Source organism: Juglans microcarpa x Juglans regia, chromosome 2D (assembly GCF_004785595.1).
Source record: "Juglans microcarpa x Juglans regia isolate MS1-56 chromosome 2D, Jm3101_v1.0, whole genome shotgun sequence".
NCBI classification, from domain to species: Eukaryota; Viridiplantae; Streptophyta; class Magnoliopsida; order Fagales; family Juglandaceae; genus Juglans; species Juglans microcarpa x Juglans regia.
In genome coordinates, this window is record NC_054596.1 from 10,478,092 (window position 1) to 10,550,180 (window position 72,089).

The following is a 72,089-nucleotide window of genomic DNA, read 5'->3' on the forward strand; positions in this document are numbered from 1 at the left end:
CATGAAAGTTCTTTAGGAAAATACTTACAGTGTTATAACATAATTTTTGAAGGATTACAAAGGTGCTAGAAGTGGCGACACAATAATGTAACAGTGATAAAATGCACAAGGTCGTGGGTCTCAAAATGCTAGATTTTGAATGGAGACAAATGAAGACTTGAGATTACAAGAGAAGGGTTTATGGATGTTGGTGAAGCTAATGGTGGTGGTGGCTGGCCGTGGGTGGCGGCGTAAAGGGCGGTTGAAGTCCAAAAAGCTCAAATCGAAAATGGAGATGGATGGACTTCACCGGTGGGGGATCGGAGCTGAGGATGGGTGGGTTAGGTAGGTGGGGGGTCGCCGATGATGTGGTGAAGAGGTGATGGCCAATGGAGGCGCGATGGCGGCGCACGAGCACAATGGGTGTCGTGGCTTGAAGCTGTGCATGGGGGCTCACGGCATCACGAGAGGAGCTAGAAATTGGGGGTGAGGTCGCGGGCCAGTGGGGAGACGGTTGGGAGGGGCGGTGAGGACAATGGGCGGCGCGCGGCAATGCTGTGGAGGATGACACACGGACGGGAAAGAGAAGGAGAAAACGCGTGTGGGAAAAGATAGAGAGAGGAGAAAAAGAAATGAAGAAAAAAAAAAAAAAAAAGAGGATAAAGAAAAAAAAAAAGTTAGGGATAAGGTCTAATCCTCACATATTGGGTCACAAAAATTATCCAACGAAAAATATTTCAAAACAGCAAGTTAAATAAAATAATTTAAACGTAGTGATTAAATGAAAATAAAATAATTAAATGCAACAATAAACTAATTTAAAATAAAGAGCAATTTAAATGGATAACAATAATTAATATTAAGAAAGCATATCAAAATCATTTTCACAAATTAAATATCATAAAAAATAACCCAACGAAAAATCCGATAAATTAATAAAAATAACACTTCAATTAAAATACACTAAAATACGGGGTGCTACAATTGGTATCGAAGGAAAACCTTTTAAAGAACTCTTTAAAGGTAAAACCCTAAGGGGCAGCCAAACCCAAAAAAGTCAATTTTATTATTTGAAAATCAATTATAAGTAAAGCTCAATTACAAAACTTTTATCAATTAATACTCTTACTTGACCAGATAAATGACCTATTTGTCTTCTACCGTAATAGCAACCAGAACCTCTAATGATCTTCAAATATTGGCTTTTCTCCTAGAACTCCAGTGACTGAAACTCGACCAATCAATTCTCCAACATGGAGCACGATCACACCCTTTAAAAGAAATAATATGAAAATTCTCTAAGGAATTTTCTCACCAAAATATGCACTGAAAAATATTTTAGAAAATATTCAAATCTGAATCTCTACTGATGCTTACCAATAGGATCCTTTGAATAAACAATCTTAAAGAAGTTTTAGTTTTAGTAGGACTCTGTTGACGGATTGTCGCGAAAATGTTTCCTGATGGAATGCCGTCATTTCGCGATAAATCTTCTCTGCTGTAACAGATTTCAGTTCAACCTCTTCTTTGGATAGGTAGTTTGCACAACCTTTTTATATGTCCATTTTTGTTACTCATCTTTTTCCACAATAATTAGAGCAGAGATTTTTTCTATAAGGATTAAGGGATAAATCTGTGTAAGGTGTTTGTCTTTTTTCACAATGATTCAAACCGACTTTTTCTATATGGATCAACCTTTTGTGTTTGGCAAAGTGAGATCTCTTTATTATTGTACTAAGTTCAACTAGTATTAGTCAATTCAAGGCATGGACTCCCTCTATGATGGGCATCTCAATAATAAATATGTAATTTAATTATAATGAACATACATATAAGTTCCTCACAGTGCTTGTAAATGAACTTTGTCAAGATGACACATTGGGTTAGTATACACAAAGTGGACAAAAGTGAGAACAAAAGTGCTCAAACATTGATACATCAAGCATGCACTTTCCTTTAAAAATTAGAAACAAACCAGAAAAAAAAATGTATTTTAAACTAAAAAAAAAAAACATAAAATAAAACAAAGCAAAAAAATGCATGTCCTAGGCTAATGATATGTAAGGAATGTAAGAACATGCAAGTGGTCCCATAAATTACTGTGACACGACATCTTTTTTGACTACCCACTTTGTTTTAAATTTTGGCCTATTCTTTTTATCAACACCACTTTGTATGGTCTTTTCTTTGTTGTGAAGACAAAATTCTGCTAGTTCACCAAGCTTTAGACTTATGAAGGTGATTTGTTGACTCATCTCAGCAACTTGATTTTCTTGAGTCTTTCCCATCATCCTTAACTTTCTTTCACCTCCATTTTTGTTTACTGTATTCAAGTTAAAGCAATATGGTCTTATATGGTCAGCCACACCACAATGATGACAAGTAGGAATAAACTTACCTTTAAACTTACTTTGGTTGGGCTTCTTTGTCATTAATCCATCATATGAGGCTCTTGAAATATGAGTTTTAGACACAGCCTTTTTTGGAGCTTCCTTATCTTGACTTCCTTTAATAAAAATGATGAGGCTTTAAGTTCTTTAAGTTCCAGACCTTGGAAAGTCATGTACCCCAAACCGTGCGATCACAACTAGATTTTTGACAACTCAACATCCCATCTAATTTCTGAGTAGCAGTTTTTTGTTGACACTCTTGAGAATTCTTCAATTCTTTGTCTAGTGCATCATTTTGAGCCTCCAATCTTGATATCTTAACTTGATAATTTTTTAGTGCCTCGGAAAGATTGTTCTTTTCATTCTCCACTGCTTTGAGCTTGTTGTACAACTTCTTGTTCAGCTTTTTTAGCTTGACACTTCTTCACATAAATCATCATAAGCTTCTTGTATACTCAACTCATGGTCAGCATCGACAAGAGCTACATCCGAGTTACTGTCATCATACTCTCATATTTTGTCCGTAAAATTTCAAAAAAATTATTAAAAAATGTAGAAAAAGCCACGAAAGAATTTTCATCATCAGATGATAAACTTGAAGTTTCAGATTCTAAACTGTCACTAAGTGTGACATTAAGTGTTTTTCCTAAATTTTGGACATTCAATTTATATGTAACCATAACTTGAGCATTCATAGTACTTCACTTTATCTTTTTGCTCAGATTTATCTTTACTCCATTTTTCAGAATCACTCTTTCTAGCAGGAAATTTCTTACCTCTCTTTTGCTTTCCATTTGTTCTCTTGTTATTAAACAATAATTTTTTGAATTTCCTTGCAATGAGATCTATACCCTCATCTATAACCTTCAAAATATCTCATGCTTCTTTAGCAATCTCACATATTGAGATTATTTTAAATTCATCAAGAGATATAACCATGAAGATAGCATTAAGTCCATTGCTATTCCAATCAAAGTTGATGATGTCATCTCTTGTCCAAGCATCAATAGTTGTCTCGAGTTTAGTCCATCCTCGCTGAACTGCATACCTCACACGTTCATCCAAAGACTTGAGGAAAACTCTCATACAAACTTTCCAATATGCATAGTTTTTCTCAACAAAGTGTGGCAGGACATATAATGACATAGTCAACAGGGGAACATATCACACTCGAATGAGTGAACCACGCTCTAATGCCAATTGAAATTATCCAAATACCCCTATATTATAATGCAACAGAAATATCTACCCGTTCACTCAACAAATTGGTTAGTCGTTAATCATGTAATTATTTAATAATTAACCAATAATATAAAATAAATAAATTGCATAACACCAAGATTGGTATCAAAATGAAACTCTTTAAAGAACTCTTTAAAGATAAAACCCTACAGGGCAGCCAAACCCAGAAAAGTCAATTTTATTATTTGAAAATTAATTACAAGTAAAGCTTAATTACAAAACCTTTGTCAATTGACACTCTTAGTTGACCAGACAAATGGGCCATTTGTCTTCTACCGTAGTAGCAGCCAAAACCTCTGATAATCTTCAAATATTGACTTTTCTCCTGAAACTCCAGTAGTTGAAACTCGACTAATCAATTCTTCAACATGGAGCACGATCACACTCTTTTAGAGAAACAATATGAAAATTCTCTAAGGAACTTTCTCACCAAAATATGCATTAAAAAGTGTTCTAGAAAATATTCAGATCTGAATTTCTATTGATCATAACCAATAGGATCCTTTAAATAAACAATCTTAAAGAAGTTTTAGTTTCAGTAGGACTCTACTGACGGATTGTCGCGAAGACATCTCTTGACAGAATGCTGACATTTCGCGATAAATCTTCTCTGCAGTAATAGATTTCAATTCAACCTCTTTTTTGGATAAGTGCAGATTCCTTTAGACTCACTTTTCACACTTATGACTTATCTAAACAACCTCTAATATCTCCTAGATAAACTTAATATTGTTATAAATGAAGTCAATGAATAATTTACATTCATTCAAAATTAACTTAATGACAAGATTAACTCTATCATTTTAGTCACTGAATCATATCCAAACTTATCAACTTAGTCACCTAGTCGTAGTCAACATTTGCATTTACATACATACATACATACATATATATATATATATGACTTCTCATGATAACCATATCCACGCCCGCGTCCCCCTCCTCTAAATGCCATGCCTCACCTAAGAATACCATAAACCAGATGTTAAACGTATTTTGCTTTTTCTTCTAGCGGGATGCTGCACTGTGAGATGAGTTTTTCTTTGTAAAGGGAAGCACCAAGTGAAGAGCAGCAAAGATTTGTTCCCTAACTAGATGTTTGGAAAGCAAACAAAGAGCAGCATAGATTTGTTCCCTAACTAGATGTGTTCTTGGGATGTATTTAGGACGTTTGGGTTAACATTTAATCAACAAATTCATGAAATTAGAGATTAGATTTGGTTTAGATCAACCGAAAAAAGTAAAATACTTTAGTTACGAAAAGATTACACAAAAGTAAACGAACAAAATGTGTGCTTTGATGTGAAACATTAGATTGTAAAGTTACAGTTATCGTAAAATAGATCTAATAGATTATATGAAGTCGTATCAGTTTGTGAGTTTAATTTTATATAAACTTTTTGTGTCTGTAACACTCATAAAAAAATATATTTGATGTTGTTTTGTTTAAAAAAAAATGACTTTATGGGATCCATTGTAATAAGTAAAAGATTTTATCTGATCCGTGTAGTTCTTAACAAAACATGCACGTCCATTGATCTTTTCAGATTGAACTCTTCAAAACATAACTTAAAAGTCACCCAATAACTTATTTTTGCAAAAGCAGCAACTTTTATCGCTCCAATTATATATAGGAGACGTTCAAACGTTGGCATACTCTTGACTTGACTCCATCTTTCATTTGTTCAAGTTTAGAGTATGCCGGGTGTAACCGGTCTGGACTGGTTCGGTTTTGTACATATTTTGGAATCGAACCGATATAAATTACTAGTTTTGAAATTGTAAGAATCGATCATCACCAATATCAGAACTTTCAATTTTTTGGTTTTTTTCACCCTAATTACTAGTGTTTAATTTATTTCTAGACTAGACTTATACTATAGTGTCTAATTACATGTTATTATACTAGTGTCTTACTAATTTTTATACTTGATTATATATGGTAGTAACTACGAGATTTACATATGCCAAACTATTAGTCTATTTGTATTATAGTATAAGTAAATTATTTTATAATAATTAATACATACTAGTATAGTATTGAATTTAACTATAGTCTATATAAGTTTTAGACTTTTTATGCGAGTATATATGCTCAAATGTGTAAAAATGTATTTATAAAAAAGAAAATATACATATTATGATTATCATACTACAAATATATATATTTATCCTTGATATATATATATATATGAAAAGTAAGTTTATATTAATAACTTAATATTAAGAGAACTGCTAGGGTGCTGCTCAACGTGCCCTTAGGCAAAATCTTTTTTTCTCTTTTTTCTTTTTTCTTTTTCATATTTTTTAACATCTTTAAACATTTTTAAAAATAAAAAAATACCAATACACTAATAATCACTTCTTTAATTAGTAAGAAAAAAAATTAAAAGCATGAGCGATCAAAATGAGGGTGTAAAATGATGAGGTATGCTAGCATTATTCTAATATTAATGTTCACATTTACGATTAAAATTTCATATTATATTTATTAGCATATAATATAATATAACAAATTATATAAGAAATATTTTATATAATATATAAAATAGATATAGTCCGGTTCAGTTCAAACCGGTTTTTAAAACAAGAAAATTCAGACCAAACCAGTTACAAATTGGACCAAACACACCGGCTTTGAGTTTTTTTTTTTTTTTTTTTCAACGCCTATTTAGAAGAATGACTATATATTTTGGTCCCAATTGCCTTTTGGGGGAATTAAATAAAATCGCTTTGGACTAGGGTAAATTTCCATCATTCACACTAAAAACAAATAAAAGGGGAAGAGAAAAAATAAAGGACTAGTGAGTAGTGGCCGGCAAGTTCAAAAGCTACTTTGAAATAAAATAATATTCAAATCTCAATAATTGAAGGTGGCTATATATATAATATATAATATATTTCATGAATACTAACTTTAATGATAAAAACTGCATGGGGCCTTGGGGCTTTGGCTTTGCTAGATGCTTTACCACATCCCCCATTAATTAATCCTTGATGTTCATCATGCATGCAGTGTACAGAGAGACTAGATCATTAGATGAATGAAGTTGTCCGTATTAAAATTGGTGAATCGGTCGTATGCTATCAGGTCATTAAACTTTTAGAGTAGGTAGTTAAGTACCATTTTGAGGTAATATTGAAAAATAAACGATAATTTTGAGGGATAAAGTGTATTTTTCAAATCAATATCATATCTCTATAATTTTATTAAGAGAAGTGCTATATTTTCAAAGAGTTTTATAAATATAAATAATAAAATGACGGGATTTGATATGATACACTTGATTTGTATTAAAATAAAACTAAATTTATTATTTGAGATACTACATCAAACTACCTCATTTTATAAATTTATTTTTATAAAAAAAATTTATGACTAAAGTCTTTTTCTCTTTTGTTAATATTACATCAATCAATCAGCATTTTATTCCTAAGTTTCTTTGTTTATTTTTAAGAAAAATTTTATTCATCATTCTTATATTATTTATCTCATATAATTTATATATATATATATATATTTTATTAAATATGTGATGTATAAATGATAAATAGAATTTTTTTAATTAAATAAAAATAAAATAAAATAAAATAAATAAAATTAAGTGTGAGACGTGGTATAAAAATAATGCGGCTCTGGTCTTAAAGGACATGAAACACGTGAATTAATAAAGTGTATGTAGCTGTGAGTTAACCAGGTTGTGACGTATGACTCGTGAGCTATCCTATATAACCAGGTAGTGACGTCTGCAGTAACAATGCATGCTATCTTTGGTTGTTTGAAATGTTTTTTAATAAAATAATAATAAGTATGTCTGGTTGTTTGATTCGTGAATTTTGTGCCTGCTTGTATTCGAGACTCTCTCTCTCTCTCTCTCTCTCTCCATGTTATATATAGTTATCATCGCATGATGTGCCACGTGCGGTTGACATAGTCTAATTTCTAGCAGCCTGATCTCAATCAACTATTCCCGAAGAAGTAATATATATAGGAAGGAAAAACATGAAGAGAAAAAGAAAACGTAAGATACATTTCGGCTGGATGTAACAAATAATAAACACCATTATCATGATATGCAAATTACTATTTTTGTTACTGTTGGTATACGTATAATTAATTGGCTAATTAATTCGATCCATCATTAAATTATATTAACATATTACCATAATTTAATATACTATATATCATTAATATTATAGCAATACTAATTAATTGTAAGTGTTCTAATTAACTCAGTTAGAATATTTTGTTATTTATAATTGATATATTCACATTATACCTTATTCAATTATAAATTGACCAGGCCTCATGATCTGTACAATTGTAATATATATAAATTAGAATATACAAAATTATATATTTTCTCTTAATATTCTAACCAAGCTATGATCTTGTTAATAAGGAAGAATATGATAATTATAATTATAATTATTTAGAAATAAATTATGTTATAATAAGAGATAGTGCAAATGGTAGTCAGCAACTGCAAATACAAGAGGGCGGGATAACTAATTTCGTAGTTAATATTATATAATATGGTATATATAGTGATATGCTTGAAAAATGTATGTAATGTAAATTGGTTCAATTTTTAGAGACCCATGCTAAAAATTGAAACGAATTTAATTACATTAAATGATTTTATAAAAATAAAAAATAAATAAATAAATAAATAAAACAGCTAGCTAGCTAGCTTTTATTGTTCTAAAGTTTAGGACACTTATTAAGTGGAAGAAGAGAAAGAGTAGTGGCCGGCAAGTTGAAAAGCTACTTTGATCCAAGTATAATAATTTCCACAGCTCAATATATATTTCTTGGATAGTAACATTCTTCTTTTACGCAAATTCCACAGAAATATCTCGATTAAGAACGCGAATTAATCTCATTATAAAAACCGGGGCCATGGTGGGTTTGCTACCTCTTCACCAGTACACTCCCATTCTTCTTCGTCAATCGTCATCATCAGAGAGAGGGAGAGAGAGAGAGAGATGGCAGCAGTACTACTGCGATTGGGGTTTCAGATAATTATTCTCTTATCACGCTCAGTCTATGCATTCGCACAAGCAGCAAATATAACAAAAAGTCCATCATGTCCAGAAGAATGCAGTGGGAATAATGTTAGCATTCCGTACCCATTTGGAATAGGTGATGGTTGCTATATTTCCAAATGGTTTGAAATCGTATGTAATGAAACTGACACTTTCGACGGTAAATCCAAAATACCTGTCATAAGGCAGTTCAACCTGGAGGTGCTGGAGATTCTATTAGATGATAACAAAGTTCGGGTCAACTATCCGGTATTTACGAGTTGTACTAATAATGAAAGCACCACATTCAAAGTAGAGTTAGCAGGAAGTCCTTTTGTCTTCTCCAGCAGTGACAACTATTTCGTTGCCATGGGTTGCAACAACTCTGCCGTGATGTGGTCCGAAGATGAGAAAGTCTCAACCGGTGCAGTGTGCCGGTCCCCTTGCGATCACCAAAGATCATCAAGAAATGGAAAAATTAGTTGCAAGGACACTGCGGACTGCTGCGTAACATCAATCCCCTCAGATGTTCATTCATTCACTACAAAAATAGAGCCAAGAGCTCATTCCGAGGAGGTAGTCGGAGAATCATGCAGGCATGCATTCTTGGTCGAAAATTCGTGGCCGCTTTGGGAGAAATTCAAAATTTCGACCCCAAATGCATACTTCCCAGTGGTATTGGATTGGGGGATTGATAATCCTTCAAAAACTTCGCTTCCAATAGATCTCTCGGTGGCAAATGATTGGACGTCAGTACCACTTATCTGTCATAGAGGGTATTACCCTTCTTTTAACCGGGGCTTTACTTACAGCTGTTGGTGCAATACAGGCTTCCATGGAAATCCCTATCTTCCTGAAGGATGTCAAGGTAAACTTCTCATATCTATAATACCTTTGAGAAATGTTTTAGTAATAAATTAATAGATTATACAAAAGTAAATTTACAAATTAACTTGATTTAGTAAATTAGATTATAAAATTATTTTTATAATACAATAAATCTAACATATTATATTATAAAACCACATCAATTTAAGAATTTATTTTTAGGGATCTTGGTTTTACTGTGTTTAAAATGCCAGTCCAATTCTAAAGAGCAGTAGGATTGATGCAAATATAGATGGCCGTAGTTGGGCTACTCTAATTGACAGACAGTTGCTTTTTGTAATTTTTTTTTTTATTTATTCACATTTTTTTAATATATTTAAATATTTTTAAAAAATAAAAAAAATATCAATACACTTAAAACTACTTCTTTAATTATTAAATAAAAAAATTAAAAAAAAATTCCAAACGGTCAAATAGAAAAGACAAACTGTTTTTAGATGTACGTGCGTGTATTATATTTTTCATTATTTTTTTCTCTTACGAGGAAAATACGGTTTTTACTTTAACTATAGAGATGGTGAGTGTAAATATATATTCTCTGCTTTTAACACGCGCATATATATTAATTGTGTACACATGATATATGTTTTATAGTGCTGATACATGTATGTGTTTGTAACTCCAATATCAGATATTGATGAATGTGCAAACTCAGATTATAATTATTGTGGTGAAACACGTTGTGAAAATACTTTGGGGTCTTTTAAATGTATCCCAGCTCGTAGGAGTGCCAGGCTTGCCATCATTATTGGTATGTCTTCTTTGATCTCTGATCTCTCTCTCTTTCTTGTGTTATATATTATAAGTATGTATGTACTCTTCGATCTTATTTAATTAGTTTTTTAGGTACAGTACTACTGTACACCGATGGCATATAATTATGCAAACTTACAAATTATAACTATTCAAAATATATTATATACACATACATGAGTACTAACGTATATATTCAACCCGCGATATTAATACAAATATATATATATATATAACACATGATTACTACCAATAAATTAATTAGCTCTAACTTCAAACAAATTTTATTTATAAATACCCCGGTCCCACAAATTTGGTCATTTGTTCACCATATCTTTCATTTTTTGGCCATTTCATTTTCGAATCATGGCGTTATGGATCGGCTATTTCATTTTATATTGAATAATTGAGAGCAAAATATAGTACATACTTTAGCATTGAAATCCTTTAGATCAAGTTTCAGCTAACTGATCTATATATATATATATATATATATATATATATAGCATATGATCTAGCTTAATTAAACGCCGTTGCCATCCTTCCAACCAATTAGAGCTGAGAGCGAGTAATACTATACATCACACTTTCATCCTATTTTGATCATACTAAATAGTATGTGGCACATTCATCACTATTAGATGATAAATAAACATGCAATAAATTATTATTTAATGGTGATAAATGTGTCACATCATGCTTAGTGGGATGGTAGTATAGTGTATAGAACTTTCCTTTTGTAAAAGACCAACTACTTATATTTATAATTCTCATTTGCATAAATAAAAAAATAATACAGAAGATCAATTTCCTCAGAAAAATATTTGAAAGCAAATTAATTCTGCGCTTTGAGCATAATCGACAATATTACCATGCGTGCATGCATTAATGCATACACGACTTCTGGAGCCCTGATACATTTTTTGTGCGTATTCTTTCTCCCATTTAATTGAGTGTAATCTTTTTCACTATTTCATTGAGTTGAGCAGGAATTAGTGCAAGCCTTGGGCTAGTAGTGATGCTCATTGGTGGATGGTGGTCCTACAAAGCAGTAAATAAAAGAAAGATGATGAAGCAAAAGGAGAAGTTCTTTAAACGGAATGGTGGACTATTGTTACAACAACAAGTATCTTCGAATGAAATCAACGTTCAGACTACTAAATTGTTTGATTCAAAGGAGTTGGAGAAGGCCACTGACCGATTTAATGCAAACAGAATGCTTGGCCAGGGAGGACAAGGTACGGTTTACAAAGGCATGCTACTAGATGGAAGCATTGTCGCCATAAAAAAGTCTAAGATAATTGATGAAAGAAAGCTTGAAGAATTCATTAATGAAGTTGTTATTCTTTCACGAATTAACCACAGAAATGTGGTTAAACTACTTGGTTGTTGTTTGGAGACAGAAGTTCCTCTACTCGTTTATGAGTTCATTCCTAATGGAACTCTTTCCCAATATCTCAATAACCAAAATGAGGAGTTTCCCCCAACATGGGATATGCGCTTACAAATTGCCACAGATATCGCCGGAGCTCTCTTCTACTTGCACTCAGCAGCTTCATCACCCATTTACCATCGAGACATCAAGTCTACAAACATACTTTTAGATGAAAAGTATAGAGCTAAACTAGCAGACTTCGGAACTTCAAGATCTGTTGCAATTGATCAAACCCATCTGACCACACAAGTACAAGGTACTTTTGGATACTTGGATCCTGAGTATTTTCAAACTAGTCAGTTTACAGAAAAAAGTGATGTTTATAGTTTTGGGGTTGTCCTCGTTGAGCTATTAACTGGAGAAAAAGCAATCTCTTCAATAAGAACAGAAGATACCAAAGGTTTAGCCTCATATTTCATTCGTTCAATGGAAGAAAACAATTTGTTTGATATTCTTGATGATCGAGTTTTGAAGGAAGGTGAAAAAGAGGTTGTTTTGGTTGCGAATCTTGCAAAAAGGTGCTTGAACCTGAGCGGAAAGAAACGACCTATGATGAAAGAAATTTCAATGGAGTTGGTGTCCGTTCAAACGTCGAGAAAAGCTTCTAACCTTGATCAGCAAAAATATGAAAAGGCTGAATATGTTAGAACTGAAATGTACGATCAATGGGTTGGTTCTACATCAACAACGTTAACATCCTGTGTGGATAGTGGTGATCACGGCCATCTTTTGACAATTTCTTCTTAATCGGGGTACAGAAAACACTTGTGTTTGTAATTATATATATGTATATTTTTTCATCTTGTAGGGTGCATGGTTTTCTTTTTCTAGTGTAGGTGAGTACTGTCGTTTAAGAATTGCTATCCATTGAAGACAAGTTGTCAATTGTATTTTCTGGAAAATTATGTTAGGTATCGCACTATAATCATGCTTCCATCGATTGCACTACTCTGATGTGCATGGTGTGTATTTGTATTACCTATCAATCAGTACTAGATTGTCCAGCCATATTTAGTTTTTTGTTATAATAAAGTCAAGGGTTGATGGAAAGCAATTTCTTTCTATCCCTTTTATTTAAGAGTTGATTGATTAGTAATTATCTTCAAATCATTGTTTATGCTCTAGCAGTACGAATTAATTATCAAGCACAATGCGCAATGTTAGCATATATATCCTACCCTTTCAAAGTAGGAGATGGAAATTGCCACATTGACGACTGCTTTGCAATATAGATTGCAGTAGGTTTTTGGGCTCTTCAAAACTTTTCTTCAAGAGTTAAACCTAGAGATGTTGGACATTTCAATATTAGAAGGCACAGTTCTCATGCAATTAGGGTTGTTTGGCAGGCTCTCGCATCCAGCCCATCCGCTTGTCCCTTCATGGGCCCAGTTAGGCAATTCGCTCGATCCAAGTGGACGGGCGGGCAGGTTTTTAATAGAAAGGATATTCCAATGGGGAGGTGGGTAGCGATCCCAAATTTTGTGACACGCGTAGCAAATTTATAAATGCAAGTACACATCCTTGATTAAACAAACAGAAGTGGTGGTGGTTTGAGACTGATATTAGGATGCCAAACATAAACTCCAGTACTGGTAATATATTTATGTGTAATATACATAATATATATTTATACTATATAATATTATGGACAAAGGGATCCCGCCTGAGCTTCCCACTCCACTTTTCTTTTTTTGGTTAGTTTTTTTCATAGTGATTAGTTAAATGTTGTTTAATAATATTGTGAATTTTATTTTTTAAAAAAAATATTTAAAAGTGTTAAAAAAATGATGTGAAAAAAACTTTAAAAAAAAAAAAAAAAGAGGAGTGGGAAGCAACACATTCTTAATCACTAAGTAAAAAAAAAAAAAAACTAAAACAAAAAATAAAATTTGGAGCGGGATCCCCCGGTGGGATCCCAAGCATTTTCCTAATATTATATACTATATAATATTCATAAATGTATTATATGTACAATATAAATATTATCCCGTCCACTACAATCTTACTTGTTCGAATGTAGTTAATGCATGCGACATCTGTTAGAATGCTCCATTTTCAGGTTGAACAAAACTATTCAATATAAATACCCATTTCGAATATTGAATGGCAGAAACTCCTCACAAAAACCTAGTACAAACTCTGTAATCTATCGCTCGCCGTCACCGTTACCAACTCCGCCACCAACTCCACCGTTGAAAGCCCTATCTTCTAAGAGTTATGCCCTTAATCCCCGTACTACTAAGTAATTTTTTTGAACAGACATTATTGAGTTCTATGAAGGGGGTTGGATTTCAAATCAGTCCGACCCTATTTTGGTATTTTCTGACTGCCGCACACGAATATTAATCGGTAGAAATGATAGGATTCACTCCTTAATCATTTCTTCCAATTTAAACTAAGGATTCTCAAGATTCATGTGGTTTTCACGTTTGGCACTGAGTTGACTCAGCCATAGCTGTTTGGCAAGTTTGCGTTTGAACGACTTGAACGCTTAATTACCAAACTATAATTGTAGTGTTCGAATATGATAGTACCCATTCCAATGCTTATGATTTACATTAAGAAGCTTTCGAACAAATATAATTTGTGTTCAAAGTTATATGTCCTTTTGGCCATACAGTCAAGATTTAGTATTGTTGGGCGAAAATATTTTCATTCAAACGTATGGTTTTGGTTCAAACGTATAATTTTCGTGTTCAAATGAGACTCTATACTTTTTGAACATATGTGTGTTTAGTTCGAACGTAGTGATTAACTTTCAGATTGTAAATATGGTTTGTTTGAACATAATATTTTCTGTTCGAACGGGCTGTTTCTATTCAATTCAAACATATTTATTTAATATAATATAATTACAATTTTATTAATATTTTATTGATATTCATTGTGGTTTTTTGATCAACTATGAACTAATGGCAATTACAGTAATAAAACATGGGAAAGAAGCCAGCCAACCTAGCGGAAAAGCTAGTGCTCAGTTTGCTCTCGCCAACTTTCATCCCAACACAAGGGCGATCTACACTTCCTTCCATACAAAACTCCATACGGGGCCATCTGAATGGAGGAATGAAAATTGTTATTATAAGAGAACTCGATAAGCGGCAGATGATTCTCCCAACTTCCTTGAAATTTCATGACACAAGACTGCAACATAACCTCAAGAGTCTGAATAGTACGCTCTGATTGGCCGTCTGTTTGAGGGTGATATGTAGTACTAAACTTCAACTTAGTGCCTAAAGCTGCTTGCAAGCTCTTCCAAAATGGGAGGTGAACCGCGGGTCCCGATCTGACACGATACTCTTGGGTACTCCCTACAAACGCATTGTCTCCTTGCCATATAATCGAGTCAACTTACCCAAAGAGTCAGTATTATTAATGGGCAAGAAATGAGCACTCTTGATCAACCAATCAACAATCGCCCAAATTGAGTTCTTCCCACTAGGAGTCCTCAGCAAACCCACAACAAAATCCATATAAATATCATCCCACTTCCACTCTGGAATAGGGAGAGGTTGAAGTCTACCTTGATGCTCAGCCTTAACTTGACGGCACGTGACACATTTCTCAATAAACATGACGATATCCAACATACTCATTTTAGTCCCCCAATGACACATCACGCCCCGTAATCCCAGGGTGACTATGCTATCCAAAATCTCATTTCCTCGAGAACCTTAATACAACATCCAATAAATTTCAATGATCAATAGATCCATACAATAATATGTGCCAACCTCAATCAACTCCTATGCTCCAACTTCTAAACCTTCATTGAATTCTACTTTTGGTAACCTAATAGCCACTTCCAAAGTTAATCATCAATAACAAATTGCACAACCAAATGATTAATCTCTAATTACAAGTATCTTCTCAAAATTTAAGTCACCACTAATTCTTCAAATCAGCACAATTTGAACTCCTGACTACAACAAAAATACCACGCTTCTGCTGCGCACTCTGATATTCGCCACATGCATAAAACTTACGTTCTCATGAAACTAACATCATCGAGTACAAGGTGGCTCCATTCCTACTAACCAAAACTCTTATCACAATTTGGTAGAAAAATACTTTCTCCCAAAACCACGAGTTATAACTCAAATTCCTCAATTAACTCCAGCTGCCTTGATCAAAATCAAATTCCATAAAATACACCCATGATCATTGATAGAAAATCAATATCAAACAACCTCAACATCTCAAATTGAAAATAAGCAACTTCAACTCAAAATACATTCATCTCATCTACAATAAGAAGCATACTTTAAAAGACTCAATTCCAACCTAGCGAACCAAAAAGAGTGCCTAGAGACTTCTACCTAACAACCTAAACCCGAAAGCTCATCATCTACATTTTGAACATCTGATCTAGCGGTGACTAAACTCACTACGAACCACTATTGACTACACCAAAACATTATCAAAACCTTCTTGGTAACTCGCCCAGCTACTTCTACTCCTATAAGCTAGTATTAGCACAACTAGCTCATTCAATAACACATCACTATTAAACCTCAAGGCAAGCCCTACTGCACAAATCATCAATCCACCAAAAGCCAATGCAAATCACCCAAGGATTCTAATACTTGATTAACTCACATACTTGATCATATTATTCATCGCTAATGTCTAAACTTCAACTTCCAAGATCTTATCATACACCAAATATGACGACCCATCAATCTCTCTTCAAGTTAAATAACAATGTCCTTAATTCAACCAACTGGATGTTCAATCTACAAAGAAAGTATAGCCTCAAAAATTTAAATTCCTAGGTAACCTCAAGTCACAATTAATTCCTGAAGATAATCACAATAACTATTCCCAACCATGATTCATTGAGTAACCCACTTCAACTGCACACTTCGACCAACTCACCAAAAACTCCAAGCCAAGGTCTCTTGAATTACTACTAGTGTCGACTCCTCTTCAACACCTACCAAAGTCACTTCTTCCAAACCAAAATGAGACTAGGACCTATACTCTCCGAAATGCATAAACACTCACCACTACTACGCATCAATCTCATGCACTCTTAGCCAAAACCAAAAATGCTCCAATTGTGCAAGTGATCATCATTACCATTTCCATCACTAGACCTATATCCTCGAAATCAACAAGAATCATTTCCTAAATCTGCACCATCTATTATCCTTAAAATTGATATGGATTAAATCCTCAACCTATTACTGAAACATCGAGCTAAAAAAAACAATCATTTTCCAAACTAGATCAACATCTTCAATCCTTAGAGAATACACAAACTAAATCATTACCTTCCATCTCTAAGAAAATTCTCGCCTGAAAAAAAATATTCTCATATCAGTAACTCAACTCTCATCCATCCTATTTTAATTCAGCCCTTTAACTCTGCAATTCTAAAACCTTAACCCAGATATAAATCATTTCCTGAAATCCTCAAGATCGATGATCTTAAATCTAAAACATTCGCCTTATAAAACTTGTAAATTCTAAAACCCCAAATGTTATCAAATTGCTTATCGAGGTCGGCAAGATCAAAAACTTCTAATCTAAGTAATCCCTTAATTGCTTGTTGAACCTACCAGCTTAAATCCCATTAACTTATTTTCTAAAAACTATGGGGCCACAAACCTTAGATGAACTTCTCATAAATCTAACATTGACATTCGTTGAACTTACAACCTCCTACCCATAGACTCACTACATAAATTCTACAGAACCTAAAACCTCAATTATTCTAAGCAATTAAAAACTATTCTCTTCCTTAGCAGCAACTTGAGTACCTAATCCAAAGAGTTCACCCAGACCCTGATGTTCAAGCCTTGATATTAAAACAACCAATCACCAAGAGTTCAGACCTACTACACCAATGTTTAAGCCTGACAATGGCCTTCTCAGTCTTACCATCTTCCTGTCATAACATAACCCTTAACCCGCCTTTCAATTTCGAACAAAACAAAATAAAATAAAATTCCATAAATAAAATAACATACGACAAAATGCATAAAATCAATGAAGTAGTTCACAATAAAATAAATAAAACAATAAAATAATCCGCCATAAAATAAAACAATTAAATTAAAATGACATACAATAAAATAAATAAACAACAAAATTATTATACAATAAAATAAATAAAGCCAATAAAACCATACTCAACCAAAGGTAAACACTAAATAAAGCAATAAAATCAAATAAATCAAATAACAACAATTAACATAAAATAAAATAGCAATAAATTCATAATATAAAATAAATAACTTAACTTACACCACTTAAACAAAAATTTTATTATTTTAATATAATAATAAAAATAATTTTCTGGTACTATCCTAAGGGACATGTGGTTTTACCCAGAGCCGAACTGCTCTGATACCACCTGTGGCGCCCCCAATCCCCCTTACATAAATACACAGGGATCGAGATGCCAGGATGGTGACAACACGGTCACACATCCCAACGAAGTGCCAGTGTGTGTACATGCAACAGTGTACAAATAAAATAACGCAGCGGACAGTCAACTAAGTACCAGAATTTATTTACACTCAAACATCAGTAAAAATTTTAATAGCAGTTATACAGTCATCCATAAAAATATATTACAATAGTTTCAAATAAACAAACGAGTGATCCCAGATCACTCCTCGGGCGGAGCCGTCTCCTCAAGCTCGCCCTCCTCCTCCTCATCTGCATCAAAATCTGCATTACCACAAAATGGTATCGCAGGTAAGTATGACCCCAAATAACAACATAATATAAAATGCATTAAATGCGACTAACATGCATGCACATGAAAAATATGCATTTACTCAACACATTATTTTCCCAGAAAATAATTATTCCAACACACACCAAAATCCTATTTTGGCCCAAAATACCCGTAAAACATTTTCCCAGAAAATGACTTACCCAGAAATCCAACTCGCACTATTTTCCCAGAAAATAGTGCATTAATTCCATATGCACCATGCATTAATTCCATATGCACCATGGCCTCCCCTATGGACCATCCGCACGTCCTGGCTTCGTAGCGGTGCTCAGTTCCGCGCTCGGCGCGTACATGGCCAAGCACCCACACTACGCAAAGAGCGATGCCCAGTTCCGCGCCCAGCACGTACGTGGCCAGACATCCTCTAGTCCCCGCCAGCAGAAGGACCACAGAGCCGGCACGAGACCATCTCGTCCGATCCCATTGTCGCCCGGCGACAATCCAGAGGACGTTATTCAGTATATTCCGCTCCCGAGTAACCAGAGGAGCTCCACCGAGATAATACCCCATCTCGGCTTGGGGTCGTGTTACACACACACCCAAAATCCATTCTCACATGAAAATCCAGTTTTCATAAACACATGAACATGAATACAATACACGAAAACCCAGTTTTCTTTACAAACATGATCATGCATGAAATAATGATATGAACATGCACCAACACTGATCCAACATCCATCCAGAACCAATCCCAACAAATCCAATCAAAACAACTCATCAACAACCAAACCAAATAAACCAAACTAACCAAACAACTCCAATCACAAATCCATCCGACCCCCGAACTCCTCGGACTCAGTCCGGCATGCCAAAAATACAGTGAAATGGGTTAGTACAAAAATACATTTAAATTACGAAATTTCTTTGGAGAAATACTTACAATGCTATATAATAATTTTCCGAGGATCACAGGTGCGCTCGAAGTGGAAAAATAGCTGTCAAATAGTGTAAAATACACTGTGGCCGTGGGTCACAGATACCCACTTTTCAACAGTGACAAACGAAGACTCAAATTTGATAGAGTATGGCCTAGGGAGGTCGGTGAAGCTAGTGGTGGTGGTGGGTTGCCGTGGGTGGCGGCGCAATGGGCGGTAGAAGACCAAAATACCCAAATCAGAAATGTAGATGTTGGAGCTTCACCGGTGGCGGATCGGAGCTGGGGTTGGGTCCAATGGGTTGCCAAGAGGTCGAGGATGAAGTGGTGTGAAGATGGTGGCCAATAGTGGTGCGACGGCGGCGCAGCGGCGGAAAGAATGCCGCGGCTTCCAGCCGTGCGTAGAGGCTCACGGCGACTCAAGGGAGGCTAGAATTGATGGGGGGTGGTCGCCGGCCGGTGGGGGAGCTGCTGGGCTGGGCGGTGCAGGCCACGGCGGCGCGATGGCGGTGGGTTGAGGGTGAACGACGGACGCACGGGAGATAGGGAGAAGCAGTTCGTGCACGGGAGATAGGCTGAAAGGAGAAATAAGGGGAAAAAGAAAAGAAAGAGAAAAGAAAAGGAGGAAAAGAAAAAATAGAGGGAAAATAAATGAGGTCCAATCCTTATAATTTGGATCACAAAAATGATCCAACGGAAACGATTTTAAAACCTCAAGTTAAATAAAATAATTTAAACATATTGGTAAAGTCAAATTGAAATAATTTAATCTCGCAGTAATTAATTTAAATATTAAAAGTAAATTTAAATGCATAACAATAAATAAATATTAAGAAAGCACATAAATATAATTTTCACCAAATTAAAAATCCAAAAAATAACCCAATTAAAAATCCAATAATTTTAAAATAAGTGAATAATTTTTTTGAATAAATAAAAATAATTCTTTAGTAAAAACACATTAAAATATGGGGTGTTATATCTGTGAACTAGTTGGTTATGCCGAACTGAGTCCGAGGAGTACGGGGGTCGGTTGGATTGGATAATTGAGTTGTTTTGAGGAATTAAAATAGGTTATTTTAGAAGCTTAGGTTTAAATATCAAAATTCGTGATTGATTGAAAAGTTACGAAATTACGTGATTATTTTATAGGTGACGATTTATAGTCAACTCAACATTTTTTAGGAAAATTTTGAAAAGCTAAGAAGTCCAGGTAAGCTGGGTTCCTATGCTAGACTTTGCATTAAAATAAAATGAGCTGAGGTTGACTTTTTGAAAAATATACATATTTGATTATGAAAAGAGAAAATATTTTCTGACATGCATTGTGTGGACATGAGCTAAATTTTGTCATTTTGTCTCTGAAATATGAAAAAGAGAGATATTGAGAATGGTCTGATTATGTTTTGGTACTCTATTTTATTTTGTTATGGCATCTGAAAACCTTTGGCATGGTGTACTGATTTTGTATCTGACTCTGTCTCTGCTCTGCTCTGCTCTGCTTTGTTATGCTCTGCTCTGTTTGGGTTGGTACCAACTTCTCTATCTCTGAGTGCACCCACTTTGGAAACGAAGTGGTTTAATTGTGGTATTTCCTGTGTGCACACTCGGGACTCCGAGAAGAATAAGGGAAAGATTTCACCTCTGTCTCTGCCCGGTTTGGCCACCGGGAATAGCACAACCCTACCACAGGGGTGAAACATGGTTTCTGCTCTGTAAGATGCTCTGTTTTGATATGATGATGATGTTCAGGTTATGTTATGCCAAAGTACTCTGGGTTTTATTTGACTTAAAGTCATCGCTCTGTTACTTTTGGAAAACATGTTTTGTTCTACATGACAACTCTGGAATATATTTTGTTATGCATACTGTACTCTCTAAATGCTCATGTTTGCACGCTAGTTTATGTTTTCTGCTTACTAAGTTGTTGATAACTCACCCCTATATCCATAATATGTTTCAGATAATTTTGATGCAACAGCTGGAAATTAGGAATAGAGAGTACTTGCAAGTTTTGTTGATCATGGAAGGCTAAGTGTCTTGGGGTACAAGAATTTTTTGGAAAATCTTTTGGTAGTGTTGATATTTTATGTAACCTAGGTATTTTGAGTAATGGATATTTCTAATCTTTGTGGAAAAGTTTATATATATCAATGAGACACGTTTGATGCGCCCTTATGTTGGAACGTGGATATCTGTGTTGAACAAATAGGTTAATATGTTATGGAGATTCTGGTTTATTTTAAAAGTATTATTTGGAAATGATTTTAAGTGATATGAGTTAACTCTCCGAACCCTCGGGGGACGGGGCGTTATAGTTGGTATCAGAGTCAGGTTTGAGGTTCTACAGACTATCGAGTGTATGATTTTGGAGTATAGATAGGCTTTAAGAAATCATTTTCAGATTGAATGTGATAGTGGAGCGGACTATATGGAAGAATATCGTAAGTATTCGAGGTCTTAAAATTTACAAACTTTAGGAATGATTTTGATGTGTAGGATTTTGTAGGTCTATGAGTTGAATTGATGTTGTTTGCCACCTCGTCGTCGAGAACGAAGTATGTCGGATTTGAACGTGAACGAGAACGAAAGGGGAGCAAACCCGAGTGCTTCCGAAGTACTACAAGCAGCAGCCCTTCAGTTAATAGATGATCTCGCCCAGAATCCCTTGAGTCGCCCACGCAACTATAATGAAGGAGGATGTACCATAGAGCAGTTCAATCGAATGCACCCCCTTCATTTGATGGGAAAGGCGAACCAACCCTAGCTGAAGATTGGGTTCAAGACATTGAAAAGATATTGCGAGTGTTAACCTGCACAGAGGAACAAAAGGTGGCATATGCAACATTCAAACTGACCGGTGAGGCAAAAAGATGGTGGATCTCAGAAAGAACTATCCGAGAAGCAGGGGGAACAGAAATAGTCAATTGGCCACATTTTAAGCATATTTTTCTTGAACGATTTTTCCCAAGCTCAGCTCGAGAGGATAAGGCAATGGAATTTTCCACGTTGGTGCAGGGAACCATGACGGTGCACCAATATGCAGCTAGGTTCATTGAATTATCCCGTTTTGCTGCGTATGTGATTCCTGACGAAGAAAAGAAGGCGCGTAAATTTGAACAAGGATTAAATGAAAAACTATATGAACGAGTTGTGGGCTTCCAGATTCAGAATTTCACAGAATTGGTAGATAAGGCCACAGTTTTTTAGCGAAGCCTTCAGAGGAGTGCTGCATTACACGATCAGAGGAACAGGACTACTTCATCGGGGCACCATTCCGGCATGGACCAAAGACCGTGGAAAAAGAGGAATGATGGTAGTAGCTCGGAAAAGAGGTCGATTCTGGGTAACCAACAGCCCTACCAGTGTAGGATATGCAATCAAGTGCATTCTGGGGAGTGTAGGAAAGGGGCAGGTTTATATTTCCGTTGCGGCAAATTGGGACATTATATCAAGGACTGTCCATTGCAAATGGGTAACAGCAAGGCGACCATACTGCCACCTCAAAGAAATGAAGTTACAGGACGAGGCAATATTCAGCGTACTACTGTGTCCGCACGAGTTTTTACTCTGACACCTGGAGAGGTTGAGGATAGGAATGATGTGATCACTGGTATGACCTCTTTGTTTTGCTTTAAGATATTGATTTGTTGGTAGTTGATGTTAAGACTTGGAAAATTTTAATTCATGAATGATGTTGATTGTGACCACAGGTACTCTTTCTTTGTTTTCTATAATGCCACTGTGTTATTTGATTCGGGAGCGACTCATTCATTTATTTCCATGGCTTATGCTCGATTTTGCACCTTAGAAACTGAAAGTTAAAGTCCAAGTTAGTGGTCGCGACCCCAACAGGAAACTCGGTAGTCTGTGACGAGTTTATACCAGGGTGTCCTTTATCAATTGAGGGAAGATTGATGACAGCAGATTTGATAGTGTTTAACATGATCGGGTTTGATGTAATTTTGGGTATGGATTGGTTGGCTTGCTATCACACCAGCATAGACTGTTTTAAAAAGGAAGTAGTATTTAAACCCCCAAAAGAAAGTGAATTTCGATTCACAGGTTCAAAGGTGAGGATGCATCCACCCATCATATCTGCCATTCAAGTTGGGAAATTGTTACAAGATGGTTGTCAGGGATTCTTAACCTGCGTGGTAGAAGCCCCAAAAGAGGAGTTGAAGTTAGAGCAGCTACCTGTGGTGAGGGAATATCCAGAGGTTTTCCCAGAAGAATTACCTAGACTCCCGCCTGAGCGGGAAGTAGAGTTTACTATTGAACTAATCCCAGGCACGACCCCACTTTCAAAAGCACCTTATCGGATGGCACCATTGGAGTTAGTGCAACTCAAGGAACAATTGCAAGACCTGTTGGATAAGGGTTTTATCAGGCCCAGTGTATCACCTTGGGGAGCTCCAGTCCTCTTTGTGAAGAAGAAGGATGGATCGATGAGGATGTGTATTGACTACAGGGAACTTAATCGTGTGACCATAAAGAATAAGTACCCGCTACCCCGTATAGAGGATTTGTTTGATCAGCTCCAGGGCGCTCAAGTATTTTCAAAGATTGATCTTCGATCGAGTTACCATTAATTAAAGATCAGAGCAGAGGACGTAGCTAAGACTGCTTTCAGGACTCGTTACGGCCATTATGAGTTTTTGGTCATGCCTTTTGGCCTAACTAATGCCCCAGCAGTATTCATGGATTTGATGAATAGGGTGTTCCATGAATTTCTGGAGAAGTTCATAGTTGTTTTTATTGATGATCTATTGGTATACTCCAAAGGCAAATCTGAGCATGAGGAACATTTGAGGCTGGTACTTGGGACACTCAGAGATAAAAAGTTGTTTGCTAAATTGAAGAAGTGTGAATTTTGGCTTGATTCAATCGCATTTCTGGGGCATGTAGTTTCCAAAGATGGCATTTCAGTGGACCCGGGAAAAGTGGAGGCAGTGGTTAATTGGCCGACGCCGAAGAATGTGCATGAGGTTAGAAGTTTCTTGGGATTGGCGGGTTATTACCGTCGATTCATTGATGGTTTCGCCAAGATAGCAATTCCTCTCACAGCACTCACCAGGAAAAATAATAAGTTTGAATGGACAACAAAGTGTGAAGAAAACTTCCAGGAGTTGAAACAGAGATTAGTGACGGCTCCGGTATTAATAGTCCCACGGCTAGAGGGGGATTTGTAGTTTATAGCGATGCATCAAGGCTTGGTTTGGGGTGCGTACTGATGCAACATGAGAAGGTTATTGCATACACCTCACGCCAACTGAAAGTGTACAAGCATAATTATCCCACGCATGATCTGGAGCTTGCGGCAGTCATTTTTGCACTTAAGATTTGGAGACACTATCTGTATGGGGAAAAGTGCGAGATTTATACAGACCATAAGAGTTTAAAATATTTCTTCACCCAAAAAGAATTAAATATGAGGCAGAGGAGATGGCTCAAGTTGATCAAGGATTACGATTGCACCATCAACTATCATCCAGGCAAAGCTAATGTTGTAGCCGACGCCTTAAGTAGGAAGTCTGTGGGACCAGCAGTTGCAGCCCTTACCACTCAACATAGGTTGTTAATGGACCTAGAAAGAGCCAGTACTGAGATTATCACTAGTGATACAAGTACTTTATTGGCCAGTTTGATAGTTCAACCAACCTTAATAGATAGAATCAAAGCTGCTCAGAAGGTGGATTTAGGGTTGGTGAAGCTAGTGGAAGAAGTCGGGAACGGGGACAGATCTGACTTTAGCATTTCCGAGGATGGAGTTTTAAGATTTAGAGGTAGATTATGCGTGCCAGCTAATGAAGAACTGAAAAGGGTAATTCTTGAAGAAGCACATCGTTCCTTAAACACAGTTCACCCAGGGAGTACCAAGATGTATCAAGACTTGAGAGTCTTTTTGGTGGAATGGTATGAAAAGAGAAATTGCTAAATTTGTGGAACAGTGCCTAACTTGCCAACAGGTGAAGGCGGAGCATCAGAGACCAGCAGGATTATTACAACCACTCCAAATCCCAGAGTGGAAGTGGGAGCATATCACCATGGACTTTGTGACAGGCCTACCGAGAGCATTGAGCGAGCAAGATGCTATATGGGTGATCGTGGATCGCTTAACAAAAGCTGCTCACTTTATACCCATTAAAGTCTCTTATAAATTGGACAAACTAGCTGAGTTGTATGTGCGGGAGATAGTGAGGTTGCATGGGGTACCGGTATCCATTGTGTCAGATAGAGACCCTCATTTCACCTCCAAGTTCTGCCAAAGCTTACAGGAGGCGATGGGTACTAAGTTAAGTTTTAGTACTGCATTTCACCCTCAAACAGAGGGACAGTCAGAAAGAACTATTCAAATCTTGGAAGACATGTTGAGGGCATGTGTGATGGATTTTAAGGGAACTTGGATGCAACATTTACCGTTGGTCGAGTTTGCCTATAATAATAGTTTCCAGGCTAGCATTGGAATGGCACCCTACGAGGTTTTGTATGGCAGAAGGTGTAGATCTCCATTGTATTGGGATGAAGTAGGTGAAAGGAAACTTTTGGGACCAGAGATTATTCAGCAGACTACAGAGAAGATAGACATCGTTCGGGCACGAATGAAAGCAACTCAAAGCCGACAAAAGAGTTATGCAGACAAACGTCGCCACCAATTGGAGTTTGAGGTTGGAGATAAAGTATTTTTGAGAATAGCACCAACGAAAGGAATTATGAGATTAGGAAAGAAGGGCAAGTTGAGCCCAAGATATATTGGGCCGTTTGAGATTCTTGACCGGATTGGACCAGTGGCATACAGAGTAGCACTTCCTCCGGCACTTGCGGGAGTGCATAATGTATTTCATATATCCATGCTGAGGAAATATGTTCCCGACCCGACGCACGTTATTGACTATGAACCACTTCAGATTCAGAAGGATATGACTTATGCGGAGGAACCAATTTAGATTTTGGAAAGGAAAGAGCAAGTGCTACGGACTCGAACTATCCCTTTTGTAAAAGTGTTGTGGAAAAATCGTGCAATTAGTGAAGCTTCTTGGGAGTTGGAGGAAGAAATACGAGATAAGTACCCACAACTCTTTGATGCGGATTTTGACTTTTTATAACAAATTCCGAGGACGGAATTTTTATAAGGGGGGAAGGATGTAAGACCCAGCCCATTGTCAGGCCCAGGCCAGTGAAACACCTCCAGTTTCGACGTCGTGTAGATTCACGTCCACCTTCCTTTATCATGCATGCCGTTCATCCCTCTTCTCTCTAGCTTTTTACCGTTTAGTTCATATAGCTTATATATATATATATATATATATCTTATGCATTCTTGACCTAGATTTTGTGCCGCTCATCTCCTCTTCAGAGAGAATCAACCGAGAGTCTCCACCTCTCACTGTGAACCTCAGCCAAGCCGCATCACGCATCACGCACCAGCCACCACTCCTTGTTAAACACCAACTGTGTAGCTCGGTTAGCAAGCAGTGCACTGTCTCCACCAAGCCGATCCACGTGCCGCTGTCCCACCAAGCGCAACCCACACCGGTACCTCAGTCACTCGGAGTTCACCACCCCAGTCGTGCGCCACCGTCCCTCCGAGTTCCACGTCCGGTTTTTGCAGCTGTCGATTAAGGCCCCCACCTTTGTTTTTACTCCAAGAAACAGAGGAGTCTTCTTGCATCCGTATGCCACAAATCTGCCTACCCACGCCGCGAGCCATCGTTGCATCGCACCACCCTCTGTCTGTCGCACGCCACCTCGACCTCTCGGTAAGCCACCAACCTCCCTCACTGCATCACCCCTTTTCGGCTTTGCTCTCTCCACCTCTCGCTCACTCACCTCGCCCTCTCTTCTTCTCGCATGCTCAGCTCAGCTCGGTGGCAGCTCTACTGCACTCTTGCTCTTCAACCGCACCCCCCGGTCCCGCCAGCCAGCCCTGTCGCACCGTACTCCATCACGCTAGCCTCGGTTTCCGTTGGGTAAGCCTCTGCCGCCGCATGCTTGGTTTATTCTCGTATGTTTGCTCTGGTTTTGCTCTTGTAAGTTATACATATATATATATAAGTATATATATATATATATATATATATATAAATTGATCACCTAACAGTCGAGTACTATTACCAGACTACCCTCACTTTATCTTCCATATATATTTCGGATAAGAGGAACATTTGGGTTTATATTTAAATGGGTTTGTTTTTTCTTAAGTTTCATAAATTATTGTATTTGTGTAGATGATATTTTAATAATTTTGTAAATTAAAGGAAGTAAACCTATTTTTAAGAGAAGTTTTTCATGTCGTATTTTATAAGATTTTTTTCTTTAAAAAGTAGTTAAAATATTCTATTAAATTGTAATACGTTGTTGGTATTCTGGATATTTTGATATTAGCATTTATCGAGTTCCGTAATTATCTTAATACGTGTGCGATTGAATTTCTTATTCGGTACGATTTCGATTCAGTAGATATTCATGATTTTAGAAAGTGATAATGTATCTTGAGGTTATGAGAATTTTAGGTTTTGAGGAATTAAAATATGTTATTTTAGAAGCTTAGGCTTAGACATCGAAATACGTGATTGATTGGAAATTTACAGAAATTACGTGATTATCTTATAGGTGACGATTAATTCTTGTTCGGCTTTGTTGAGGAAATTTCTGGCAAGCTAAGAAGTTCAGGTAAGCGGAGTTCCTATGCTAGACCTTACACGAATTAGTGAGACTGAGGTTGACTATCTGAAAACTTTGTATATTTTTGTGATGAAATGAGAACTTGAGAAAAACCAATCTCGGTCACTTATTTGCATTACTCATGAAATTTGTATGAAAAAGAGAATATTTTCTGACATGCATTGTGTGGACATGAGCTAAATTTTGTCATTTTGTCTCTAAAATATGAAAAAGAGTGATATTGAGAATGATCTGATTATGTTTTGGTACTCTGTTTTATTTTGTTATGGCATCTGAAAACCTTTGGCATGGTGTACTGATTTTGTATCTGACTCTGTCTCTGCTCTGCTTTGTTATGCTCTGCTCTGTTTGGGTTGGTACCAACTTCTCTGTCTCTGAGTGCACCCACTTTGGAAACGAAGTGGTTTAATTGTGGTCTTTCTTGTGTGCACACTCGGGACTCCGAGAAGAATAAGGGAAAGATTTCACCTCTGTCTCTGCCCGGTTTGACCACCGGGGATAGCACAACCCTACCACGGGGGTGAAACATGCTCTCTGCTCTGTAAGATGCTCTGTTTTGATATGATGATGATGTTCAGGTTATGTTATGCCAAAGTACTCTGGGTTTTATTTGACTTAAAGTCATCGCTCTGTTACTTTTGGAAAACATGTTTTGTTCTACATGACAACTCTGGAAAATATTTTGTTATGCATACTGTACTCTGTAAATGCTCATGTTTGCACGCTAGTATATGTTTTCTGCTTACTAAGTTGTTGATAACTCACCCCTATATCCATAATATGTTTCAGATAATTTTGATGCAACAGCTGGAAATCAGGAATAGAGAGTACTTGCAAGTTTTGTTGATCATGGAAGGCTAAGTGTCTTGGGGTACAAGGATTTTTTGGAAAATCTTTTGGTAGTGTTGATATTTTATGTAACCTAGGTATTTTGAGTAATGGATATTTCTAATCTTTATGGAAAAGTTTATGTATATCAATGAGACACGTTTGATGTGCCCTTATGTAGGAACGTGGATATCTGTGTTGAACAAATAGGTTAATATGTTATGGAGATTCTGGTTTATTTTAAAAGTATTATTTAGAAATGATTTTAAGTGATATGAGTTAACTCTCTGGACCCTCGGAGGATGGGGCGTTACAAGCAATCCATCAAAGCCCAGCCAGCACCCGATGCCAAACACCATGGAAACCACCCCCATTTTGCACTCACAAAAACAGAGCAAAAATGACGGTGAATCCATGAATGTTTCATAATATTGAATGTGTTAAGCAAATTGTATTTTCTGGAAATTATAATATTTCATAATATATATCCAGATTGTGTTAAGCACCTTGTACTCTGATTGAATGAGAACGACGCCGTCTCTCTTAGACATTTAGACACTATGATTGAATGGCAAGCACCTTCCACACACTTCCACACACTTCGACACTCTTCCACAGCAGAGGTTTCCATGCCAGTATGAAGACGTGTTCGACGCGTTGGGACTCATCGACGAAATGGACAGCCGCGATCTACCTGCCAATGCTGATCTTGGGCGTTGTTTCCTTGTTGGAGAGAGTGCTGGAGGGAATCCGGACCACCACGTGGCAGTCAGGGTTGGCGAGTACGACTTCAAGTGGGTGAATCTCCTCGAGCTCATTGTCATACAACCATTTTTTGGAGGGGAAGAGCGGGTGGAATCAGAGATGGAATTTTCCCAAGGTTTGGTTTTGTCATTAGAGTTAAAAGACTCGTTTCAATTCTCTTTGTGAATTATGAAGCCTTTTGATCGCTGAGTTTATATACAGATTTTTGTATACAAACGCGCATTGCAAACGACGCCCTTTGGGGGACTTTGAAGTCGGAGATGAAATGACAGAGAATTGGTCAGTCAAGTGGCTGGAGAAATGGACGGAGAAGGAGACTTCGTTGGTGGCGTCGATCCCTGTGCTTGCATGTTGTGTTTACGTAAGATTGTCTTGCGATGAATATGCGCAGGTTTCCGAGGAGATTTGAAGGATTATATAAAGGGAGAAGAGTTCGAAAGTGCAAAAAATTTAAAAGCTGTTTCGGGCGGAAGCCATCACGATGATTGGTGAAATGGTTTAAAACCGAAAATGCATGTTCTAAAACTGCAGGACACGGGATGCATGACACGTTGGAAAACCCGAAGAAAAGTACATATAATAATAGATATGTATAATAATAGATATGCTTATGTTTATATATATAATAATAGATATGCTTATGTTTATAAATCGATAAGGAAAAAAAGTACAGCGAAGTGGAATTGATCACACGCGATACGAGATTTATAAGTTTTGATAACATGTTTACGTATAGAGAACTGTAAAGAATTTTGTTTTAGAAGATAGACAAATTAAACACAGTGCAGCAACCGTACAAGAATTTAATAACCTATATAGTATTCAATCTTAATTAGCGGGTTGAGTTGGATCAAAGAATCGAAACGGGTTAGAAAATTTGTCTAGCTGATTGAAAATTCACAAAAAACTGCAACGAATTCTTGTAGAGAAAGGTAATCCCTCGGGCCGCCGCAAACAGAACAAGACTTCATGTAAAGAAGTCCAACAACTTGAGGAAACAAAATACATACGTTAACACACGCAACCAGCTAGCTAGCTACGCAAAGTCACGCCTCAAGGTCCCATGGAAAAACCTTACGAAGGACGTCTGGCACAACTGATCTAGTAGACTCCTTACTCGGCCAATGATCCTATATATAAAGTACTGGAAGTAGCGGTTAATTTGGAGGCCGGCTAGCTTGATAATGCTGAGAGCATGAGTTTACTTGATGACAAATAGGTTATAATCCCTTTATTTTTGAAATCCATCCAAACAAAATATCTTAAATCTCTTGATTTAAAATCTAAGATTAAATTTAAATTCTTTAATTATCTAAACACAAGTACTTAAAGAAATTATATTTGAAAACGTGGGACAAACGTACGTACGATTATTGACGACTCCTCACAAAACATGCATTTACGTAATTATTTTCATGCATACATGATCTTTGTCATGAGATAAATTAAGAAATTAAGAATGCTATCATGCATGTGGCCTGAAACTTGCTTTAATTTGAGCATAAAATAATGGTCTGATCTATATCACTCCAGAAGAAACCATATAGAAGTACTAATTAATTACCTTCTCCTTGGTGAGTCGAAGTGGTGCATTCAGTACCACAAGGAATTTTTTATTTATTTATTGTTTTTGCAAGCCTTCTTCACCCCGTTAGATAATAAATAAAAATGAAAAAGACGTGCTGAAAGCTTAAAGTGAGCTGTGAAAGAGGCACCCATTTATTATTTGCTAGTCATGCTGATTCCAATACCGTAGGGGATATCAACAGGCCGCCGAATTAGTAAGAGAGCTGCAGATTTAGATAGATCAGGGGGAGACGCATTTTTAAGCGCTTGAGGATTGGTAATTTGATCCTGCATATTGCCTACTACGAAAAATGAGCCGTGATCATAACACGAAAATGAAGATTTTTGCTATCATATACTACCAATAAGATATTAAATTGTGTGAATTAACCTTCGGAAAATATTCATAAAATGTTTTGTAGCTATAATGAAAACAGCGCGCGCCTATCCACTACTCTAGCTAATTAGGAAGAGAGTAATGGTTGGGGGTCCAAAGATGAGCCTACATCAATATCCGTACCTTTCTTTTTTAGGTAGAGATTAACAGCATCGCATTTGTCATACATTTTATCAGTTCTGACAATTTCCTCCTCTTCATAATTTTGAACAGGAATGGAGTCTTTCTGCAACATCTGAACTAGCTCCAACTCCATTGCCACTTCTTTCATCGTCGGTCTATTCTTTCCCTTCATGGACAAGCACCTTTTTACAAGGTTTGCTACCACAATGATCTCTTCTTTCTTAGCCTCCTTCAAGATTCGATTATCAAGGATACCAAATAAATTATTCTCTTCCATTGAAGTAATAAAATATATAGCTAAACTTTTGGTTTTTGATGTCCTTGTTGAAGAGATTGGCTTTTCTCTTGTTAACAGTTCAGCAAGAACAACGCCAAAACTATAAACATCACTTTTTTCTGTAAATTGACCTGATCCATAATATTCAGGGTCTATGTATCCAAAAGTTCCTTGTACTTGAGTGCTTAAGTGAGTTTGATCGATAGCAACAAATCTTGAAATTCCAAAGTCTGCTACTTTTGCTTTGAGCTTTTCGTCTAAGAGTATGTTTGCAGATTTAATGTCCCGATGATAAATAGGTGATGAAGCTGTTGAGTGCAAGTAAAAGAGAGATCCTGCAACTTCTGTGGCAATTCGTAAACGCATATCCCATGTTAGTGGAAACTCTTCATTTTGATCATTGAGATATTGGGAAAGAGTTCCATTAGGAATAAATTCATAAACAAGCAGTGGAACTTCTGTCTCCAAACAGCATCCGAGTAGTTTAACCACATTCCTATGATTAATTCGCGAAAGAATGACAACTTCATTAATGAATTCTTGGAGTTTTTCTTCATCCATCAGCTTGGATTTTTTTATTGCAACGATTCTTCCATCTGCTAACATGCCTTTAAAGACGGTGCCTTGTCCTCCTTCTCCAAGTATTCTATTTCCACTAAAATAGTTAGTGGCCAGCTCCAAATCTTTTGAATTAAACAATTTAATATTTTCAACATGTGCTTCCCTTGTAGATAATTGTTGCTGTAACAATAGTCCACCATTTCGTTGGAAGAACGTCTCCTTTTGTTTCAACCTTCTCCTTTTCTGGACCACCTTGTATGAAAACCATCCACCAATAACCAGAAATAATGCTCCAAGGATTGTGCTAATACCTTCTCAACTCAATAGAATAGGAAAAGATCATTACTCCTTGGAATAATGAAGATATAATAATAGTTTTGAATTGTGAAGATGTCGATTTAAATTAGAAAGACCTTTTCTCAAATATTAGAAAGCTTGACAAACTATCATATACGAAAGACATCATGTTAATAGAAATATAGAAATTGACAAGCAATACTGCAAAAGAGAGGAATTCTAACAAATCACTATTTATTGAGGAAAAACATAAAACAAAAAGAAAACGTACGTATTATGCTTAATTAGTTGAAGCATCTCTTTATAAGATGGTCAGTAGCAAATAAATTTCCTTTAGAATTAAAGTCAGTCTCTTTTTAAATGACAAAGGGGACGATCTTTAATTAGAAGTTACCCTTTTTTTTTTTTTTTTTTTAGTGTCTATCGATCTCCCCAATTCGAATAGCTAACTAGAGTTCAAATACTGAGATCACGGATTGTTTGTCTCAAACCCATTTGGTTCTTAGACAAGAAATTGAGATTTTGGTTCGATCCCTCCCTAAAAATGTCTATTTTCTCTTATAGAAAATCACAAGTCAAGATAATAAAAGTAAATCCTCATTGACCTTTAGGTGTAACATATATTCAGACCACCTGAATTTTCTCTATGATCATTTCTTATTTCTAATCTTCTTCCTACATATATATATATATATATATATATATATATATTTCTCTTGATGAATATAATTTCATTCTGTATTGTTTTATCATTCAAGAACGTACTCATGTCATGTCCACGATTTATCAGGAAGATCATTAACGAAAATGAGCTAAAATAATATAACTAATTAATTTGGAGCATTATTAATAAGTTCCATTTTCACTCGTTGGTGCCATGCACGTACGCACGTGGCACTGCTAGCTTTTGTTCGTAAGCTTTCAAAATAGACGTGTCACACCAACCTCATAAATGTTTATGACGTGAAGCACTTGCAAATTACTTGTTGATTGAAAACTGTAAAATAAAAGATAGGCGATCACCTTTCAAAGCTACATATATACAGATAAAGTGGCGTACGTTAGTAATTGTGGCTTGGACATTCTTAAGATCCTACTTAGACTACATGAGCATCACTTGTTAATTGCACTAGCAAAACTTTCATATATTACTTTGCAATTAGCATTAAGCATCATCGTACTACTCTTTGATTGAAAAATTCCTAATTCTTCCAATAATATCCACTGTAGCTAGCTAGATTGATTGAAAAAGAAGCCATACCTATTATTATCAACATCCTGGTGTCTGTACAACGGTGACCCCTATCAGTATTTTCACAGTGTGAGTTCGAACAATGATTGAGCTCTGGATATGCACATTCGTCAATATCTGACATGGCAAAGACAAACAGATACAGTGGAATTGTTGGAATATAGTATATGAGGAAAACTCGGAGACATTATGCAAACGTTATATATCTGAGATGCATCTCTTATTTTAAGAGACATAACAATAATGTTGCACTTTTCTATCGTTTGATGATACACCAGATGTTGCATCTATTAATGGAAGCTGGAAGGATACCATGCAGTACTATATATTAGAAATAGAGATAGAATGGTCTCTAGCCTAACATGATTTTAGTCTGTGTAGTACTTCATCTATGTGGGCTTATAGATCAGATCATGGATAGACTAAAAGATTTCTTTCAAATTCAGGGTGCATGAGTTTCTCCACTCATGAATGACTTGCAGTACTTATATATTATATAACTTAAGACAAAATTGTTGAAGGTGCTCTTGTTTGTCACTTTTTTACAATTGGTTTGTATGCGGTTTGTCTATCTGAAGTTTATACCTAGCATTACTCTTATTGTTTATATTTCTCCATGACTAAAGTTTATTGACATAGAGAATAATAGTCATGATATGGGAATCTATGGATTAATTCATATATTGATTATTTCTTTCTAGTTGGTGATCTATAGATAAAATAATTGATCATATGTATCTGCACATATATAATTGATTGAGTTATCCAATATTGAGATATAAACATATATATAGTTAGAGAAGTATAATGCAATGTGATGCATGTAACGAAATGCATGCTATATAAAAAAGATTACTTCTTTGGCGATGAAAACTAATTGATTTTGTCAGAATGATTATTTGAGGCGAAATAAGGTTTTTTCCGCAAAATCTAATTCTTTTCTCAGCATTTTAATTGCCTCAAGAAACCGCATCTCATGTAGTGATGATATATGGTTGTATGATCGATCCCTTAATAAAAGGGTGTCAACACTATTTGAAATAGGGATATTGGAAGGATCTCTGAGTCTAAAATGATTCTAGCTTGTGTCCTCTATTTGTGAGGGTTTATGGAGCAAATGGATAAGTACTTAAATGATTCTTTAAAAATCCATGCGAGTTTTTCTACTTGGTGGTTACAGTTACAAAGACAAATTATATAAACAAATTATGAAGATTATGTTATGCTAAACTTTGTATATTATTAAAGCGATTTCATTAATTATTACTTGGATCTAGCTAGAATTAATATATATAGTCGTACCAAACATAGTTTAGCACAACAATGTTCATGTTTATTAGGGAAAAATATATTTATTTTTCTGTATGATTCTTTACCCAAATTCTAGTAGATTTCTAAGGAAATAAACGCTATATGGATCTTATAACATTTAATGTACCGTATGAATATAAATATATTGTACGGTTGTACAATATAACTTTGTTTTTTCTATAATATGATTATATAAATATGCTATAAATAGTTATAGAGAAGTTTCATAATTATAACTATTAAAATTTAACATTTGGAAGTAATTAGAGTCAAAGTTTTTTTGAGTTACGGCGTTCAAACTTTGACTTCGACTCTTATATAACAAAAATCACAAACCCAATTCTAAATTGTGTTTGGCATAAGTATTTTAGGATGATTTATCCATCATGTTTGTTTGATAATTTGACATTTAGGCTCACAATTAATTAACTAAGAAATCACTTCTAGGATAAAAAGAAAGCTTGTGTGCTTCATATGATCATGCACTTAATTATGACATTTAGGCTCTTTAGTTAATAAAATCTAGAAATTATAAAATGGTCAATTAATGTGTTGATTTGATTTTTGTAATTTTGAACTTACATGTAATGGCTAGTCAGATCACATAATTTAAGTTCTTATTATATGAGGCTGATCATGTACACTTTCTGTTCACTTAATCTTAAAAAAGATCGGTAATTCCTTATAAAATTCAGAACGAGATAAAGTTTTAAATAACGATCGAGACTTGGGTTGAAAAAAAAGATGAGACTCAAATTAACACAATTTTGAAATTAAATTCCCGCATAAAAGATCTACCAGATCGATTGAGGTTTTATCATATCATCAATAAGACATCCTAGCAAGGTCTGCAACTAACGACGGCGTGAACCAATTATAATATGTGTTGTGTTCCAAACTTACATTCAGGGAATTATCTTCAAGAAAGAAGAATTAAATGCATCATGGGATAAAGAGGTATAAATACCTTGACATCCTTGAGGAAGATAGGGATTTCCTTTGTAGCCATGAGCACATGCACATGTATGAGTGGATATTGTGAAGTTGTGATTACCCAACAAAGTAGGATCATGTCGATGACAGTGATACTGCTTGCTGCTGGTTGGACCATGCAATTTCGAAGAGTATGAAGTTGGATCAATTCCCCATTTCAATACCACTGGAACTGATATATTAGGGTTTGGCACTGTGAAATATTTCTGGAACCAATCTTTGTCAACCAAGAATGCATAGTTGCATTCTCCATTAACACTAGCAATATTGTGGGAAACTTTGGGCTCTATAGTTGTGACGAATGCATTCAGATCGTAAGGAATTTCAGTTTGGCAGCAATTGAAGGTGCCATTGCTACGATTTCCATGTATGAATCTACCTCTGTCACAAGGACACTTGCACCCACCAAATATAATGCGCCCATCTAGCGACCACATTGACGCAGAGTTGTTGCAACCCATGGCAACGAACATGTTGTTGCTCTCCGAGAAGGCGAAAGGACTATTTTCAAACTCCTTATTGTACTGGTTCACTGTTGTAGTACTACAACTCGCAGTAATGCGATGGCTGACGCGAACGGTGCTCTCTAGTATTGAAATCGCCAGTACCTCCTGGTTGAACCTCTTCAAGAAAGGTTTGGGAGTGCCCAGGGTACTGTCCTTTTTACAAATTATTTCAAACCAATCGTCAACGTAGCAATGATCAGCTTCCATTCCAAAAGGGTATGGAATGCGAATACTCCCACAATGATCTTTACACGAAGATTGTTTTGCTAATAATTTCGCTGCTGCTTCTGCAAATGAATTAATTGACAACAACGACAAAATGGTCCAAAGCACCAATCTCCCCACCATCTCTATCTCTCTCTCTAGATCTTGATGATGATGATGATGGGAGTACAGAGTTGAAGCAGCTACCGAAGCCCAAGGCCCAGGTTTTATAATGTGTTTCGGTGACAATTGTAGTCAGCAAAAATATGTTTAAAAATTACGTACGCGTCGTGTAACGTTAAAATTCAAATCCCGGTAGCGCCGGTCTTTTCAGACGGAGATTAAGGGTTTGAAATCAGTTGATAATCCTCAATATGTTATTACTATCAGCCAATAGAAGTTGTTAATTGGGGTTTCAGACTCATATCATGTTTAGTCATGACTAGTTATAAATGTCGGTGTCCCAAGAAGCAATTCTTAATTGGTCTTAGAAGTTTGCCTACAGCTGTTATGAACTTAATTAGCATGTGTACGTACGTGTCAAGAACAAGAAGGCACAATGCATCGATCTAACTTTATGATGGAAAAGTTCATTGCGACATTTCCCAACCATCGCACATATTTAAATATAGAACACCGTGTTACTCATAAGTCTCACACCTATTTAAAAACATGTCATTTTATCTTTTTATCCAATTTTATTTACAAACATTTTTAGAATCATTTTCATTACGTGATTAAAAAAATAAAATAACATGTTTTTAAGTGGTTATGCAGGGTGTGAAGTTTATATCTAGAATTTTTCATATATATGCACAAACATTTCGTTGCATTTATTTTACTGGCTAGTTTTATATATCGGCATGATGCATGCATCAAAAGCTCCAGGTTTGATAGATAATGTGCGTGCAAAATTTTCGTCTCAATCCAGTGCGGTAACAAACATGATCAACAACGTAATTAATTAAGAAAATGACATATGATCCTTCCTACGATGATTCTCTGTTGTGGAACAGGATTGACACCCCGGCCCAGGACTAGTACGTCAGATCGATGTGCCCTTCAAATAAATTTTCTATTTATTACAAATGGTTCTCGTCAATTTTATAAATAATTGTTTGTTATTCTTTATCTCATCATATCCCATTAATATTATTTCTTTTTCGTTGATCTTAATTTCTGACTTTTTTGGATTATTCCGGCCAATGATCTGTACTGTATTTACGTTTGGTCCGAGATAAACCACCTGTTTGGAGATCGAAACCACGGGCGAACGGCCGTTTTCTGGGGTCCCTTGAATCTCGTCAATTCTCACCGCCTCTTCTGGATCAAACCGAGTTTAAAATGTCGAGCAAGTCGCCACGCAACATTAATGTTGGTCAAAATTCATGTGGAAAACATTTTTCTTTTCCCATATAACTAACTAGTTGGCCAACTGTGCATGTAGGCGATATACTGCAAGTACTAGTAATAGAACTAATAATTTGTTGCCCAATCGGATTTATTTTGAGTGGAAAGGAAGGGGTGAGGGGAAAGGCGGTCTGGGGGCTTGGGTCACGGGGGTTTGGGAAAGGAAGGCGGGGAGGGGAAAGGGGAAATTAAGACGAGAAAAAATAAACCCTTGGCTTAAACAGACGTGGCCCAACAAATACTACTGTGTCACATCAGTTCGTGGAATCAATTTGTGCCTCTAGTAGTTTTCTTTATGTTCATGTCTTCTAATTTTCATGTACTATGCAAAACTGCAGAACATAGATCTTAACAATGACGAAGATGATTTTAAGGATAAGGATGATGGTGCATGGTGTGGTATATGTTAATGTAAAAATTATTGTGTGGGCATATTTTAAGGGAATATTTTGAGTGACCTGAACAACTCCCAACAATTATGCAACTTGCTGTGTACGACTTTGAGAGTTGAGAGAGATCAGGCCACATCAGTTTTTAGGCGAATTGCAATCCTTAAGAGAAAACTCATTATATATCATTAGGTATTGATGAGCATTCAAGTCTAATTGTTCTCTTTTTATACACAGACCATCACCATGTCGATCTTTCTGTATTGGAGGTCCCTAAGTTGATTGGTTAATTGATGAGTTCATTGGTGGTGCATGCTGCTGGAGTTCCATGAGAACAGATATTGAGAGCTGTTCGTGATAGAAGGAACAAAAGAATTCAAGAGTCTTGGGACTATATATTGAAGGTTGGCATCAATCGAATAGATCACTCACCGAGATTACAGTTCAGTATTTAAGTTTAGACTTTAAACAAAGGCTTTGTAAGAGTTTAAGATATTCATAATTATATGTAATATCTATTTGGATGCTAAAAGTATCCCATATAATCTGAATTTATCTGTGAATAGTACCGAGTTAAGATTTTTGAGTGGGTTTTGTTGATCCCATTAAGATGTTTTTGGATGTATGAAGTAAGTTGACATATATTTAACATTTTATAGAAAGTTGAGAAAGTAGTGGATCTTTTTTAATGATTGGTTTTAGGGGCAGAACTGTGTAGATGCTTAGAGGGGCTACTGCCTCCCAAAGTTTTAAGAAATAATATTATGTACTGTAGAATTATAATATTGCTATACTCAAATATCCTTAAAATATCTGTGATTGCCCCCCAAATCTTAAACACCCAGCCGAAAGTATTATGCTAATTTCTAAAAGTCTAAATCTATTATTTCTATTCACAATGAAATTTGAGGTTTTTTCCCTTTGACCAACTGAGTAACAAAAAAACTCTCTTATATGTCTTCAACTGTTTTTTTCTTCTTGCTATTTTTTTTTTTTTTTTTTGGTTCTTTATGGCATGGATACTACTCTGGAGTTGGAAGATTGTAGAATTGTTGACTTGCTAGCAACCATGGTGGAGGAAAATGAAGTCTGTTGGAGCTGAAGTGAGAGGTTCAGAGGGAAGACTTCAATAATTTAGTTTGTCCTTGGCAAGCTACCTTTTATATGGTTAATATTAAATGCCGGTGAGGATCGGTTCCATCGATTACTATTCACCCTTAAATATGACACACTTTGCCAATCGCATCCCTACACACTAGATTCTAGTTCCGCCCTTGGTTGGTTTGTTTTTGTAGTGATGGAATAATTATTTTATTTATATCAAATGAAGTCCCATCAATGAACAGTGCTGAGTTAGGATAAAAAGAATGACGTTATTTCAATATTTTTAGGTTTTGGTGTGATATCCCGTATTTTAGTGTATTTTAATTGAATGTGTATTTTAATTGATTTAAATATTGGTTCTCTTGTTTTAAGTTTATCGGATTTCTGGTTGGTTTATTTTTATGATTTTTAAGTTGTGAAATTTATTTTGATATGCTTTCTTAATATTAATTATTGTCTTGCATTTAAATTACTTCTTAATTTAAATTAGTTTGTTTGTGGGCTTTAAAATTATTGTGTTGTTGGATTATTATTATTATTTTATTTTAGCTAGTCACTGTATTTAAATTATTTTATCCAACTTACTGTTTTGAAATTCTTTTCATTGGATCAATTTTGTGACCTAAGTTGTGAGGATTTGTGGCGCCCCCAATCCCCCTTATATAAATACACAGGGATCGAGACGCCAGGATGGTGACAACACGGTCACACATCCCAACGAAGTGCCAGTGTGTGTACATGCAACAGTGTTCAAATAAAATAACGCAGCGGATAGTCAACTAAGTACCAGAATTTAATTACAATCAAACATCAGTAAAGATTTAAATAGCAGTTATACAGTCATTCATAAAATAATTTACAATAGTTTTAAAATGTACAAACGAGTGATCCCAGATCACTCGTCAGGCGGAGCCGTCTCCTCAGGCTCGCCCTCCTCCTCATCAGCATCAAATCTGCGACACCACAAAATGGTCTCGCAGGTAAGTATAACCCAAACAACAACGTAATACAAAATGCATTAAATGCAACTAACATGCATGCACATGAAAACATGCATTTTTCCACAAAACATCATTTTCCCCGAAAATGATAAATTTCCAACACACACCAAAATCCCATTTTGGTCCAAATTATCCGTAAATCATTTTCCCAGAAAATGATTTACCCAAAAATCAACTCGCACTATTTTCCCAGAAAATAGTGCATTAATACCAAATGCACCATGCATTATTTCCATATGCACCATGGTCTCCCCTATGGACCATCCGCACGTCCTGGCTTCGCAGCGGTGCTCAGTTCCGCGCCCAGCGCGTACGTGGCCAAGCACTCACACTACGCAACGAGCGATGCCCAGTTCCGCGCCCAGCGCGTACGTGGCCAGACATCCTCTAGTCCCCGCCAGCAGAAGGACCACGGAGTCGGCACGAGACCATCTCGTCCGATCCCATTGTCGCCCGGCGACAACCCAGGGGACGTTACTCAGTATATTCCGCTCCCGAGTAACCAGAGGAGCTCCACCGAGTTAATGCCCCATCTCGGCTTGGGGTCGTGATACACACGCACCAAAAATATCATCACATAAAATCATAGCTTTTCAAAGCACATGAACATGAATGCAATACACGAAAACCCAGTTTTCTTTTACAAACATGATCATGCATGAAATGATGAAATGCACATGTACCAACACAATATCCAAACCAACAAATCCAAACAACCCATCAACAACAAATATCCAATCAACCAAATCAACCAAACAACTCCAATCACAAATCCATCCGACCCCCGAACTCCTCGGACTCAGTCCGGCATGCCAAAAACACAGTGAAATGGGTTAGTGCAAAAATACATTTAAATTACGAAAGTTCTTTGGAGAAATACTTACAGTGCAATATAATAATTTTCCGAGGATCGCAAAGTAGAAAAAGGCGACGTTTGAGCAACACCACAGTGTAAAATACACTGTGGCCGTGGGTCACAGATACCCATTTTTCAACGAGGACAAACGAAGACCCAAGATTGATAGGGTAGGGCCTAGGGAGGTCGGTGAAGCTAGTGGTGGTGGTGGTTTGCCGTGGGTGGCGGCGCAAGGGGCGGTTTTAGGCCCGAAAAGTGCAAATCGGAGAGGGACTTGGTGGGGCTTCACCGGTGACGGATCGGAGCTGGGGTTGGGTCCAATGGGTTGCCAAGAGGCCGGGGATGAAGTGGTAGGAAGATGGTGGCCGGAGGCGGCGCGACGGCGGCGCAATGGAGGAAAATGTGCCGCGGCGTCGTGGGTTTCGTGGGTTTCGTGGAGGCTAACGACGGCACGAACGGCGGTGATATTGGTGGGGTAGGACGGCCGGCGGCTGGGGAAGCGGTGGAGCCGGGCGGTGTCGACCACCGCCGGCGGACGGCGGCGCAGCTGGTGGACAAGGGAAACGGGCGGAGGAGAGGGGAGGAGAGAGAGAGATCGCGCGGGAGAATGAAGCCAGCAGGAGAAAAAAAAAGAAAAGAAAAAAAAAGAAAAGAAGAAAAGAAAAAGAAAAGGAAAAGAAAAATAGAGGAAAAAGAAATGAGGTCCAATCCTCATAACTTGGGTCACAAAAATGATCCAACGGAAACGATTTTAAAACCACAAGTTAAATAAAATAATTTAAACGTAATGGTAAAGTCAAATTGAAATAATTAAATTCCACAGTAATTAATTTAAATATTAAAAGCAATTTAAATGCATAACAATAAATAAATATTAAGAAAGCATATAAAAATAATTTCCACCAAATAAAAATCATAGAAATAAACTCATTCAAAATCCAACCAATTTAAAATAAGAGAATAAATTTTAATTACATAAAAATAATTCCTTCAGTAAAAATACACTAAAATACGGGGTGTTACATCCTCCCCCCCTTAAAAAAAATTTCGTCCTCGAAATTGGCAAGGTCCACATTAAGACTAAGACAGGAATAAGATTCAACTAAGAGCAGACTAAGAACATACCGCCAAAATAGTCCGGCAAGGCCACTCTATAAGCAACAAGCGCAACCTTCTCTACGATCAGAAAATGGCCAACACATCTTGGACATCAACAATCGCCCAAATTGAGTTCTTCCCACTAGGAGTCCTCGGCAACCCTACCACAAAATCCATAGAAATATCATCCCACTTCCACTCTGGAATAGGGAGAGGTTGAAGTCTACCTTGATGCTCAACCTTAACTAGACGGCACGTGGCACATTCCTCAATGAGCATGACACTATCCATCATACTCATTTTAGTCCCCAATGACACATCACGACCAGTATTCCTAGAGTGACTGCTATCCAAAAATCTCATTTCCTCGAGAACCTTAATACAACATCCAATAAATTCCAATGATCAAAAGCCCTTACAATAATATGTGCCAACTGCAATCAACTCCTATGCTCCAACTTCTAAACCTTTATTGAATTCTACTATTGGAAACCTAATAGCCACTTCCAATGTTAACCATCAATAACAAATTGCACAACCAAATGATTAATCTCCAATTACAAATATCTTCTCAAAATTCAAGTCACCGTTAATTCTTCAAATCAGCACAACTTGAATTCCTGACTACAACAAAAATACCACGCTTCTGCTGCGCACTCTGATATTCGCCACATGCATAAAACATTACGTTCTCATGAAACTAACACCATCGAGTACAAGGTGGCTCCACCCTACTAACCAAAACCCTTATCACAATTTGGTAGAAAAACACTCTCTCTCCCAAAACCACGAGTTATAACTCAAATTCCTCAATTAACTTCTGCTGCCTTGATCAAAATCAAATTCTAAAAAAAACAACCATGATCAAAGACAGAAACCCAATATCAAACAACCTCAGCATCCCAAATTGAAAATAAACAACCTCAACCCAAAATACACTCATCTCTTCTAAGATAAGAAACATACTTTAAAAGACTCAATTCCAACCTAGCGAATCAAAAAGAGTGCCTAGAGACTTCTACCTAACAACCTAAACCCGAAAGCTCACCAACTACATTCTAAACATCCTCTAATCTAACGGTGACTAAACTCACAGCGAACCACCATTGACTTCACCAAAACATTAACAAAACTTCCTTGGTAACTCGCCCACCTATTTCTACTCCAATAAGCTAGTATTAACACAACTAGTTCCTTCAATAGCACATCACTATTAAACCTCAGGGCAAACCATACTGATCAAATCTTCAATCTACCCAAAGCCATTGCAAAGCACCCAAGGATCCTAATGCTTTATTACCCCCACATACTTGATCATATTATCCACTGTTGATGCCTAAGCTTCAAATATCTTTTCATATACCATACGTGACATCCCATCAATCTCACTTCAAGTTAAATAACAATGTCCTTCATTCAACCAACTAGATGCTCAAACTCCAAAAGAAAGTATAACCTTAAAATTTAAATTCCTAGGTAACCTCGAGTCACAATTAATTCCTGAAGATAATCACAACAACTATTCCCAACCATGATTCAGTGAGTAACCCACTTCAATTGCACACTTCGATCAACTCCCCAAAAACTCCAAGCCAAAGTCTCTTGAATTACTACTATTGTGTTGACTCCTCTTCCACACCAACCAAAACCACTTCTTTCAAACCAAATGAGACTAGGACCTATACTCTCCGAAATCCATAACCACTCACCACTACTATACATCAATCTTACGCACCCTTAGCCAAAACCAATAATCCTCCAAACGTGCAGGTGGTCATCATTACCATTTCCATCACTAAACCTATATCCTCGAAATCAATAAGAATCATTTCTTTAATCGTCACCATCTATTATCCTTAAAATTGATATGGATTAAATCCTCAACCTGACACTGTAACCTCAAGCTAAAAACAATTATTAACTGAACTAGATCAACATCCTCCATTTCCAAAGAAATTTTCCCCAAAAAAAAAATTTTCATATCAATAACTCAACTCAGATCCATCCTATTTTAATTCAGCCATTCAACTCTGCAATTCTAAAACCTTAACCCAAATATAAATCATTTCCTGAAATCCTCAAGATCGATGAACTCAAATCTAAAACATTCGCCTTATAAAACTTGTAAATTCTAAAAACCCCAAATGTTATCAAATTGCTTATCGAGGTCGGCAAGATCAAAAACTTCTAGTCTAAGTAATCTCTTAATTGCTTGTTGAACCTACCAGCTTAAATCCCATTAACTTATTTTCTAAAAAAAAAAAAACTATGGGGCCACAAACCTTAGATGAACATCTCATAAATCTAACATTGACATTCGTTGAACTTACAACCCCCTACCTCAAAGACTCATTACCTAAATTCTACGGAACCTAAATCCTCAATTATCCTAAGCAATTAAAAACTATTCCCCTCCTTAGCAACAACTTGAATACCTAATCCAAAGAGTTCTCCCAGATCCTGATATTCGAGCCTTGATATTAAAACAACCAATCACCAAGAGTTCAGGCCTACTATACCAATGTTTAAGCCTAACAATGGCCTTCTCAGTCGTACCATCTTCCTGTCATAACATAACCCTTAACCCACCTTTCAATTTCGAACAAAACAAAATAAAATAAAATTCCATAAATAAAATAACATACGACAAAATGCATAAAACCAATGAAGTAGTTCACCATAAAATAAATATAACAATAAAATAATCCGCCATAAAATAAAACAATTAAATTAAAATGACATACAAATAAATAAATAAATAACAAAATTATTATACAATAAAATAAATAAACACCAAAATTATTATACATTAAAATAAATAAACAACAGAATTATTATACAATAAAATAAATAAAGCCGATAAAACCATACTCAACCAAAGGTAAACACTAATTAAAACAATAAAATCAAATAACGTCAATTAACATCAATTAACATAAAATAAAATAGTAATAAACTCATAATATAAAATAAATAACTTAACTTGCACCACTTAAACAAAAATTTTATTATTTTAAAATAATAAAAATAATTTTCTGGTACTATCCTAAGGGACATGTGGTTTTACCCAGAGCCGAACTGCTCTGATACCACCTGTGGCGCCCCCAATCCCCCTTATATAAATACACAGGGATCGAGACGCCAGGATGGTGACAACACGGTCACACATCCCAACGAAGTGCCAGTGTGTGTACATGCAACAGTGTTCAAATAAAATAACGCAGCGGATAGTCAACTAAGTACCAGAATTTAATTACAATCAAACATCAGTAAAGATTTAAATAGCAGTTATACAGTCATTCATAAAATAATTTACAATAGTTTTAAAATGTACAAACGAGTGATCCCAGATCACTCGTCAGGCGGAGCCGTCTCCTCAGGCTCGCCCTCCTCCTCATCAGCATCAAATCTGCGACACCACAAAATGGTCTCGCAGGTAAGTATAACCCAAACAACAACGTAATACAAAATGCATTAAATGCAACTAACATGCATGCACATGAAAACATGCATTTTTCCACAAAACATCATTTTCCCCGAAAATGATAAATTTCCAACACACACCAAAATCCCATTTTGGTCCAAATTATCCGTAAATCATTTTCCCAGAAAATGATTTACCCAAAAATCAACTCGCACTATTTTTCCAGAAAATAGTGCATTAATACCAAATGCACCATGCATTATTTCCATATGCACCATGGTCTCCCCTATGGACCATCCGCACGTCCTGGCTTCGCAGCGGTGCTCAGTTCCGCGCCCAGCGCGTACGTGGCCAAGCACTCACACTACGCAACGAGCGATGCCCAGTTCCGCGCCCAGCGCGTACGTGGCCAGACATCCTCTAGTCCCCGCCAGCAGAAGGACCACGGAGTCGGCACGAGACCATCTCGTCCGATCCCATTGTCGCCCGGCGACAACCCAGGGGACGTTACTCAGTATATTCCGCTCCCGAGTAACCAGAGGAGCTCCACCGAGTTAATGCCCCATCTCGGCTTGGGGTCGTGATACACACGCACCAAAAATATCATCACATAAAATCATAGCTTTTCAAAGCACATGAACATGAATGCAATACACGAAAACCCAGTTTTCTTTTACAAACATGATCATGCATGAAATGATGAAATGCACATGTACCAACACAATATCCAAACCAACAAATCCAAACAACCCATCAACAACAAATATCCAATCAACCAAATCAACCAAACAACTCCAATCACAAATCCATCCGACCCCCGAACTCCTCGGACTCAGTCCGGCATGCCAAAAACACAGTGAAATGGGTTAGTGCAAAAATACATTTAAATTACGAAAGTTCTTTGGAGAAATACTTACAGTGCAATATAATAATTTTCCGAGGATCGCAAAGTAGAAAAAGGCGACGTTTGAGCAACACCACAGTGTAAAATACACTGTGGCCGTGGGTCACAGATACCCATTTTTCAACGAGGACAAACGAAGACCCAAGATTGATAGGGTAGGGCCTAGGGAGGTCGGTGAAGCTAGTGGTGGTGGTGGTTTGCCGTGGGTGGCGGCGCAAGGGGCGGTTTTAGGCCCGAAAAGTGCAAATCGGAGAGGGACTTGGTGGGGCTTCACCGGTGACGGATCGGAGCTGGGGTTGGGTCCAATGGGTTGCCAAGAGGCCGGGGATGAAGTGGTAGGAAGATGGTGGCCGGAGGCGGCGCGACGGCGGCGCAATGGAGGAAAATGTGCCGCGGCGTCGTGGGTTTCGTGGGCTTCGTGGAGGCTAACGACGGCACGAACGGCGGTGATATTGGTGGGGTAGGACGGCCGGCGGCTGGGGAAGCGGTGGAGCCGGGCGGTGTCGACCACCGCCGGCGGACGGCGGCGCAGCTGGTGGACAAGGGAAACGGGCGGAGGAGAGGGGAGGAGAGAGAGAGATCGCGCGGGAGAATGAAGCCAGCAGGAGAAAAAAAAAGAAAAGAAAAAAAAGAAAAGAAGAAAAGAAAAAGAAAAGGAAAAGAAAAATAGAGGGAAAAGAAATGAGGTCCAATCCTCATAACTTGGGTCACAAAAATGATCCAACGGAAACGATTTTAAAACCACAAGTTAAATAAAATAATTTAAACGTAATGGTAAAGTCAAATTGAAATAATTAAATTCCACAGTAATTAATTTAAATATTAAAAGCAATTTAAATGCATAACAATAAATAAATATTAAGAAAGCATATAAAAATAATTTCCACCAAATAAAAATCATAGAAATAAACTCATTCAAAATCCAACCAATTTAAAATAAGAGAATAAATTTTAATTACATAAAAATAATTCCTTCAGTAAAAATACACTAAAATACGGGGTGTTACAGGATTGAACTTCATTTCTTTCTCTCACTTTTTATTTTTCCCTTTTTCTTTCTCCTCTTCTCTTTTTCCATATTTTCCTATTTCTCCTTCTTTCCCTCTACTTTTTCCTCTCGCGCCCACTACAACCCCTCCCTTCTCCCCATCTGTTTCTCCTTCCTCCCAGTGCGCCTCTCACATTTTCTTCCCCTCCGGCCGGCGACCATTCCCCTCCATTCTCATCCCTTCTCGTGTCACCGTTAACCTTCACGCGTGACTTCAAGCTGCGGTCATCTTTCATTCCAGCGTCGTCGTCATGCCACCATTGGCCACCATTGGCCACCATCTTTTCACCACACCACCATCGACCTTTCAACTACCTAAACCACCCAATCTCAGCCTCGATCTGCCACCGTTGAAGCCTCTTTAGCTCATTTTCCTATTTGGGTGTTTTGGCTTTCAACTGCCTCTCACACCGCCACCCACGGCGAACCACCACCACCATTAGCTTAATCAACCTAAGCCCTTCCCTAGCCATCCCAAGTCTTCGTTTGTCCCCGTTCAAAAGTTAGATTTTTGAGCCACGACCCTTGTCCATTTTGCACTGTTACATTGTTGTGCCGCCACTTTCGCACCTTCGTAATCCATCAAAAATTATATTATAGCGTTGTAAGTATATTTTCAAAGAACTTTTGAGATTCAAATGTATTTTTACGCTAACTCATATTTACTGTGAACTGGTTGGTTGTGACAAATTGAGTCCGAGGAGTAAAGGGGTCAGTTGAATTGATGGATGGAGTTATTGTGTGAGTGAATTATGTTGGGATTTGCTGGCTGTTGGATATTTGTGTCATGTCTTGTACATTGCATAATTGCATGCATGTTCATATTTGTAAATGAAAACTGGGTTTTCGCATAATTGCATACATGTTCATGTGTATATTTGAAAACTAGATTTTCATGTGAGAAATGATTATTGGGTGCGTGTGTATCACGACCCCAAGCCGAGATGGAACATTATCTTGGTGGAGCTCCTCTGGTCATTCGGGAACGAAATATACTGAGTGACATCCTTTGGGTTGTCGCTGGGCGACAACGAGATCGGATGGGATGGTAACGCTCTCGTGCAGACTCTGTGGCCCCTCTTGCTGGCGGGGGTTAGAGGATGCTTGGCCACGAATGCGCTGGACGCATAATTGGGCATCGCTCATTACGAAGTCACTCGCACGGTCGTTACCTGTGGTGTGACGAAGGGAGCCAGGGTATGCGGATGATCCTTAGGAGAGATCATGGTGCATACGATTAAAATGGATTATTGGGCTATTTTCTGGGAAAATGACATGTGTTGGATAAAATAATTTTATGTGAACTATTTTCTGGGAAAATGGTGAATTATTGTTTTGGGCCATTTTCAGGAAAAATGGCGGGAAATGTTTTAATAAATATTTTTTTGGGTCAAAATGGAATTTTGGCGTGCATTGGAAAATATTCATTTTTTGGAAAAATGATGTTTTGGGTCTAATACATATTTCATCATATGCATGCATAATTGTTGGTTGCATTAATATATTTTTATCTCTTGGATTGCTTTGTTGATTACTTGTTGAGACTCATAATCTCACGGTATTCAATACCCTGCGGTACCATTTTATGGTATCGTAAATTTTGTTGTAGATGCTGGTGATGAGCCTGGGGATTCGACTCCGCCAGAGGAGTGATTTGGGATCACTTGCTCGTGTTTGGGATTTGTTTCCCGCTTGTTGAATTATGTATTTTGTAATATTATGTTTTTATGGGATAACTGTATTACTCCTTAAAACACTTTTGTTTTTGTGAGTTTGTATTAAACAATTCTGGTACTTAGTCGACTTATTTAAATTATCTGCTGCTTTGTTTTTGTTATATACTATTACATGTATACACACTTGTCACTTATCGTTGGGATGCGTGATCATGTTATCATCACTCGGGCGTCTCGATTCTCGAGTTTCCATACATCGAGGTCGGGATGCCACATTTGGTCTAATATATGTAACCATTTGAATAAGTTGGCCCATTACATACTTTAAATCTTGTTTTGTTTATTCAAACAACTATTCATGCAATCTTTAGATCTGCCTTATCCGTATTTTCTGAATATATGCCCCTGTAACTAACACCAAACTCATCTATTAATGCTTTTGAATTAAAACTCTGCATGTTCTTGGATCAGGCCACATAAGTTTTTAGGCCAATTGCAATCCTTAAGAGAAAACTCATTATATATCATTAGGTATTGATGAGCATTCAAGCCTAACTGCTCTCTTTCTATACACATGAGACCATCACCAAGTTGATTTTTCTGTATTGGAGGTCCTTAAGTTCATTGGTGAGTTCACTGGTGGTGCATGTTGCTGGAGTTCCATTAGAACAGATGATAATTGTTCGTGATAGAAGCTATAAAAGAATTGAAGAGTCTCGGGATGATTGTAGGTTGAGATCAAACGAATAGGTCACTCACTGAGATTACAGTCCGGTATTTGAGTTTGAGCTTTAAGCAAAGGCTTTGTAGGAGTTTAAGATATTCATTATATGTAATACCCATTTGGACGCTAAGAGTATTTTAGATAATTTGAACTTATCTGTGATAGCAGTGAGTTAAGATTTTTTAGTGAATTTTGTCGGTCCTATTAAGATGTATTTGGATGTATGAAATTAGTTGAGATATGTTTAATTTTTTTATGGGAAGTTGAGAAAGTAGTGGGTACCCCCCAATCCCAAAAATTTTAAGAAATAATATTATCTATTGTAGAATTATAATTCTACACTCAAATATCCTAAAAATATTCATGATTGACCCCCCCCGAAAGCATTTCTAAAAGTCTAAATCTATTATTTTTATTCACACATTGGCACGCCATCTCCATTGGTCTACGGTAGAAAATGACAATGAAATTTTAGTTTCTTTTCCCTTTGACCAATTGAATAACAAAACAACTCTCTTATATATCTTCCACTTTTTTCTTCTTTTTATTTTTTATTTTTTATTCTTGCTCTTTAATTTTTCCGTTCTTCACGGCATGGATATTGCTCCAAAGTTGGAGGATTGTACAATCGTTGGCTTTCTAGCAACCATGGTGGAGGAAAATGAAGTCCGATGGAGCTTAAGTGAGAGGTTCAGAGGGACGGCTTCAATAATTTAGTGTCTTTAGCTAGCTACCTTTATATGGTTAATGTTAAATTTCAGTGATGGTTCGTTTGTCAATTATTGTTCACCCGGGTGATGGATTATTTGTGACAATAACAACTATTTGCGACAAAAACATATTCATTTTGGAAGGAAATAATCATTTTCGCTCAAAATAATTAGTAAAAAAGCAATTTTCTTGTAGTGACCCTTACATACGACACACTTTGTCAATTGTGCCCCAACACACGAAATTCTAATTCCGCTCCTAATTAGTTTGTTGTTGTAGTAATGGAATATTTAATATATTTATATGTTTTACAAATAAAGTCTCATTAGTGAACAGTACTATTGAGTTATTAAAAAAAATGACGTTACTTCAAATGAAATAAGTAATATTTGTTAGGAAGGACAGTATATCCATCTGTACAAACCTATCTCAAATCATATGAGATAGTTTTACCATCCAAATACAACCTTAAAGATTATAGTTGAGCACTCGGAATAGTTTCTTTTGAAGAGTTCTTCAAAAGTTTTTTCTTCTTGACCAAAAGTCTTGTGCTCATTGTTTTTTCATTTTTTAAGGTTTTGGTCTCATGATATCTGTGAGTATTTGAATAAGTTGGCCCGTTGCGTACTTTAAATCTTGTCGTGTTTATTAAAACACCTATATATTCATGTCTCTAGATCTGTGCTATTCATATTTTCTGAATATATGCACCCTTAACTGACACCAAACGCATGACACCAGGTGAACTAGCAACTCAAAAGTGTAATTAGCAAAGTTTAGTGTCAGTTATGGGTGCATCAAAAACAAATTTAATTTCAAATTAACCTCTATGTATCGATACTATAAAGACACTGTTAATGTTAGAAGCATATATATATGTATGTCACATTAATTTACCAAATTTTTTTTTTAGCTTATTTTCTAAATATGAAAGGTTTCATAGTAAATAGCGTGTTAATTACTCACTAGACTTGTAAATGAATTATAGTAACTTACATATTTTTCATGTAAGTTGATGTGAGTAGGAATTTATAAGAAATATCACTCCATCCTTAGCAGCTAAAGAAGACACCTCAGCAAATGGACAGTGCAGCAGTCCTTCATGAAGAATAGTCTGGAACTTTATTTGTTGTATACATGTCCTACGAATAGCATTCTGTTATACCGAATATTCCACACTCATTTGTATATAAATAGACCACTGTGTAATACAGAAAATCATCAAGGAAAATCACAACATAATTCATCTTTTATTTTGTCCTCTTCTGTTTTCCATTATGGTATCCAGAGCAGGTTAAAGGACTCACGTCCAAAGCTCATCCATGGCCAAATCCCAAACTCCCAAATTTTCTCTCCCATCTCCCTCCCATTGCATTACTGTAAAGTTAAACCATGATAATTATTTATTGTGAAAGGCTCAACTTATGCCTTACCTCAATAGTCAAAATATCTATGGATATGTTGATGGGTCCGTTAAGGCACCTAAATTGCTCGACGAAAGTCCCACACAAGAAAACTCTGATTATTTGGTCTGGAAACAACAGGATCAAGCCATTATGACCAGTCTCATTTCCTCTCTTTCCGAAAACCTCATAGCCCATGTCGTCGAAGCCTCTACCTCCAGAGAAATCTGGTTGATATTCGAGGATCTGTTTGCCTCAAAATCCCAAGCCGAGTAATGCAACTTCAATATCAACTCTCCACCCTCAAAAAAGGTTTTGATACCATTGCCAACTACTATCAAAAGGTTAAACTCATTCGTGATACCCTTACAGCGGCTGGTAAAATTTTAACCTCATCTGACTTCATTGCTTATTTGTTGGCTGGATTGGGCACCGATTTTGATTCGGTTGTTACCTCCATTACAACCCAAGTAGACCCACTCACCCCCTCTCAAGTCTACAACCATCTGCTTACTCATGAATCCCGCATTTCTCACCAACAAACTACCCTCATCGCATCACCTGAGTTGTCGGCCAACATCACCTCAACAACCAGTAATAGCAGCAGTACTAGAGGAAGGGGTCCATCAAGAGGCAGAAGTGGTTACAGGGGATGTGGGCGAGGTCGCAATGGAGGTCGGTTCCAATCCTCTCATTTTTCACCCAACCGTCCACCATGTCAGGTTTGTCATCGTCATGGGCACACTGCTCTTCAGTGCTACTATAGGTATGATCACAGTTATCAATCTCCCTCTCCTCCCACGTTATCTGCTCACTACACTTCAGCTCCTTCTTTTTCCTCTGATAATGGTTCCATCATTGATAACAACTGGTACCCCGATTCAGCCGCCACACACCATTTCACTTATAATTTCTCTAACCTTTCTTTGAATCCTTCTGAGTATAAGGGAGATGAGCAGGTGCAGGTTGGAGATGGAAACTCTCTGCCTATTCATCACGTGGGCGCCTCTCATGTTCCTTCATCATCTAGCAATCTTCTACTCTCTCATCTCTATTATGTTCCTTCTATCTCAAAAAATTTAATTTCAGTCAGAAAGTTTTATGAAGATAATTGTGTCTTTTTTGAATTTCAATCATCTTGTTTTTATGTGAAGGATTCCCGCACCAAGAAAACTCTTCTCAAAGGCCATACTGATCAGGGTTTATATGTCTTTCCGCCTATGCCGTCACCACCTCAGGCCTATCATGGTTCCAGAGTCACTTATTTTCAATGGCATGCCCGTTTGGGACATCCATCTATGCAGTTAGTCCGCAAAATAATCTCACAGCTGTCTCTTCCTGTGAAATCCTCTTCTCACGATGGATTGTGTTCCTCTTGCTGTCAAGCCAAACTTCATCAACTTCCATATGCTTCCTCTCCATCCTGGACCACCGCTCCTCTTCAACTTCTATTTGCTGATGTATGGGGACCAGCTCCCATCTTGTCTAGAGGAGGTTTCAGATATTATGTGTCATTTGTTAATGATTATAGTCGGTTTACATGGATTTTTCCTTTAAAATGTAAATCAGATGTAGTCAATGTCTTTTTATCTTTTAAGCTTCTTGTTGAAAATCTTCTTACTACCAAAATTCGTGCTTTACAATCTGATTGGGGTGGTGAATTTCGTTCTCTTAATAATATTTTGCACTCCTTTGGCATTTCTCATCGCTTGTCTTGTCCTTATGCACATTCTCAAAATGGCTCCGTTGAACGAAAACACAGGCATATTGTTGAGACTGGACTCTCTCTACTTGCTCATTCTCATTCCCCTAAAAAATACTGGTCTGATGCGTTTGTCACTGCAGTTTACTTAATAAACAGATTACCAACACCAGTTTTGCACAAGAAATCACCATTTGAGTTAATATGGAATAAAAGCCCAAATTACACTTTTCTAAAGACATTCGGCTGCCTTTGTTGGCCTAATCTCAGACCATATAACAAGCATAAAATGTCTTATCGATCTCTACCATGTGTTTTTCTTGGGATAGCTCAAATCATCATGGATACCTATGCTATCATATTCAAACCTCCAGGATGTACGTATCCCGTGATGTCCTATTTGATGAAGGAGCATTTCCTTTTAAACAAACTGTCTCCAGCCCAAACAATTCTACACACACATATCTTCCTATTCTTATTCCTTCCAGGCCCACCAACCAACCGATACAAACAACATCAGCTCCACAAAACACCTCAGACTCTAGGCCCGTCTCTTCACCCTCTACATCGATACCCACTCTTGAGCCCATTTCCCCTTCCACTTCGGTGCCTTCTTCTGAGCCCATATCACCTTCTACCTCAGTGCCCATTCAAGAGCCCCTCATTGAATCTCCGATAGAGCCCTTCTCACCGAATGCTTCTCCTTACTCCACGGGTTCGTCTTCTTCCTTTTCTAGGGCACAATCAAATCTTCCCACACAGCCTTCCTCTGTCTTTCTCCCATCTTCTAATGTCCATCCCATGACAACTCGTTCTAAATCTAGCCTCCATTTTCCCAAAGTCTGAACTAATGGAACCATTGATTGGCCGAAACCTCATGCTCATGTTACCTCCGTTGTCACTCCTGTTGATCCCTCCTCTATTACTAAAGCTTCCAAGTACGTCGAATGGAGAAAGGCTATGCAGGTTGAATTCGATCCTCTACTTTCTACCAACACCTGGACTCTTGTCCCATCATCTCCCTCTCAGAACTTAGTGGGGTGTCGATGGATCTTCAAAACTAAATACCTCTCCGACGGCTCCATTGAGCGCATGAAGGCACGGCTTGTCGCCAAGGGGTACAACCAATTAGAGGGACTGGACTACTCAGAGACGTTTAGCCCTGTTGTGAAGCCAACAACAATCGGGTTGGTTTTGTCTCTTGCACTATCTGAAAAATGGTCAATACAACAGTTGGATGTGCAAATTGCATTTTTGCATGGCACTTTGGATGAAACTGTGTTTATGTCTCAGCCTACGGGCTTTGTTCATCCTCAATTCCCAAACTATGTGTGCAAGCTAAATCGTGCTCTATATGGCCTTAAACAGGCCCCTCGTGCTTGGTATGCACGTCTCAGTCGCAAATTGGTTGAATTAGGTTTTGTTATTGCTAAGTCTGATACATCTTTGTTCATATATCGCATCAATATGTGGTGCTTTATTTCTTGGTATACGTTGATGATGTTGTTCTCACTGGATCGGATCCACAAGCTATTGCACAGCTTATTCAACTATTAAGTGTTGAATTTCCCTTGAAAGACCTCGGTGCACTTTATTATTTTCTTGGTATTGAGTGTCACCGAAACTCCACTGGTTTAGTTCTATCTCAAAAGAAATATATAATGGATCTTCTTAAGAAGACCAACATGACAAATTGTAAACCAGTAGGCACTCCAATGTCACCCTCCACAAAGCTATCAGCTTTTGATTCTACTTCCATGGAAGATCCTACACTGTATAGGAGTGTAGTAGGGAGTTTACAGTACCTACTTTTTACCAGACTTGAGTTGGCTTTTTCAGTAAACCGTATTTGCCAATATATGTAGGCTCCGTGTATTTCTCACTGGCAGGCAGTGAAGAGAATTCTACAGTATTTAAAACAAACTCTGGATTATGGTCTGGTTATTTCTCCTTCAATTTCTCCTGTCTTGGCTGCCTTCTCCGATGCTGACTGGGCAGCGTCTCCAGATGATAGAAAATCTACTGGAGGCTATTGTGTGTTTTATGGTGCTAATCTGATCTCCTGGAGCTCAAAGAAGCAGTCCACCATTGCCAGGTCTAGCACAGAGGCTGAATACAAAGCCTTAGCTCATGCCACATGTGAACTCATTTGGGTCCAGACATTATTATCTGAGCTGGGTGTTTTTCTCTCTAAGTCTCCAATCCTCTATTGTGATAACCTGGGGGCAACATACTTATCAGTAAATCCTGTCATGCATTCCCGCACAAAGCATGTCGATATTGATTATCACTTCATCCGTGACATAATTCACAATAAAACTCTTCAAGTTTCATTTCTATCAAGCAAGGATCAGATAGTAGATATATTCACAAAGCCGCTGACCATCACTCATTTTTGCACCTTAAGATCGAGCCTCATAGTCCTTCCAGGAATGCTGGGCTCGCAGGGGGCTATAAGAAATATCACTCCATCCTCAGCAGCTGAAGAAGACACCTCAGCAAATGGACAGTGCAGCAGTCCTTCATGAAGAATAGTCTGGAACTTTATTTGTTGTATACATGTCCTATGAATAGCATTCTGTTATACTGAATATTCCACACTCATTTGTATATAAATAGACCATTGTGTAATACAGAAAATCATCAAGGAAAATCACAACAGAATTCATCTTTTATTTTGTCCTCTTCTGTTTTCCATTAGAATTAATTAAGCTTCCACATGATGATCAACAATATACTTAGTATGTCAATAAATAAAATAACTTTCAAATAAATTTATTCCGTGGATTGATATAATCTTGATCTGTTAGAGAAGGCTCGAAGAACATTAATTCGTTCCACAGATAATAAAGGCATGGCAATGAATTAGTCATAGTCAAGGATTTTGGATCTTGGTTAGGTGTTAATTACTTTTGCTATTCTGTTGCTTTAGTAAATAAAAAATAAAAAAAAGTTCACATATTACAACATTTTTTAATACAGCCGAATTTTCATTTTTTCCGGTTTTGGAAGCCACACTCACCTGCCAGGAGTTTGGCTCACGTGGGACATATGGGACAGAAAACTCATGAATACTTTTGATATATATATGTTCTTCTTGTAGTACTGGGCGCCTTGACATGTTATATATTGGACTTCTCGTCTCTGTGTTGGGAACATTCAGCTATATTTTCTATAGCAACGTTTTATGTGATGGTCTATCATGTGGAAAGCAGCGTTTCTTACTTAATAGAATAAGGGCACTTGTTATTCCCGTAGAGTTTATTTCCTTGTATTCAGTTATTTACTTTACACGTGTCAGCTAGTTAATTGTTCTGCTAGGATACCTGTGGGCCGGGGAGTATGAGGGAGGTAGGAAGCATAGTAGTGATCATCTGGAAATTACTTATGGCTGGAACGATTTGGAGGTTTTAGGGATTGCCTCGAACTAACCCTATTATCAATACTATTCACTGCGTCCATTCATCAAACATGTTCCCTGCACTCCATTTTCTTGTCCCGTTCATTACAAATCATTCTTCCATTCTTACCCTCATGGGTTATTAGACTCATTACAGAGATCGTAGATTTTAACCTTCACCGATAAGTCATGATCTCTTTGTAGATTTGTGAGTTGGCATACAATTTCTGATAATTTATTTTGGTCTTTAGTTAGTTTTGGGTACAATATATAAGAAATTTTGGGATTACATTTAGATCTAATTGATAAATATATAACAAAAAAAGAAAAAAACCTTAGAGAAATCGAAAGGGGTACTGCAGCTCCTGACGTCTCTTTCATCTTGATCCGTTCCTGTTCTCCATGGCGGTGAATAAATTCTGTAAGTTTCTCGGAAGCAACCACAGCAAACATAAATGATGGATGACTTGTCCGTTAGCATATTAAAAAGAAGTTTAAAAAGACACGTGTGAATTATGATATGATCAGGCTGGCCTTTATAAGGTGTCATTAATTGTGTCACAAACGTTAATTGGTTTGGTAACAAACAATTAACAAAGACCATTACTTGGTGGAGCCGTATGATATTCGTGCTACTTTGTTCAATTAATCTAACAATTCAAAGAAAACGGTGGCCTCAAAATATAATATATTAGCCGGAAGGGCCTTTCTCTTTTAGTCCATTAATATATATAAAATACATGTTATGGCTAATTAATTGTGTCCACTTTAAGTTTAATTAGCTTAAAATGCACGTAAAGTTGTCTTTTCTCTGTTTTATGTACAACGTTTATGTTGAAATTTGTGATCAGTATGTCATGACATACTGATGTTTGTGGCATGACGTGTGTGTATATATATATATATATTTCTATACTGGACTTGAAGGAACTTGAGGGTGTTAATTTGTTACTAGCTAATTATATATGAATACCCTAATTTCCTAGTTATTATTTTTTAAATAGATATTAATTATTAATATTGCGTAATTATGATCATGATCATAGCAAAGTTCATACCAATAATTGATTAACTTGTCAGCAAAAAATTATTAATAAAAAAATTAGCACTATTCACCTACCCCGACCTGAAATTTAGGAGAAGTTTGGATAAGAAGTTGATATGAAATATGAAAGTTAAAAGTTGAATAAAATATTATTATAATATTATTTTTGTTTTGAGATTTGAAAAATTGAATTGTTTATTATATTTTGTTTAGGAATTTATGAAAATTGTAATGATTAGATAAGATGATTTGAGTTCAGTTGAGATGGTTTCTGACTCCAAACAAAACCTTAGATTTTCGTCCTAACCCAACAACACCACACTTCCGAATAGCTATTTCCAACCTGAAGTTGCTTGGCCGAATTCTGACCCAAATCATATTCTAAAAAAAGAAAAAATATGATTTTCTGACCTGATTCCTTTTATTTTTTTAATTTAAAACTTTTTAAAATACAAGTACCTTGAATTATTTACCAAAAACCCTTATAGACCACAACACTTCTTCAACTTCCCTTTATGTTTTGCTCAAAAGCACTACGTTGCTCATTTTCTTAAACAAACCAATGAACATATATCTCTAAAATGAAGAATGATAAAGTTTGCAGTCCTAAAATTTCTTCCAACGCTATGCCCATGCCCATCATAATTCTATATTTTGAAATCTGCTCCTACATGGTGCTGGCAGGGGTACTGATCCCTTCCCACACCCTACCCCCGGCATGGGGATGGGAGAGGTTTTGCCCCAGCCTCTGGCAACATGGCCCCACACCAAGGGGTACGGCGTGCCTCGTCCGCATGCCGAGGGCTGGATTGGCCCCCTGATCCGTCCGTCCCACCCCACCCATTGCCCACCCATTGCGAAAAGCAACGAAAAAACATTAAAAAAAACTGAAAAACAACAACAAATTCAAAAAATCACAAATCCATCCATAGCAAATCAAAAAAGAATAAAAAAATAAAAAACAACCAAAACCTATATGACTCTTCGACCATTTGTGGTTGTGGTTCCACGACCACACTTCAAGAAGGTGGGAGAAGGAAAAGTGGGGGAGGAGGAGGAGGAGAAAATTAGGGAGAAGAAGAAGAGGAGAGGAGAGAATGGGGGCACTGCCACGTCAGCGAGAGGGAGAGAGAGAGAGATGATGGGAGGCGGGACTCGGGAGGGTTAGGTTTTAAGTTAAACCTAACCCTAAACTACGTCGTTTATGTGAAGCCCAATCCCTTTTGTTTATGTCATATTGGGTGTGTGTGTGTGTGCACTGAAGCCTTGGCCAATGTATAAACCCAAACCAAACAAGAACAAAAGCCCAGCCCCATACCCTATAGGACATCGTTTTGGCCATAGAGGGTTAAAATCCTAAGTTCCTTTCTTTTGTTCTTTCTTTTCTTTTCTCTTCTCCCTCCTTTCTTTTCCCACACCGCACCCCTCCCCATGGCCCTCTCTTCCTCTACTATTCTACTGAGCTCCACACACCACCAATGCTTGCCTTGAGCTCACTGCCTCTACAGCCACCTGCCTCTTTCTTTCGCAATCAAGCCTTATTGCTATGAAAGGTGGTTCGGCCTCTAAATGGCCGGTCAAAATCCACCCCCTCTGATTACCCCATCTCCACTTCCAACGGCTCCACCTCTCTCTCGATTTCTACCTCCCTTTGCAGGTCTCTTTATCCTCGACCTATGCTCCTCTTACTTAGGGATTTCACCATTGCCGCTGCCGCTGCCGCTGCATCTGACCTCGATGCCAAGCAAGTGAGCCTTCGATCTCTCCTTCTTTGGCTTCCTCTCTCTCTCTTTCTCATGTTTTCTCTCTATGATGTGCCACCGCGGGTGACCGTCCAACACTGCATTCGACCATGACCATCAGTAAGATTCATTGATTTCCTCCCTCTCTCGGCACCACTTTCCTCCCTCGAATCTCTCTTCTCTCTCTCGAATTCTCTTTGTCTTGTTCTCTATTTTTCTTTTAGGGCTCTAACACACACCACTGTGGATATGCACCCCCAACTCACGCCCAAGCACCACCCCCACTCACTCTCTTTTCTATCTTAGAAAGCTTGGCCTTTGGGTTCGAAAAACCCTAGCCACCACCGTCACCTAGCTGTGCTCTGCCTTCCACCATGAGCTCCTCATCTTTCCCAATCCTCTGATTTTGTCAAATCTTACATCTAACTTGGTTCCTCAGTTATGCCATTATTCACAGTGCTCACCGTTGCCTCCTCCATTGTGTTCCTCCCCTTCGGGCGCTGCCATACGACACATGCACACACACATGCACTAATTTTCTCTCGTCCTAAGAAGAACCATCATGACCATAAACTTAGGAGTCAGCACGCCGCAATCATCCAGAAATTACCACCGCATTTGTAAGTGGTCCTCGAACTAAACTTTAAAATGCTTGTTGTTGGAAGATTTGGGAATGTATGTTGTGCAGTCTGGTTGAGAAATGTAGAGCTGAGGTTGTGAAGCATTTGGATCAAATTGTAGTTGGAACATTTTGTGAATCTGTGGCCAAGGGCAATAAAGTGTTGGGAATAACTTGTAGTTGAGAAATTGCAAATTTGTGAAATTGTGTTATTTTTTCTAATTAATAATTATTGTTGTGCCATTTCATCCACAAATTACTTGTTGCATATATGCATTATATCTGTTTCGTGTCATTAAAATTTCAGTAACTGTACTCTGATTGTGTTTATACTGAAAATATGGAAGACTTGCAGTTTTGGCGTCAAAGCATAATTTTGTGGGTGTGTGCGTATCACGACCCTAAGAGAAGATGGGACATTATCTTGGTGGAGCTCCTCTGGTCACTTAGAAGCACGTAAAACTGAGCAATGTCCCCTAGGTCGTCATCGGGTGATAACAGGCTCAGGTGAGACGGTAACGCTCTCGAGCCAACTCTGTGGCCTATTGGCTAGCAGAGGCTAGTAGATACCTAGTCACGTACGCGTTGAGCACTGAGCTGGGCATCGCTAGTTACGAAGTCACACGCACGGTGGTTACCCATGATGTGACAAAGGGAGCTAAAGTGTAAGGATGGTCCCTAAGGGAGACCATGGTATGTTTGGTTGTTGAACCCAACTCAACTCATTTCAAACCAATCATTTGATTGGACCTACTACTTTTTCAACTTCCTATAAAAAAAGTTAAACTCATCTCAACCTTTTTCATACATTTCAACCTAAAAAGTTAAACTCATCTCAATGGGACTCACAAAATACTACTATTCACAACTCAACTCATCTTAATATCCAAACGCAGATGCTGACTTTTAAAAAGAAATTGTAATTTTGAGTGCATGGTATTTTTTGTAAGATTGGGAAGGTATTAGTGTTGTATAATAATGGCAAATGTTAGAATTCTCTAAAATTCCCATTTTCGCATAATTTCGTATTTTTCCATGCTTGACTTTTTAGGTGTTAGTTTTTTGTTTCACTTACTAAGATTTTGTGAAATCTCACTATGGTGTCCCCACCAACCATAGGGTTTGATGCAGAAGAAGGTTATGAGCTCCGAAGTTTGGCTCCACCTAAAGAGTGAAGACTTGGGGGGCCTTTTCCCTTTCATTTAGTGTTGAGTAGTTGGTTTATTTTTAAATTGGATGACTGTATTATTTAAATGTCGAAGTATGGAAGACCGTTGTTTTATGGCTTTTGTTCAATGATGTAACTTTAAATTTTGGCACTGATAGAATTTTATGACTGTCCTTTTATTGTACCAATGTGACTTAACTACACAATATTATATTGCATGATTGCACACACTTGCTTTCACAGTGCGCTAGGGGTGTGTAACCTGGCAGCCAATATCCTGGCATCGCGACTTCCTCCAATACACAAGTAGGGGTCGAGGGTGCCGTAGTTTACATCGTTAAATTCAAGAAAAATAAAACCTAAAATAGAACGACGTCGTTTTATTAACGAATTTTTTCTAACATACATGTATATATATATTTTTATATATATATATAAATGTGGATTAGGTCGGGCAGGCGGGGTATTATGTGGGTGACCCTGGGGCCAGCCTACTACCTACCCCCCTTGGTTCACAAATGTGGGTGGATAGCCCGTTACCAGCATCTGACAATCAGGGCGACCCACGCCGCTTAGGAGGGTTTGGCCGGTGGAGGGTAGGAGGATGGTTTGCGGGGCCCCACTACCTACCTTACCTAGAAAATTGTCAATTCAAAGCCAGGCCCATCAAGTTTTAATATTTTAAATAAAAGAAGTTCGTGGACAGAACATACAGATGGTTATTTGGGTCAACCATTTATGATCTTTTGTCCTTAAACTCTGCAACACTTCATCACCAATCACTCACGTTCCGGTTTCCTCCCTATGCTTTCCTGGGTAAAAAAAAGTTCACCCCATTTTCCTGTTCCAGCCCATCAAACAAACATCCCATAAACGAAAGCAAAATCTTTTCTTAGACTCGGGTTTTCTCTATTTCCTTTTTGTTCTCTCTTAGATAAAGCAAAACTCATTTCAGTTCACATTTAAGCGATAATGGGGAATAAGCTCCTCAACTGTGAGTGGACTTTTCTTTGTCATTTGCTGCTTGTTGTTGTTAGGGCCGCCACAAACTATGGTAATGTTGTCATGCATTCTTATTTGGGAAATACTCTAACCATAAAGGGATTACACAAAAGTAATCTCACAAACTAATATGGTTTAATGTGACTTATCAGATTATAAAGTTACTTTTATTGTAATATGGATAAAATTATACGGTTTTGTGTGTGTGTGTTGGTAAAATGACACGGCTTCATGTATATCTAGGTAGTTCAGGCAAACATTCGGGCATCATGTAATAACCGATCCAAACTGATTAAGTTCATAATAGATTCGGAAATGAATAATGGTACATAGCTATCTGAAATTTACCGCTCAGATAGCCCTCTTGACGTGGCACTCTATATGATGCCATGCAGTTTACTAAAAAAAATTAAAAACATAAACACAAAAAGGGTAGAGGAAACCCAGAGTTGTACAACCTTGTTTAGTTACATAGATGAAATGAGATAAGAAAACTGTGAATAGTAGTGAGATAGTTGTTAATAGTAGTGGAATTGTTTTAATTAAGATGTTTTATAGGGTTTTAGGAAATGAGAGAGAAAAAGTTGAATAAAAATATTATAAATTTAAATTATTGTTAGAATATAATTTTTAATATTATTTTTGTTTTGATATTTGAACAATTTGAATTATTTTTTGTGTTTTGTTTAAAATTTGGTAAATTTATAATGATTAGGTAATGATTAGATAAAAAGTTAAAAATTTAAAAATTTAAAATTGAAAAGTGATTGTGTTTGAATAGTATTTAGATGTTGAGATGAGATGAGAAAAAAGAGAAGAGATGAGATGGGATGAAATGGTCTGTCAAACCAAATAGAGCCTTAGTGTTATTTTTTTTGTATTTTAGGCAACCCTTTGGTTTGAATATATATTTTTGTTATTTTGTTTCAAAAAAATTTCTAATAAACCACTTACATAGCACTATGTCAAGAAAGTCATCTGAGTGATACGTTTCAGATGGCCCAGTAGTAGTACTCTTCAAAAACTCCCGATCCCAAATCGCATTGAATCGGGTAATTAAGGTATTTTGGATCGGATGAGTATACATATAGTCCTAAAATTTTAACAATTAGGATCTTATCCACTAATTGATGTATCGAAAGGTAACACATGCAACTATATATATAAATATATATGTGTATGTATATATATACATATTATATATGCGCACACAAAGTCATGCCTTCCAAACCTTATTCAAGATGTCTAGCACAACTCTCGATCTAGTTACACAATCAAAGGGTACTCCTCACGTACTTGGCCAACACCTATTAACAAAAAATATGCAGTTGTTGGCTAGGTTTGGAAGTACTAGCGGTAAACATAATGTTGAGAGCAGCTTACTTAATTATAATCTAAAGAAACCCCAACCCACTCGAAAGAAAAAAAAAATGGTGTAGTGCACCATTTTGACCTTAGGATTTCTTCCCCCCCCCCTTCTCTCTCTCTCTCTCTCTCTATATCTCTATCTCTCTCACCCCACCGCCCTCTGCCTCCCTATTGTCCTCTACTCCACCACCGTGCGCACGACCATTGTAGTCCTTCCATCTCCCATAAGCTCCTTAGCCTCCACCTCTCTCCCATTTCTCTTTGCCCCTTTCTGTTATGATCCTAAGGGCTAAAAGTTTAACCAAATTAGTAACCAACAGTCCTAGACTTTTTCGATCAATAGCTGGGTCTTTAACAATTGGTATTAGAGCTGGGACTACGTCATGAATTCAACTCACGAAGGGGATGACCTATAGGTTGGATTAAAATGCCTTGGTACTATGTATGGTTATGGTGTTAAGTCATTGGATAGTGATAGATTAGTAAAACTACTAAGAGGGAAGAGGCTACCTCCAGATCAATGTCGATAGAGTAGATCATCGTAGAAGTCAGATTCGGAAGATTGGTTGAATATTATTATCTTCAGGGTTAAAGGTTTAACCAAATTATTATCCAACAATCTTAGGGTTTTAGGGATCAATGTTTGAGTCATTAACAATTTCTCTCTAGTTTTCTCTCCTCTCCTTTCCCTTTATTTTTGTCACTATCTTGGTTGCCGCTATTGTCTGTCGTCCAACACGCCATTTGACCAAGGCACTAGTAAGCTTCACCAACCCTCTCCATCTCAGTACTGAAACTCAAACCCATTAGGGGTTCAAAATCTCCAACCTTAGTTGTGCTCAGCTCCCCTCCAGTCATCCCTGTTGTCACCGTGTCGTGCTAGTCCGTCCCTTCCTCTGTGTGACTCACCCTCTGTCTCACTCACATCATCTCTCCTTCTATGTCCTTCTCTGTCTCTCTCTCTCTAAGCCTTTGTTTGTGCCTTCTCCGTCACTGCGACTATGACCAATGGAGGCCGCTACACAACGTCCAGCCAAGCAGTCGATAAGTACCTCTCTCTCTCTCTCTCTCTCTCTCTCTCTCTCTGTGTGTGTATATCTTTCTCTCTTAGTGTCTCCCTTTCAGTTTGTCCCTTTCTCTCTACGTTTAGATCGTGCCACCATGATGCAATAGTAGTCCTAAAACCTTCTGCCACCTTTTTCCCACTCAGTCTCCATTTCAGTGAGTGGTTCTCCAACTATGCTTAAAAATATTGTTGCTGGGTATGTGAGTTATGAGTTTGTGGTGTTGGTTCTTTGTTGTGACCATGTGATGGGAGTTGTGAATCTATGGTGTTGGTTCTTTATTGTGACTATGTGATGGGAGTTGTAAATTTGTGGCGTTGGTTCTCTATTGTGACTGTGTGATGGGAGTTGTGAATTTGTCGTTGTCGATTTACTGTGTTGTAGCCTAGGGCCCCTGCAAGTGTTGCGTATTTGTTGTGTTGGTTTTTTTATTTGTTAATTTATATTTCATTCTAAATATCTAGTTTTAAGTTTTGTGGTTATCAATTGTGTTGGTGGGATTTTTCCCACATTCACATTGTTTTTCAATCATGAAGGGGTGTTGGAATTTCCCACTTCGTTTTGGTTTAAAGTTTGTGAATGTGAGCTAGAAAAATTAACTCCCTTGTACCAAATTATAGCTTGTGAATGCTTGATGAAAATTTTCCCGTGTATACTTTTTGTTATCATGTATTTATTGCTACATTGCTCTCCATCATGTGATTAATTGCTGCATATTTATTGTTGGCCTAAATTTATGTTTTATAACTATTTGCTGAAATTCTTAGTATCAGACTATGAGTTACGATTGTAATCTGGATTTTGTAATATTGATGGTTTTTTTATTAAGTGGATTTTATGTGGGGTGTGTGAGTATCATGATTCTCATGTGTATGAATGGTTTGGAATTTCTCGGATCAACAACGAAAAACTAGCTCAATTGGACCTAGAGGGTATAAATGTCTCTGAGTTAAAAAGATCTTATGTATGCAATGGAAATTCTGAGAGTATATATGTCTTTGGGTTATGAAGATCTTCAGCTAGTGAGCCCACTTGGTTTCAGAGGGTATAAATGTCTCTGGTCGAGTGCACCCAACTGAGACATAGAGGGTATAAGGCCTGGTTTGGATAGAGACATGCTTCCATCTTATCTCATATCATCTCAATATCCAAACACCACAAATACAAACACTTTTCAATTTTTTTTCTCCTTTTTTAAAACCTCATAAAATATTTTAACTCAAATCATTTCTAACTCATCTCATCTCAACTCACTATCCAAACTAGACCTGAAACATTCAAGTCTAGTGGCTTACTCTTAGCTAGTGAAGGATAGAGAACACTTATGGTCAAGGACATTTCACAAAGTCTTGAGTTTCTTGATGCGGTGTCACATTTGGACATCGATCACGAGAGATAAACATGTGAAATTCCAAAATGCTAAAAGTATTAGTGATGAATACATCCAAAATGCTATGTAGTAACGTTTTGGGTGAAATTGACTACCGTTGTTTAAATTTTAGTTAAATGTGAAATTCCAAATTATCATTTTTTTTTCCTTGTATAAATTGCTTGCATAATTTTTATTTCCACCTACATGTATTCTTGAGCGTACTTAGTCTTATGTTTCATTTGGATGTTGAGATAAGATGATAAATTTATAAATAGTAGTGAAATTGTTTATAAATAAGAGTGAAATTGTTTGATTTAAGATGTTTTATTGGGTTTTAAGAAAAGAAAGAGAAAAAATTAAATAAAAATATTATAAAGTTACAAAATTGTTAGAATATTATTTTTTATTTTAAAATTTGAAAAATTGAAATGTTTTTTTTTTTAAATTTTGAGAAAGTTATAATGATCAGATAAAAAAAAGTTTAAAATTTACAATTAAAAACTATTTGTGTTTTACTAATGTTTGAGAAAGAGATGAGATAGATTGAGACAGCTATCCACTGTGGCAGTCCCACTACAGTCCTGCTCATCGGACCATACATTTTGATGCAGAGGAAGTGTCTGGTGATGGATACAAGTACGAAGATCTAGCACCTCCAGAGGATTGAGAATTGGGGTCTTTCCCCCATTTTACTAAATTGTTATGTTTATTCTTATTTTAAAGGGATGACTGTAACATTCTTTTACTTAATGATTTGAGACATGTAGCTTGCGAATATAGTGGAGATGTAATTTAAATGTTTTTTGGTACTATCAATTACATTTAATAATTTTTCTTTTGTATTTTCTGGTACGAATTAATTATACACTTATTATTAAGCATATGAGAACACACTTGTGGTCACATTGCGCGATGGGTGTATGACCCATGCGGCCAATGTCCCAACGTCGCATTCCTTGTCGAGGTGGGGCCGGGGGTGCCACACGTAATTCCTAATATGTACGTTGTTAAGATAATTATAACCCACATGACTGTCTTAGCTACCTACTATCGTCTCTTTCTCTCTGACAATGATGAATTGGAGTGGGGAGTAGCAAAACCTCGATCCCCGACTTTTACAATGAGGTATATTGATCTATAGTAAAAAATATTTCTTAAAAGAAAAAAGTGATTAAAAGGTTAGAACTTGATTGTATAGTAAACCCTAATTGGTCGGATCAGTTCAAGAGTCAAAATGAGCTAGAAAATTTAGCTCATTAAAAGTCTACCAAAAATCGCAATAGATCCTTGCCAGATCGAATAATCAATCGAGCCTCTACAAACAGAACCAAGCTCCGCATATGACACATAATGTTCTCAAAGTCACACCTCAAGGTCCCAAAAACCTTACATTGGAAATTTGACGCAACTCTAGCACTACCAAAACCAAGATTCCTTACTCGGCCACTCCTATAAACAAAAATAAAACTGGCCGGGATCAAATAATTTGAAGAGGCGGCCAGTACCCACTTCAACATTATATTCTTGTTAGGTTTTGGATGTAGCACTTTTATAAAAAGATTAGAAAGACAAAAGTGAGCATAAGTTACAGAGTAAGAGGGACTAGTTTTTGCTATTGATTTCAAAACTGTAGGGGGACATCGAAAAGAAGTAAGACAACTGCTTTTGTAGGGACATGTACACTTTTAATCATGAGGCAAGATCTCATGTCTCTAAATGTAATTTTCAACCTCCCTCGTGTATAAGACATTCACTATCATAAGTGGGGATTATTAATAAAAGTTGAGTATTATCCTCTTCTAACGAAAAGGTCCAAGGTGTATTTTTATTTTCGAATACTATGAAGGCTGCTAGAGATACAATGGGATCCCACAATAGGAATCTCACAAAATCACATGGCATTATACTAGGTCAGTTTAAGTTTTTTCTTTCAATTTTTTCTCTCCCCCACACCCCGCACCCCTTTCCCCCATCGCAAACCCGCATCCCCTTCCCTAGCAAATAGCCAATGTCATTCGTCGGAGCCAACCCCAGCAAATAGCCAATGTCGTTCGTCGGAGCCAGCGCCATCAAATAGCCAACGTCGTTCGTCGGAGCCAGCGCCATCAAATAGCCAATGTCGTTTTTCCCACCGTCTCCCTTCCCCCTCCCGTTCGGTGTTTTCTCTTTGTAATCTCTTTCATTTTCTCAACAACCAAACAAAGAACAACCATTATTTTCTTTTTCATTTTCTCAATAACCAAACAAAGAACAAGTTTCAATTTTACTTTCTCAACAACCAAACATAAAACAACCATTATTTTCCGTTGATTTATGCATGAGAAGGAGACCATTCCCAAGAAAGAAAGATACCTGTGTAAGGGTGGCAAATCATGTTAGAGGTCATGCTCGTGTTGTGTCAAGTAAAGTCATATACATTATATTATATAGGTCAACTCAAACACGATCCGTTAAGTCTAACAAGTCAAACTTTCAAACTCTAACATGAACCATTTTGACTCATTATTAATTAAAACTGGGTCGACACGGCCTATTTTAACCCATTTTATGTAAATGGTTGAGCTAACTTGAATAATCCATTTGACCTAATTAACAATATATCAATATCTCCCAAAAATATAAAACTAACTACTAATGAAAAATATTCGTATTTTAAAATATAATAAAACCAATATTACAATAACAATAAAAAAATCTAAATTAAATCCAATATTACCATCCAAAAAAAAATACTAAAATTAAAATCTCAACAACACCAAACATGAGCATAACCTCATTAATCCAAAATTACAATTCAAACAATAAAAACATAAACACATTGTAATAATATTAATGTTACAATCTCAATAATAATAAACACAAATCTAAACATTATTAGAACCTGAAGAAGGAAGTGAAGCGTCCTCCTTGTTCTTGTTCATATCTAGTTCCATAACATTTTCAATTAGCTTGTCCAATTTCATTTCTTATGTTTCTATTAAAAATATGACATTAGTAAAGTTTTATATAAAATAAAATTATTGTATTGAAAGAATTACAATTAATTATTTAATAAAATAAAAATAATGTTACCTTGCTCATCAATTAGGGTGAGGTCTAAGACATAGTTAGGGTTAACCAGCCAGGGTATTTTGATTTTTAGGTTTTAAAGAGGATATAAATGTAATTTTGAGTAAAAATCTTATCCGCTCACTAACGGGTTAAGCGGGTTGTCCTGTTAATGACCCGTTTATAAATCATGTCTTAACAAGTCAACCCGTTTTGACCTAAACTCGTTAACATCAAATCCAAACCGATTTATTTCATGTCGTGTTCATATTGAATTAATGAGTCGCAACACATATTGCCACCCTACCTTTGTGTAATTAGTGTTTGTGTCCCTAGTGTTTTCCATATATTAGGTACGTTTTGATTTAAATTATCATGGCTACAATTTAGCATTAAATCAGTATGACTAATTAATGTCTAATGGCAAGAAGACAAATAAACAAGATTGAAAAAATGAAAGAGGAAACCTATCCCTGTCAGCGATCGATCAAGGATATATAACTAAGCATGACCCCAAAAACACGAGTTAAAGCAGGGATGCCTAAAAACAATTGGAAATACCTCAAAGCCTTTGACAATTAACGCTTCTTTGCATAATGTACGTCAAGAGTTCAAAACTCCTTAAGCATTCGTGTGAAAGTCCCCTTTAATTTGATCAGCCACCTCCAGTCTCAGCATGACCCAGTAATTACCAAATGATAATATATCTCTCTCTTTTTTTCTTTTTTCTTTTTTTTTTTATAAAATAGAAGACGGTACTCCAATTTTATTAATAGCCCTCACTTGTGGCGGAGGAAAACCGTGATTACTTAAATCATCCAATTACATAACAAAACCTAATATTCCAACCCTAGACAAAACAAATAAATCCTACAAGCAAAACATATACAACAAAAGAATTAGATAATTCTGTCCAGGCAAAAAAGACCTCTTAGACTACTAGGCAGCAAATGATCATCAAACCATTCCATATTAGTACCACCAGCTCCCCACTTGTAGGGGTGTTCATCTGGGTTCCGAATAGGAACCAAGGTTTCAAACCCTGGTCGAAACCTGGACAGGATTGGTCCGGGTCAAACTCGAGCTGGAACCTAGAAATCCAGGTTCCGGGTTGTACCCGGATTTTTTTTTTTTTTGAATAAAAGCTTTTACTTTATTAAATTTTTATATTTGCTCATCCCCTAGTTATTTATGCAAATAAATTATTTGTTCTTTTATTGGTGGCATAAGAATAAGAAGGCTTAGAAAAGATCGACACAAAGATGAAAGAAGGTTTTTTAAGCTCAAAAAGCCATCGACTTGACCATCAAGAATTCCATATACATTGGACTCAAACTGTGGTGTTTTATGGAAATTTTCTCGAACACAAACAGGGCATGGATGAGTACATATAGAGAGTGAAAAGGACGAAGTAAACAAATTTGAGTTTTTTTCCTTCAACTTTCCCAACAATCAAACAAATTCATTAAAATAAAGAATCAACGAATCCATAAACAAGTCGATACCCAATACAGATTAAAAAAAAAAACAAGTTTCCAAACATTCCAAAGACCACATGGCCACCAACAAACTGATGGTCAAAGCATCCATCCACCACTTCACGACCCATCTCAACGGTAAATTGTTCACACACCCAATGACCTTGTACTCATGCACAGAAACATAGTTACAAGGGAGAGAGAGAGAGAGAGAGAGAGAGAGAG

General features: G+C 37.0%; 3 protein-coding genes across 3 annotated transcripts; 2 read left to right on the forward strand and 1 right to left on the reverse strand.

Moving 5' to 3' along the window:
- The first annotated feature begins 8,600 nt into the window (after positions 1–8,600).
- LOC121249243 (wall-associated receptor kinase-like 8) lies at positions 8,601–12,462 on the forward strand. The gene is made up of 3 exons (XM_041147958.1): positions 8,601–9,507; positions 10,159–10,278; positions 11,270–12,462. Exons 1-3 carry the CDS (start codon positions 8,601–8,603, stop codon positions 12,460–12,462), a joined length of 2,220 nt encoding a protein of 739 aa, XP_041003892.1.
- Positions 12,463–22,043: 9,581 nt separating this feature from the next.
- LOC121249244 lies at positions 22,044–22,553 on the forward strand. Its single transcript, XM_041147959.1, has one exon. It carries the CDS (start codon positions 22,044–22,046, stop codon positions 22,551–22,553), a length of 510 nt encoding a protein of 169 aa, XP_041003893.1.
- A 9,098-nt stretch (positions 22,554–31,651) lies between these two features.
- LOC121249245 (wall-associated receptor kinase-like 8) lies at positions 31,652–37,252 on the reverse strand. Its single transcript, XM_041147960.1, has 3 exons — positions 36,373–37,252; positions 34,104–34,211; positions 31,652–32,856 (listed from the first exon to the last, which is right to left on the reverse strand). Exons 1-3 carry the CDS (start codon positions 37,250–37,252, stop codon positions 31,652–31,654), a joined length of 2,193 nt encoding a protein of 730 aa, XP_041003894.1.
- Positions 37,253–72,089: the final 34,837 nt, after the last annotated feature.

What these genes read in the sequence shown, in the direction of transcription:
- LOC121249243 (XM_041147958.1), top strand. Translation starts at nt 8,601, where the DNA reads ATGGCAGCAGTACTACTGCGATTGGGGTTTCAGATAATTATTCTCTTA. An exon ending in TCTTCCTGAAGGATGTCAAG is followed by an intron (nt 9,508 to 10,158) that starts GTAAACTTCTCA and finishes CTCCAATATCAG; the next exon opens with ATATTGATGAATGTGCAAAC. An exon ending in CAGGCTTGCCATCATTATTG is followed by an intron (nt 10,279 to 11,269) that starts GTATGTCTTCTT and finishes TGAGTTGAGCAG; the next exon opens with GAATTAGTGCAAGCCTTGGG.
- LOC121249245 (XM_041147960.1), bottom strand. Translation starts at nt 37,252, where the DNA reads ATGGTGGGGAGATTGGTGCTTTGGACCATTTTGTCGTTGTTGTCAATT. An exon ending in TCTTCCTCAAGGATGTCAAG is followed by an intron (nt 34,212 to 36,372) that starts GTATTTATACCT and finishes TTGCCATGTCAG; the next exon opens with ATATTGACGAATGTGCATAT. An exon ending in CAGGATGTTGATAATAATAG is followed by an intron (nt 32,857 to 34,103) that starts GTATGGCTTCTT and finishes TGAGTTGAGAAG; the next exon opens with GTATTAGCACAATCCTTGGA.
- LOC121249244 (XM_041147959.1), top strand. Translation starts at nt 22,044, where the DNA reads ATGTACCATAGAGCAGTTCAATCGAATGCACCCCCTTCATTTGATGGG.